The sequence below is a fragment of the Argiope bruennichi genome, chromosome 10 (assembly GCF_947563725.1).
Source record: "Argiope bruennichi chromosome 10, qqArgBrue1.1, whole genome shotgun sequence".
In the NCBI taxonomy this organism is placed as follows: Eukaryota; Metazoa; Arthropoda; class Arachnida; order Araneae; family Araneidae; genus Argiope; species Argiope bruennichi.
The window spans coordinates 40,536,335-40,597,282 of NC_079160.1; the positions used below are offsets into that span (position 1 = coordinate 40,536,335).

Here is a 60,948-nt window from a genome sequence, read left to right on the forward strand (position 1 = left end):
GATTTAATTAAATGTTTACTAGTCTAGCATCTTAATAAGTTAGTAATTGTATATATCTATTGAATATTATAGGTCAATAATAAAACATTTTCTATATCAATCATGGGTGTTAACTTTCTTTTGAATCTCACTATATATATATATATGCGTATAACGCTTTGCCCATGTTATCTCGTAAAAAAGATAAATAGAGTAATTTTATTTGAATTTTAATTGGCTTGGAATATGTTGCAAGCAATGTAAAAATCTCGGATGAGTTCGTAAATGGGCCATCTAGCTCAAAGTCTAGCATCTTAATAAGTTAGTAATTGTATAATATCTATTGAATATTATCGGTCAATAATAAAACATTTTCTATATCAATCATGGGTGTTAACTTTCTTTTGAATCTCACTATATATATATATATATGCGTATAACGCTTTGCCCATGTTATCTCGTAAAAAAGATAAATAGAGTAATTTTATTTGAATTTTAATTGGCTTGGAATATGTTGCAAGCAATGTAAAAATCTAGGATGAGTTCATAAATGGGCCATCTAGCTCAAAGGGGGTGGAAATGATCATTTCGCTATAACTATTTAATATTGAACATAGAAAAAATAAGCCCAATTGGCCAAATTACCGCCTCATAAGACGAGCAAATTTTGCATTTAATGTTTTTCGGTAACTGCAATATCTTAGAAGTTAGGGACTAAAAAGTAATTTCCAAGCCCTAATTTTGACTGCTTCTAACATCAACAATTTATGTTACAAAATTTGGAAAAAAAAAAAAATGAAATAAAACCTTTACTTTCATTGATTTCCAGAATTTGAAATTTTTTAAATGCATAAAAAGCTTCAATGAAACTAATTAAATAAAAATAAAGAGAAACATTTAATGACAACATTATTTAAAAACACTCAGCTTAAAATTTCTAGACGCGATGTGTTTTATTTAGTTCTTTATATATATTTAAAAAATTAATGTTACTATTCCGGATTTTTTGTTGGTTTTGATGTCTGCCGCATTACTCAGAATATACTGTATTTAAAAAATATTGTAATAATAGAGGACAATCATTATAGCCTTAATCAATTATATATGGATATTTTTATTAGCCGACTGTTAGCGATTAATCGCCCCCCCCCCCCAAAAAAAAAGATCGGTAAAGATGCCATTTAATCTATTGACTGTTCACCATTGATATGTGGTTAAGCCTAAAGTTTGCCAATAACATGCAGTTAATAATAAATTCTAAAGAACACTTTTTTTTAAAGAATATTTTTTTTAAAAAAATTATGATAAACTTCCTTTTACTATAATTAATATATGTAATTGAAATATTTAAATCTTCAACAATATATTCTTAATTCCAGTATAAATTGAGAAAGCAGACGATTCTTTTTCCTTTAATATAAATCAAAAATCAAACGATATATTCATAGTTTTATTTTAAAAATTTGTTGTTTGGATTTAATTGAAAAAGCAATATTTATGTGCTAACGATAATTAATTTCTTTAAATAAGTTTAACACTTACTGGGGAGGTGAAGTTTTAGGACTTAACTGAGGAGGTGCGGTCTTTTACACTCAAATTAAATTTTCTAATGAATGTATTAGTATGAAAAACTGCCAATATATTTTACGGATATTTTTCTTGATATGTAGATACGTTTTAGAAATTTTTCAAAATATATTATTATTGAAAAAAGTAAATGCGTGGAACATACATTTTCTTCTCAAATTACATGTTACAATAAATAATATTCTTGAAAAAACATATTTCTTTTTACATTTTAAATCATATTTATTTTTAGAGTATATGAAGGTATTTAGAAGATAATATAATGTAAAATTCAACAATTATATAAAAAAAAAATTGACAATGGGTAAAATTGGCCCTTTTTTTATCGGACTTTCATAGCACGGGACATTTTAAACATACAGGTTAAGAACTAGTATAAAAATCAGCCTATAAATTCTGTATCTTTTGGTATATTAATATATTTTATAAATCTTTCAAAATCCAGTGATTAATTATCACTAGAATAATTAATCACTTTCTACTTCATTTAAAAGTGTCTGGAGCACTGCTTCATAATAGGATCAGTAAATTAGATGATATTTCGGGGCCCAAGTTTTAGCGCCATTTGCTAAGCCTTGTTTATCACTGGGACACTTACAGGGAGGCACGGTCTTAGAGACCGCATTTAAAGTAATAACTGAATTAATTTAAAAAGCATTCGCTGAAATCGGGTAAAAAAGTGCACGTGTATTGAAGGTCACAAAACAGGAAGCTACAGGGTCAATCCATTCAATTGAGCTAAAAATGACGGAAAATCCATCGCTAGCGGTCTCACAGACCGCTCGTCCCCAGGTAAAGGTTAAAATGGAGATACAAAACTTTCAGTTCTTTAAGAGTAAAGAAAACTTTTGGCATTTACTAAAAACTTCAAAGCTTTTCAACAATATAAACATCCTAACAAGCTTATATTTGTATATTTTTATAATATTTGTTATTTGAAATTATTTATTTTTCAATAAATACTAGATTATTCGATAGCAATCTAAACATTACCTATGGCTGCTTCAATTTGTAATATTTCATATTTTCTTCATTGTAAGCAAAAAATACATAAAGTATGTAATTGTCAAAAACTCAAATTCGAAATTTTTATGGAAATTATTTGTTTTGGATTTCTTTGAGTTCGAAAAATATTTTTTTTATCATTATGACTGTCATTCAATCAGCTTGTCTGTGTTACCGAAAAACGTTTTGAGGCAGACAAATAAAAAATAGAGATAGATACATAGATAGATCTTTTCTATGAGTCTACGAAGATTTCTATCAAATGCTAAATAGATTAAAAGGAATCTACCTTTGCCTTCTAGCTTGTGGGCAGCATTTTGTTTTTGTTACTTTAATTTATGTTTGCGTCGAATTCATTAGTCCTTGATATTTAGTTTCCATTAATGTTTGAATAAAAATAATCTATATATTCCATGAAAAAAACAAAAACAAATTTTGCTTTTAAAATTAATAATAAAATTCAACTTGTTTTTGTTCTTGAGGTCTATCTACCTGGGTTTAATGGCACATTTAAAAAAAATCCTTTGATTATCAATTTTAGTAGATTTTCTTGATGATTATATCTCAAAACAATAAATAACATTAATTAGAAAATTTTAAAAATAATTTAATTAAATTGAGGCATTTTAGGTAAATTTTGATGAAATTAAAGTAAAACGCAAAACGCTCTACACTAAATTCAAATTCTCCAATTTAAATTATTTTTCCACACAACATACTTATTGAAAGCAATGAACTATAAAAGCTAAGAAAAATATACAAATGAAAAGAAGTTATGTATCTTCGAGCATTTTTATGGTAAAAATATTGCAAAATTCATAGGTACTACAGGCAATAAACTGCTAAAAATCAATAGCTGTTAACATTAGGCCTAAATCTTTAGTTCATTGCCTTCATAACACTTATGATAATATATATACAAAATTTCAAGAAAATATAGCCATAAGATTTTGAGAAACTGTTTTGCGTAATAAAATTTTGACAAAAAACACAATCTTTAATAAATGCATTTAAAGTTTTTATTAGTAAACATATATTAATTAAAAACATTAAGGACATTTTTTTTCAAATTAAATAATATTTCATTTTAAACACTTAAAATTCACCTTTTTTGTACAAAATGCCTTTTCTTTCTAATAGAATTTTTAATTAATTTTTTTTCTTTCTAATAGACCGTTTTATTTTTCTGGACAATTTTATAGCAGGCAAAGATTAATCTCTTTGCAACAACAATTCGCTCGTTGTCGAAGCTACTGTATTGTATTAGCATGTAATGACCTGGAATTATACACAAATCATTAAAAATTTCTATTTTGCCAGAAAAACCATCGTTGAATAACAGTACCGCTATATTAGTCCCTAAATTCAAAGTTTTCAACTCTACAAACGTATTCTGGGAATAATTGTCCATAATAGATTGTTGGAACTTTTATTAACATTTTGGGTTTTCCCATGAAGGCATTTTTTCATAATATTTTGGTCACATAATTTAATATAAGTAGGCTTAATAATATTCATAATATTTTTTGGGAGTCCAATACTTGAGTCTTTATATTTTTTGCCATCTGAAATTGCACATTTGCATCAAGAATCCTTTCCCTTTGGGCATTGTCCATGCATTGGCTTTTTATTACTGGAATTAAAATGAGCAAATGCAGCCAGTTTTGCACTTTGCATATGCAATAAATTACCAACATTGAATCTTATTGCAATGCCATAATAGTTTTGTGATTTATTTGTGACATTGTCCTGTAAGCTTTCCTTCACCCCCGAAATCTTTTATAGATTTTTTGAAAGCTCTCAAGTGAGTACTCACTTGCTTTTGAACATTCCCTATATATTCACATTTCATAACAAAACCTTTAGTGAATTTTAGTCAGTGAATATTAATGGTATTAAAACGCAAAAAACTGACTTCCGGTTATTTCCGTGCTACTTCCCGTTTCGTTTTCTTTAATGTTGATTTAAAGAGACATCTATCTCTTTCGATATAATAATCGTAGGAACAAAACAAACACATATTTGAAAACGTAAATAAATAGTCTTTCAAAGGAAATAATAATAAAAAAAAAATGTATTTTTAGTCAAAAACTGACTTGGCAACCCAGTCCTTGAGTAGAATCTCTCAGAAATACTGTAAAATATGAGTTAAGGATAGTTTTTTTTTCTTTTTTTTTTTTCCAAATTTGTAGCTGAATATTTCCTTTTTGTACGGTTCTATTGAATATTCAAATGTAAAGACTTAAGAAATAGTTGCTGATTTTTCTTTAAAAGTCCAATTCGTTTCATTCGAAACCTGATTTTTTTGAAATCCTGTAATTAATATCAGAAACTCATGATTAAGTGAAAATGTATTAAAATTTTTTGAATTGATAAGTCAGAAAAAGATTCTTTTAAAGGCCATGAATTTTAACTACTAAACTTTCAGTTGTTATTCCGGGCTCCACACTATAAAGATATACCCAGTAACATTAATATTTCATAAGAATTTTTAGAAAAAGGATTTAAAAAAAAAACTGCAGCTATGGAGTAAACGCCATAACCCAAATATTCTGTCCAAGAAATGTAGACTCTAAATATTTGATCTGAAACAAAAATTTGGGAAGAGGGTAAGAAAAGAGACCTAAGAAGAGTTCACAAAATGCCAAATATTGCATAACCATAAAAGACCACATATATTTCAGGAAAATCACATGAACCCAATGGGCAATTAGTTGTAAAAGATGGGCCAAATTATTTTCCCATTGTTCTGACAATATTGCCTTAACTGTTCACATCCGAACAACAACAGGAAAGACAATGAAAAGTAAAGCGCAATAGTTGGCCTTACTGTTCGTTCTCGGATTCGAAAACTCTTCAAGCTTTTGCGCATGCGTCAGGATGCGTTTATTTAGTCAAAATAGAGAAGAAAGGAAAGTTAAAAGGAGATGTGTTTATATTTAACAATAAGGTAAACCCATATACATGAACTTAGGAGGTTTAAAACCAGTAGGTAAGTCGTAATATTGTCCAGAAAGAATTGTAATTCACGATAAAATGCTTTTGAGCAATTTCTATTTACTACAAGATGCTTACACATTAAATTTATTTGATAAAAGTTTGAGAATAAAACGTGAAATATACTTCCTGCTACTCTTGTTTTTTTTAATTAATTAATTTATTTATTTATTTTATGCTATTTGAATTAGTCATATGATATATATGATTTGAATTAGTCATTTGATATTAGTCATATGATACATATGATTTGAATTAGTCATTTGATATTAGTCATATCAAAACGCGTTTCAGTTAAAAAATAAAATTGTACGGTCAAAAACGCTACGACACGCACATACACGGGGGATTAAAAACAGAAGTTATCTAATGAAGCGGAAATCAAAATCAAAGAATGACGAAGCTTTCTCTATTCGAAAACCCTCCACGCTTTTGCGCATGTGTCAGGACGGTTTATTTAGTCAAAATAAGGGTCGGAGGAAAGATAAAAGGAGATGTGTTTATATTTAACAATAAGGTAAACCCATATACATGAACTGAGGAGGTTTAAAACCAGAAGATAAGTCGTAGTGTTGTCCAGAAAGAATTGTAATTCACGATAAAAGGCTTTTGAGCAATTTCTATTTAATACAAGATGATAAAAGTTTGAGAATAAAACGTGAAATATACTTCCTGCTACTCTTGTTTTTTTTTTTGTTTATTTATTGCTATTTGAATTAGTCATATGACATATATGATTTGAATTAGTCATATCAAAACGCGTTTCAGTTAAAAATAAAATTGTACGATCAAAAACACTGATACGCACATACACGTGGGAATAAAAACAGAAGTAATCTAATGGGGCTGAAATCAAAATCAAAGAATAACGAATAATTTCGGAAATATGCTCGGCCTTCTGACTCTCATCCCTTAGCGAGATAGAATCGTCGAAAAGTAGTAACCTCGGGATACTGAAACGAACAGTATATAAACGCACCTCGTGTGAACGAACATTTTATACCTGAATTATATTTTGATAAAATTATTTTTTTTGGCACAAAAGCCACGGTATTGGGCTATTCTAAGCAATCAGAGCAAGTTATTTGAACATTTAAAGTCCAAATAACTCGCAGTAAAAATTTATAAAACTTTTTCTAAGTAATTTTTTCTCTGTTATATTCAGTAAATTATGTATGCTCACATTTTACTATATAAAGATATATTACATTATCGTTTTTTTTGGGGGGGGGGCAAATTTAAAAAAAATGAATAATCGATTTAAAAATGAATTTTATTTAATTACATAATTTCAACTCGTGAAAAAAACTCAAAAACCAGTACTATCCCCACTAACCAGGAACATGTTATGACTACAGGAACAGTATTTCCTGAAGCGTGATAGCTATAAAAAGAGCCTAGATCTGAGGAATTTGTAAAAATTAGGATAGAACTGAGGAAAATAATTTTTCTTATATAATGTTTCATTTCTTATTTATGATTTAAGATGTTAGTTTAAATCCTACGTAACAGTTTGAGCTTTTGTTACATTTGTCATTATTAATTTATCCTCTTTTAAAAACAAATCGCAGAAGAATTATTCAAAAATATAACTGAAATGGATACATATCATGTATTTTTTATGTATTTAAAATTTTCAATGAAATCTTCGATTTACAAATTATTGAAACAAAATTTTTAAGTTCTTAAATTGCATCATAATAGGATTTTCGTATTAGTTTATTTTACTTATTTTAATTTTTAATAATTATCTTGAGATCATTAAATTAACCTTCTTTATTTGAAGATAATTTATTCAGTCCATTCTTTGAGAATAAAACGTGAAATATACTTCTGCTACTCTTGTTTTACTTCTTCTTCTTCTTCTCTCTCTCTCTCTCTTTTTTATTTATTTATTTATTTTTTTTTTTTTTTACTTTTTTTGCTAATTGAATTAGTCATATGAGCAATCAAAACGCATTTCAGTTAAAAACAAAATTGTACGGTCAAAAACGCTGATACGCGCATACACGTGGGAATAAAAACAGAAGTAATCTAATGGGGCGGAAATCAAAATCAAAGAATGACGAAGAATTTTGTAAATATGCTCAGCCTTCTGACTCTCATCCCTTAGCGATATAGAATCGGCGAAAAATGGTAACCTCGGGATACTGAAACGAACAGTATGTAAACTCACCTCGTGTGAACGATCAACATTTAATACCTAAATGATATTTTGATAAAATTAATTATTTTTGGCACAAAAGCCACGGTATTGGGCTATTCTGAGCAACCAGAGCAAGTTATTTCGGCACTTATAGTCCAAATAACTCGCGGTAAATCTTTTAAAAACTTTTTCTAAGTAATTTTTCCTCTGTTTGTTATATTCAGTAAATTATGTATGCTCACATTTTCTATATAAGGTATATTGCATTTTCGGCAGGGGGGGGGATAAATTTAAAAAAATGAATAATCGATTTAAAAATGAATTTTGTTTAATTACATAGTTTCAACTCGTGAAAAAGACTCAAAAACCAGAACTATCCCCACTAACCATTAACATCTTGTAACTACAGGAACAGTATTTCCTCAAGCGTGATAGCTATAAAAAAAAGCCTAGATCTGAGGAATTTGTAAAAATTAGGATAGAACAGAAGAAAATAATTTTTCTTGCATAATGTCTCATTTCTTATTTATGATTTAAGATGTTAGTTTAAATCCTACGTAACAGTTCGAGCTTTTGTTACATTTTTCATTTTTAATTTATCCTCTTTTAAAGACAAATCGCAGAAGAATGATCCAAAAATATAACTGAAATGGAAACATATCATGTATTTTTTATGTATTTAAAATTTTCAATGAAATCTTCGATTTACAAATTATTTAAACAAAATTTTTAAGTTCTTAAATTGCATCATAATAGGATTTTCGTATTAGTTTATTTTACTTATTTTAATTTTTAATAATTATCATGAGATCATGATATTAACTTCCTTTAATTAAAGATAATTTATTCAGTCCATTCTTTGAAAAATTGCTATTAATAATACGAGATAAAATGCCCCAAATGATTCTATAAATTCTTATTGAAAATTATGGAATATGAGATAGGGTAAACAACGCTCCAAAAATGATATTTCAAATACAAAATTTTTTCGGCTGTTTTTAAAATTATTTCAGAAATTCTTATTGAAAAATATAGATAATGAGGTAAGGTAAATAATACTCCAAAAATGGTATGTCAAATATATATATATCGACTATTTTTAAAATCATTTCAGAAACAAGAAGAGTAAATTGAACGTTTTTAAGTTAAATTTACTTTTTAAAGAAGTATTATGCTGAATATTATCTCAAAAGAATTTTAAATACCAATATTCTAGAATTTTTATTTCTAAACGAAGGGCAATGGGATCTCATCGACTTTCCAGCATATATTTAGAAATGGACAGTCTTATAGTGGGAAAAAAAAAAAAGATTGAGTATGCATTTTGACTATTTCCTTTTGTCAGAATGACTGCAAATATTGGAAGAGACAAGTAATTTTGGTATCAGTACCGAAGTTTATGTAATTTGCTTGCAGAAGCACCCATTTCATGTAATTTGCACGTGGGCAGACAGATGAAGAATCCTGGATGACAATTTTAGTCCAAAATTAAGACATGCCTACTAAATTATAAAGATAAAAAAATCAGATACTCTTACTTCTAATTAAAAGTTTAGAAGTAAGTTTTTAGTTTTCTGATTTAAAAACGCGTGACAAAACGGAACTGAGATGTATACGAATCTGCATGTTTCAGAGCTATCTCATTCCAAAAAATGTGTTTTGGAAATTCTATTTCTCATCTATCCATTTGAATGCGAGATAGCTCAAAAAAATGTAACAATCAAAACGGAAGAAAATTGGTAAGCGCCTTTTATTAATCAAAATGTCATAAAATAATGAGTTGTTCCAGCAATAAAGATCGAGGAATCTGCTGATATGATATAAAATTTGTGACAGTTAAGAGAGATTTATATAGATATAGAAAATGTTATTAGATAGACTAAAATATTGAAAATTCGATTGCAAATTTTAAGCATACAAATTATTGCGATACTGTGAACAGACAGTCACAATATCTGCATGTCATATTATTGACATGCTACTGACAGATAGTCTGCCTATTGGCGAATTTTACTAAAAATTTATTAGAATTTTATTATTTTAATGATTATAAAGCATCATTTCATTGGTACTACTTACTGAGTTTTTTAGTTGTCACGTGTACCAACAGGCCACAATTATCCCTCTATCCATTTTTTTTTATTTTTTTTTGAACGCGGGGGCGTATAAAATATAAAAAAGGTTATCAAAATTTCGAGATCTAGTTAAATTAATTACTCTTAGTATAATTTCTTATTCGAGAAAATAGAACATAACAAGGAATAAAACAAACACGGAAGTAATCACAGGTTATGTAACAATAATACGCATATAACAAGAATATATTAATGATTGCAAAATAAGGAAAAGCTGCCTCACTGAAAAATAATATTTTAATCATGAGAGAGGCAAACCTAAAAATAATTTCTTCTAAAGAATATATAAAATAAACTTATGTACAATAATATAAAATAAAATTACTTTTTCATTAATAAATATATATGGGTAAATGAATTAGAAATAAAAAAGATCGATGATTTTTTTTTCTAAAAACAAAATTTTTGTTTATAAGAAAAAAAAATTATCTTCTTGTTTTTTATGCTTTATTTTTAGCAGCAAAGGACACCGATGCATGGTGCGCCTTTCAATTGTAAAAATAAAATAAAATATAAAGTTGAAAAAAAAATAAAGCTTGCTTGATAAAAAAATCCCTTTTAAGATAAATTTAAAATTTTTGAAACTTGAATTCATTGACCAACATTTAATTTTTTTTATTATTCCAAAAACTTAATCATTTTGTAGTAAAATTAGTGGTTACAATTATAAATAATTAAAAAAATTGAAATTAATTTATAAATTTTATAAAAAGATTGAGAGGAAAGAGATCCTTAGAAAGGCTCAAAACAGAATCATTTTCATGTGGGAGAAAAACAGATTAAAAAAAAACAACCCAAGCAGAAAGATAACTAAAAACTTTCTATTATAAAATAAAACGAAACGACTTTCTTTAATTACGTTCTATTTCTTTTAATTGTAATTATATGGAAAATAAATTAAAATTGACAGTCCAAATTTCCACTAAAGAAAGCCAACATTTTTATCAGATCATTAAATTTTCTATGTAAAATAATTCTAAATTAATATTTGATCGCACAATTATTAAAATCAGCTTTTCAAATTGTCTTTATAGAATAAATTATAGTTACTGTTATTAAAATAGATGAAGAATAGAAGACATAATTTGACTTATCTATTATATATGGGAAATAGGTGGATTTTAGAATAGATGACAATAATTTTTTTTTAGAAGTTGAAAAATATTTTGTGGAATTTAAATCATTTTTTAATTTAAATGTCGAAATTTTACACCAATAGTAAGCAAATAAAGTTATAATTTTATGGAATTATCGTGCATCAGAAATCTTATAAGTAATTGGGAAGCACATGGTATTCAGAAAAAAATTTCAATTAAAAAAAAAACTAAAAAATATTTTATATAACTTACCTTCTAACTTAAAAACAAGAAATTGCTTTACTTTTTAGAGGGAAACTACATCTCTTTTCAGTTCTATATATACTACAAGGATATATAGAGCTGAAAACACACACACACACAAACCAGTAGAAACGTGGTCACGTGTTCTCCTGCTCGTCCAATAACGTAACGGGGCGCAGTTTGTTGATTGACTGGAAACTCCAGCTAAAACTGATGCGCTGTTTTATAAATGATAACGTCTATTTAAAAGAAATAATTTTTGAAGTGTACTTGATAATTTTTAAAAAAAAATTCTATTAAGAAATTCCTGAATTGTCCTAATTATGGTAGTACCATCAATGTAAATTTTTGCCAAATTTTCTGTAAATATAAAGTATTGGTGAGAGAATTTTATATGCAAAATTTCATAAGTAATTGTCTTATAAGAATAAAATATTTGAGATATTATCTCTGATATATTATTATTCTAATGTATATTCTATTTTAAAATAAACTGAATTTCAAATTATTTTTTAAAAAACCCTGATATTGTTCAGAAATGCATGGCATTTTTATTTGTCAAAAAAAAATAATCTTTCGATGTATAACTTTATTAATATTAACAACAATAGACAATTAATATCATGAAACAGAAGATAACAGAGAGCAGACCGACAATCAGCATCACAGCTCTAAATTAGTTTATAAGTGTTCATTAATTGTGACTATAACAGTTACTAAGCATTTTATGTTACGTCTTGAGCAATTATTCGGAAAATATGTGGATTCGTTTACTTCTGATTCCGGTTTCCAAAGCACACTAAACACAGAGAGCAGACCGAGAGAAGATAACAGAGAGCAGCCCGACAATCAGCATCACGGCTCTAAATTAGTTTATAAGTGTTCATTAATTGTGACTATAACAGTTACTAAGCATTTTATGTTACGTCTTGAGCAATTATTCGGAAAATATGTGGATTCGTTTACTTCTGATTCCGGTTTCCAAAGCACACTAAACACAGAGAGCAAGCAGACCGAGAGAAGATAACAGAGAGCAGACCGACAATCAGCATCACAGCTCTAAATTAGTTTATAAGTGTTCATTAATTGTGACCTATAACAGTTACTAAGCATTTTATAGTACGTCTTGAGCATTCTAGAAATATGTGGTTTCGCTTATATTTGATTCCGGTTTCCAAAGCACACTAAACACGACTGTCTTTTAGTCTTCAAAAGCAAACTGAAATCGAAAGTGACTCGTGATAATTTTATTTCCAAATAATTTCTGCCCAAAATAATATTAATTGTTTTTTCCCTTGAGTTGGTAATCTATAGAAGTTAGCTATTTTTGTTTGGAATGTTGTATTTAACAATAACTTTCTTCATTTCAATAACTCTCTTCATTTTCTTGCATTTAACAATAACTCTCTAACATTTTTCGTGTTTAAAATTTTGATGTCATTTGTATTAGGTTATCACTTTTTTAATAAAGTGTAATCATACAGAAACTATGGTTAATGAGCATTCAATTATGTGAAAATGTTAATACATTTTATTAAAAAAAAACCCCGAGAAATAATGTTTTAAAAATTACAATCAAGACGTTCCTGGGTCATAAAATGCATACATTTCTGCAAGGAGAAGTAAATCCCTATGAAATTGTTTCAAAATAATAATATATCATTACAAAGAAGGATTTCGAAATTAACAAGATATGTATGATTTTTTTTTATTTCCTCCCGGAGGAAGCATCATGTATGATTTTTTAGAGTTAGAGTTTAGAGTTAGTTTTTAAAGAGTTTTTCTATAAAAAACACTATTTTTCTTTCTTTCATTAAAAACGCAATGAAAGGAGCCGGTGAAATTTGGCGTATGATATTTATACCAAAAGTATAGATATATATATATATGTATCGGATTTGTAAATCTATTACATGTCAGTAATTTATATTGGAACTCAAAATCGCAAGTTAAATAAAGATTAGGTTTAAGTTCCACAGCAGTAAATTCATATCAAAATTCGAAAAGACTGTTACATGGAAATGTTTCGAAATCTCTTAACTATATTATGATGCTCAATAAAAAATGTATTATGTTATCTCTCTATCTATTATGTTATCATCATGTATTTGAGAAAGCCAAATGTAGAGCACTCCACCTGGTCTCAAAACGCGTTTTTATTATAAATTTATAAAATTTGCTCAGATTAAATGGTACTTTGGAATTATCCCTTCGATCATTTTCGCCAAACCCTATATTATCGTCAAAAGGTAGCGAAAGGATTGGCGCATTTTCGCGAGCATTGACAGGTAGACGGAATAATCCCAAAATACCGATTAAATTTATTTGTAAATAGTTAACTGCTCCTGATAAAAAAAAATATTGATTATAAAACTAAAATAATGGCCTAAGTGTAAGTCATGTAGTCTTTGAATTCTGAGCAGGACAAATGTCCATCATCAGGCAAAAAAGAGTTCTCGCCAATTTGAAATAGCAAAGATTACATTGCACTGGAAATAAGAATTTTATATTTAATTCTAAATAGAAACATTAATCTCTTAGATTGAAAGAGTAATTCCAAGAACGTGAGGTTTCCCAGTTTGGTTGAGAGACCAAACTTCAGAAAAAAGTTATTTATTGACTTAGTAATCGAAAGATTTATGTGGGTGGTAAGTTAAATATAATTGGGAAGGAAGGATTCTTTTATTGATCTTTCATTCTAGCACTATATAAATTAAATGGCTTGTTTAATAACTGGAACAATAGTGTATAAAATTCTTAATTTAAAATAGAAATCAAATAATCTTATTCCATGATAAAGCTGCACAACAAGAAATGAATTGCATTTTTACTGTTTATTGTTAAATTTAGACCATTATTTTTCATTTTATGACATTAAAAATGTAAATAAATGGTAAATATATTTCGAACAACAATTAATGTCGAACAAAAAAAGATTCAAATTAGTTTTTTAGTTCATCATATCAATGAAAGTATGGAATACAGGTTAGAGAAAGATAAAATCTTAAAAGATACCTAAATAAGGTACCGATGATAAAAAATAATATTGAAATATATTAAAAACATTTAATTTATGAAGACAGATCTTTGTTAGGAAATCTCTAATTTTCTATGACAAAAAGTAATATATTGTTATTGATATCATCAGAGTTCAAAAAATAAACTTAACTAAACTATCATCAATATCAAAGAATATTAAAATTTTGTTTGATAAATTTATAAAGTTGCGTGTACATTACTTTTCTGTAAAATAATCCAGTCTACTCCGAAATATCCACTTTTGTTTTCACGAATGACTTGCAAATGGGAAACCACCAGAGGAGTATCTTCTATGCTATTCTTCTCGGGAAACCACCAGAGGCGTATCTTCTATGCTGTTCTTCTCGATGCTTGCCAACATACATTGTCTGATTAAGAATTTTTTTTAAAAAAATTTAATATTTCACAAATTTCCAAAGCGAGTAAGATTTTAAAGAGAAATTTGAGATGTGAAAACTCATTTTTAAATACTTGGATTAATTTGATTACAAATTGAGGCTTAAAATAAAAGATATTATTATATGAAATTTTAATTTAAGATAATGAATTCAAATTTTACATGCGAATAACTTGAATTCTTCCTGTTCTATTTGCTTCAGATCATGCGCCATTAATATTCCAAGAATTTTGGAAGGGTTCATAGGTCAAAAGAGAACGTGATTCCAGAATTCGTTATTTGAAGGATTGCCAGAAAACGAGCCCATTTTTTTTTTCTTTTCTCGATTCAGGTGGATTTTTTTACGTCTCTAGCAGAGAATTCTTGCTGCAGATTAGATCTGAGATTAAGAATTCAGTAATATAGTATTGGGATAAATTGTATGATTTTACTTCTTCGTTTTTAAGACTAAGCTATTGCATGATTGATTGATGAAAGATTTTATAGGTAGGCATTTTTAATTTGTGATAAGGAACTATCTAAGAGACAGACGTGCTTATTGACAAATATTGCTCATTTCATCATCAATATTTTTTTTTTTTTTGTAACGCTGTGGTTGGTTGTGTATATTACTTAATGAGAATTACAAGAAAAATGCTACTCTGCAAGTATTCTAGGAACATGATTTACTCGATTGTTTAGAATTAAGCGAATTCTTCTCAAATTATATAAATAAAAATTTGTTGCCAAACAATCAATGTAGAGAGAAGAAAGGGTTAATTGCTTTTTAGAATTATTAATTTATAAATAAAATGGTTAATTACAAATCTTTATAGGTATAGCAGTTGCTTAGTTTATCTATGGATGATTATGTGGAATATGTTTACAAAAATATTTACATCACTTTTTTTTCTTGTAGTTTTCGTAAAAAATAAATTGCTTTTAAGGCTAAAGGTTTTTTTTCTTCCAAAAATGATTATCTTCAGTTATTTTTGAAGAAGATTATTTTTAAATTATTGTGGCATATTTGAAAATTCCAGAAGGATGTAAGTGTATTCATTTTTATTCGATATTAGGTTATGCTGACTAGCCCTCAAGACGAAAAAAATTCTTGAGCCCATAAATTAAGTGGAAGGTAAGAAGTTCATAGCCGGATGATATAAAAAATGTTCGATAGAAAGAAGTTTGCTCTCATTTTACAATTTTACGCTCTCTTTTGAACTGAGTTAAAGAAATGAAGATTTTTGAAGCTGGATGATATAAGAAATGTTCGATAGAAAGAACTTTGTTCCCATTTTAAGATCTCTTTTGAATTGAGTTTAAAGAAATGAAGAGTTTTAACTCAAGTTTCCGTTTTGAATTGAGAACTGACACTAATAACGTTACGAGCATAAGTATATAAATGGATATATAAATTTTGAGTATTGCAATTAAATTTTGGGGAAATTAGACTTGCTATTATTATTAATCCATTTAAATCTTTTCTATTAATATCTGAATTACTGCGTACAAGATATATTTTTCAAAACAACTTTTTTCGAAAGCATTCAATTTTTTTAATGTTTGTTCAAATATCAAATTTTTCTTTTAATATATTCATGAGTTTAAACAAGGTCGGTCTTCAGAGATGTAGATTTCACTTGAAAAAATTTTGGGTTGCTCTGGCTTTTACATAACTTGTATTGAAGTCCAAAGTATCATAAGAATATGTATCTTAATACGTGAAAAGTAGAATAGATTGAAAACAATGAAAACAATCCTTTTAATAGACCTAATAGAAATTGCAGCGTTTTATTACAATAGATATAATAGATATAGCGTCTTATTACAATAGATGTTATAGCGCTTTATTACGGAATTGCATGCATGTTAGCTTACAAGTCGGCGGTAGTGGTGGTAGGGACTGTATACCACCTCTCAAATATGCATAGGCATTTATAACTTTTGCTTTTCGTGATTATGAAATGGTTTAAACAAAACTGCTATTTTAATGATGAAAGAAAAAAGAATTTTCGTGAACTGTTGGATGGTATTATTGAAATTCAATAAAATTAATGCAAAATTATGACTACAGAGGTAACGTCTTTGCCTGTTGTCAAACGTTAGTATAAATAAGTCAATCAAATATCACTATAGGAAGCAATGAAATCTATGCATTATAACTTTGTGTTTCATATTTCTTCACCAGCCTGTTGAGGTTATTCGATTTTCTTCTCTCTCCTTCCTTTTAGTATCGAACGATCAATTTAGAATCTTATAGATATTATAGAAATTTGAAAAATAATAAATTATCAAGTTTACCTTTCCACTGTCGAGCTTCTGGAATTCAGATTACATGATTTCTTAGAGGAATACCATCCCTTTTTGAGGAATACATCTGAATACGTTTTGCTTCGACAGTAATGTATTTCTGTAACATAACATTATTTACAATGGCAACTCGTCTCTTAGAGTTCTAGCACCCCTTGAAGTAATTTTGAGAACTGGATTTGCGTTTTTAATCTCCTTCCTTTTTTCTTTTCGTTTCACCCCCTCCTTTTAGCTAATAGTATAATAAACGACTAAAAAGAAGGAAAAAGGAATAATTCAACAAATAGAAGAGATAAAAAATGTGGGGTTTTCTTTGGATAGTTTTGATAGGATCAAAATTCGCTCACTGCCCATACTTAAATGGCGAATGCTGAGACTTTCACAGCAGCAGCTCAACCACTAGATTTTCTTCCTTCCTCAAAAAATAGGCCTTTTCTCTCATAATTTGTTTTTATTCGCTTTTTTATTACATATTTTTTGGTTTCGATCTCAGATTATCCCGGTGGAAACAAGTTTGACTAAATAGGCAGATATTTTTTGTTTTAAACTAATTAGAAGGGATTTATGTCATATCCAGCTTCTTTAATATATATGTAATGCAATAAACTTCATATTTGGCTTTGAAATTAAAAATTTTGGGTTACTTGAGAATTCGAAATAACTTTTTAAAAATTGTATTTTAGTTGCATTTTCTTGATAGATAATTTAACTGCGCCATTCTTTCCTGAAACCCCATTGATTATTTATTTATTAGTTCGATTCGATTTTTTTAAAATTTTCCCAAGGATGGGCTTTAAATAAAAAGATCACTTTAAATTCTCCAATTTTTCGGTAGAGTTTTTACTGTTTTGAATTGGAAGAGGAGGTTAACTTCCTTCAATTTTGAATTTTCTATTAATTCCATGTTGAAAGTCTGCTGGTATATCTTAATGTGCCGCTCGTAAATTTGTTTTATTCTTTAATTACTGAGTTGAATAGATTATCTTTTTCGACATCAAGTTGTCAAAATTCCTGCTGGAGTTTTGACAGCTGCCTGATTCAGTGGGTTAAAAAAGGGGAAGGGGAGGGGCATGTAGGTAGATTAACAAATTTTATTAGTTTGTTTGTCAAATATATAAATTTGTAAAAAATACGAATGTTATGAATTATAATATATTAGAACTATAATATTTGTTTATATTGAATTATCTAAGTCATTATTAAATAAATCAAAGTACAGTTAATTACTTTTTAATAATATACTGGAATATTAATTGTTCATTTTTAATTGATTATGTTAAAATGCTTTGAAATTTATTATTTCCTCATGATCCAATATATTAATTAAATGCTTTTATTTGTAAGAAAATCATGAACTAATAATTATGGCTCATTTTTCAAAAATGTTATTACTTTAAACCCTTTTTTATAATATTTCGCTACTAAAAAAACAATTCAAAGCATATTTTCATTAAGCTTAAAAACTTTCATTTAAAAACAATAAAAACTTTCATTAAAATAGATCTTTAACATATTAATTAAATTAGAAATGTATGGAAATGTGAAAATGTGTATTTGTTCTGAACCTTTAGACCAGGGATGGCGAATCTTTATAGATCAACGTGCCATTTTTTCTAAAGAAATATTTAATGAGGTATAGACGTGCCGTCAAATAATTTTGACTCGTGATTATTGTTATAATAATAAAACTAAATACTTACAACTTAAAACTCTTTATTTACTAGGAAGAAATACATTTTGCACTGTATAGATTTTAGTTACACGAGTAATTCAAATTAAAGTAATGTTAGTGTGACTTTTGTGCTTGCAGATTAGATGACAAATAACCTATATTAGGATTGTAAGATGTTACGTTTAGAAAAATGCATGTTGAATTGGTGTCATCTGCCAAACGGTTTCTAAGAGAATCTTTAATGCTACTTACTTCTGACAATAGTGACTCGCAGGCTAGGTGGATGAAAATATGGTTAAAATAGCATGAGCCAGCTTCTCAAAACAGTTAAATCTGTCTGGAACCGAATTCCATGTTTCCAAAATTTCGTTACTGCCATTTTTACTTATATTGCTTGTTAATCTTTTTGTTTCAATCAATTCCAACTTTTTCCTTGTTTCAATAAATTTTTGAATCTATACGGTCTGGAAATCAATTAGTTGCATTTCAAATTCTTTAATTTCCAACTAATAGAATTGGGACTAATTCAATTTATCAAATGAAGTCACATCAGGTTACATAATAAACTTGAGAGTTTCCGATAATTCTTTGAACTGGGAACATCTCGCTGAAAATTCCTTGATTGAAAAATCAATTACGGAAATAAATTCTCCAATAATTTTTTCTTCGTCTGGTTTCTTATGTGCATCTAAATCTTTGATATATATATATATATATATATATATATATATATATATATATATATATATATATATATATATATATATATATATATATATATATATATATATATATATATATATATATATATTTCAAATTTAGGAAGTACTTGTAGTTTCTTATAATAATATCGTTCCTGAAAACACGCAGTCTAGCGCCAAAAACGCGAATGGAATCCATTATGGCGATAATTGTTTTATTTGTGCCTTGAAGCTTTACTTTCAATCCATTGAAATGTTGGCATGTGTCTGTAAAAACATCAATTTTGAGAGCCACATAATATCCAACAACTGTGAGTATTGTTCAATTTCCCCCTCATTTTGTAGAAACAGTCTGATTTCTTCCAAGCAGTCAACAAATTTTTGAAGTACGTTCCCGCGGCTCAACCAGCGAACATTATTATGCATTAGTAAGCCATTATACACTGAGTTGACTTCATCCATAAAGCCTCAATTAAAGTCTTTTCGCTTACTTCAAACCTATTCCATTATTATTACTTTCGCTTATTTAAAGCCTGCGACGATATGAGGTTGACTATTTTTGTGACTAACGCCTTTATATTATCAAGAGATGTTAAACCACTCTTAGAACACAAGGCTTGTTGGTGAATAATGCAGTGGAATTCAAGAATCGAATGCCATATGTCTGTTTGAAATCAACTAATGAAAACATTTTTTTTTTCTCGCCATATTTGAAGCACTATCAGTTATTGAAACAATTCTTTTCAGATCAATTTCTTTCTCAGCAAGCGAATTTTTAGCAGTCCGCACAAAAATGTGTTTTTTAAAAAACTGGAATGGGAACACTCACGTTTGTTCGTAATACTTTATAGTGAACTTTGTTATTTTGAACTAAAATCAAGCAGTTTTGATCGGCGGCGTATATATATTGTGTCGCGTGCCAATGGTTCGCCATTCCTGCTTTAGACTGTCCCAAAGCTAATCTAATAGTAAAATCGGAAAAATAATTTGTTCGAGGTGGTGGTAGAATGGTAAATGCTAAAATTTTACATATTCTACTATCTAAATAAATATCCTATTTCAGTTTTGATTAAAATTATACATGAAAGAAATGGTTTTTCCATTCCTTTTTTTAGGGTATACGATTGATTCAAGACTTTATCATCCCGGCTTTAGACCAGGGAACATATGGAGATTTGCTAAAATGGGATTCCAGACCAGGAGTATTTATGATTAAATGGACGCACAAGGCAAGGTCCTCTTGGTCGGAAGAAGACTCTAGAGTATTTATTGTAAGTACATTTATTTCCATCAGTGCTGTTTCACATGACAAAGCAATGAAAGTTAATTTTAATTCCTACGGAAAACATTATATAAGAGAAGTAATCCGTAAAAATGAAAGGATATTTTATAAAATTGCATTCATCATCTTCAGTATTAATAAAAGTCGAATTTCTCAAAATGGAAGATATTTACAAAGAAAAACAAACTAAAATTATCCTTTCTGGAAGTTCAAAATCGATGTATGCGAGAGAGATTATTATAGTGATTGATTTGTACAGGCTAAATGATTTAAGGAAATCAGTTGGCATTTTATTTACATTTCCAATACTAAAAGGCCTTTATGCTCAGTTTTTTTAACATTTTTAGTAAAGAATTGAAATTCATTGGATAACAATTCAGATTATTGGTTGCGCAAGTGCCATGTTTGGCTATGCTGTACTACTGTGAAGACAAACAGGATCACTCTCGCATTTAAAAAATAATTAACATTCTAAAATAAATGTCAGTTCTTTTAGAAAAAAAAATAAGTGGGAATAAAAAATACTTGAAAGGGCCTGAAAACAAGCAGTATAGAAATGAAATATTATGAGAAATTCTTCAGAAAGGACAAAAGAATTCGAATCGAGTATAAAAGAATATAAAAATCAATACAATTAAAACAAGAAAGCAAATAAAACGCAATTTAAGATGTGATGATCCGATTTTTATTTGATTACAATTCAGACGAATGAGCTAAATTTTTCTTGTATCCTTATTTTACCACTAACATTCCATAAACAAAACAAAAATCAAACTTGGGGGGGGGGAATCAAATTTTTTTTTTCATTAAAAAACTTGTCTCTGTAGGTTATTAAATTATCCAGAAAAAAGGAGGTTATAATCATTTACGATAGGTTGGGATATTCAGTGGCTGACATTTTTCTAGGGTCACTAATATATGTTAAGCAACTCGATTAATCAACCTTATTTTCCAAGTTGCCCAATAAGTAAGTTTATAAAAAATACCGATTCTATGAATGATAAAATATTAGCATAATATTAAATCTTTATCAAATATAATTGGTTAGGTTCCTATATGTTTCATTATGCTTACTCAGTTATTAGAATATTATGAAACTGAAATGTTTATTTTAATATCGTTGTATACCCCTTTGAAGCGCAAAAACATAAATTTTCTAAATTTTTAAAAATTATGAAATTAATTTACATGCTTAGAGTCAAAGGGAAGAGAAATACCTTTAAAAAAATTTATAATGGACTGCACCAAGAGGGAGGAGGGGTTCACTGAAGTACCCCCGCGCACCTACGACATATTCTTCTTATGAGTAATTAATACTTTTTCATTCGTTTTGTAACATAATTATGAAAATACTAAAACATACAATAGTATTAATGAAAACTAATTATACAAATTTACAACATAAAAAAATTATAAAAGGAAAATAAACAATTTTAATAACAAGTAATCCTCAAAAAAAGCTAGCAATGGCAAGTTCTTTACGGACATTTTTTTTACAATCAATATCATATTCAAGTTATGAAGAAACAAATTATTTAAATTAACCATTTCAAAATTAAGAAAATTATACTGTATTAGAAAATATATTTAACATCTCCAGAATATGGCTGCTTGCTAATACAAGAAAAATGCAGCTGAAAAGAAATATTTCAACCATTCTTTTCGTATAAATCTTACTCAAATGTAAATAAATTCCTCATCCACAAAACACATGGCAACCCCACTTTCCCCCTTAAATTATCAGTCACTTGACCAAGAGAGTCAGGGGAAGGAAAACAGATCTGTTTCGCTAACGCGTTTCAAGTGGTACAGAATCTCATGCCGCAGGTGCGCGATGGTATGTCTCTGAAACCACTTAAAAAAATATCAAGTATGAAGAACTTTTCTTTTGCGATTTGATTTGAAAAAAATGTGTAAAAAATTTATGAGTCCATTTTGAATTTTTTTGTTTTTTGCTTGCTGGAAAAAAGATAAATTGAAAATATTGTGAAAAAGTAATTAAGAGTGACCAATTTTTTTTGTACTTAAGAGGAATATTAACTAGCGTGCTGACATCTACAGACAATTATTAAAGTTAGAATATTATTTTAGAGCCTTTGGTTTCGTAACCACCGCGCGTTTAGAAATAATTTATAGAAAGTGGTGATTTCACTGTCATACCGCCGCGCATCAAAGGGATGCAAACGCTAATGCTGTTCAGTTTGGAGTAATAATAAATAAATAAAACCAAATAAATTTTGGTAAAGTTAAAAATAAAATAAAAATTGTAACGTAAACAGAGGCGATCACTAATAGGGCAAGGTAAGCAATTACACCCCTGTCATTAACCACTTGTCACTTTTGGGGTCGAAAAGGAGTCTCTCAGAGAAAAAAAAGTACATAACGATAAGAACGCGTACTTTAAAATGAAGATAGGAGAGTTCAGACTTAAGATGTTATTGTTTTTAAATCTAAATAAATACATGCAAATAAGAAGATGGGGAATCTAATGTTAAGTATTATTTGCCAACGGATTTTAAGACCTTCCGTGCTTTTGCGCATGCATTAGGATGGGTTTAATTTGTCAAAATAGGGGCGAAAGGAAAGATGAAAGGAGGAGATGTTTACGTTTAACAATAAAATAATCACGGATTACTCGCGGACTTATGAAGCATAAGCATTGTAGATTATTCGCAATACTGCCTAAAAACGATACTAATTCACAATTAAATATTTCAGAGCAATTTTTATTTACTGTAAGAGGCATAAACTTGAAATTATACTGAATAAATGTAAGATTTCTGTTCTTAAAGTTTGGTAACTTACTTTTTTACAAAATGATTTTTTTTTTTGGTTAAAATCCTTCTTATTTTTATGTTATTGAATTTTTTGACAATATTTTGGGAAATCCACCGTTTATAACAACGTCGGATAATCGTGAGTTTGCTCAATTAATTATTTTTTATTTAAGGAGTTGCTATAAATATGGAACGTTTTAAAAATATTATAAATGTTATTTTAAAAATATATGGTATTTTTAAATACAAAATTTAATATTTCTAATAAATTTTATTAATAATCATATTTTTTCTTTAAAAAATTATTATTTTAAATATATTACATGAAATAATTAGCAAAATTTGAACTAGTGTTTGAATTAGCCATAAAAGCAATCAATACGCAATTTGAATTAAAATAAAATAATGCGCTCAGAAACGACATATGAAAAAAATTGAATCTAAAAGTATCTAATTGGGCGGAAATCAAGATCAAAGAATGACGTGGAATTTCGAAAATGTGCTATCTTTCTACATCTCACCGCTTAGTGAAATAGAATCGTTGAAAAGTAGTGGTCTCAAAATACTGAAACGAACAGTAAGTACATATAAAATCTAATGTTAAATAATTCTTTTTTCACACGTATTTTTCATATCTTAATAAGCAGAAGAATAAATTTGCACATATATTTACAAAATTTTTTTTCCAGCCATCCTTTCCCGAAGCAAAACATCAGCGTATCTTTTTTCACATTATATTGTTCGTTTACGAATAGTAATAAATTTTTGTTCGTGTATTTGAACTAATTCGTCTCAGATTCGAAACACAATTGAATTCCTGCTCATTGCAGCAATGCTTAATTAAAAATAATTTTATGTAGTTGATTACGGGAAAAAAAACACCGACTTTTGGTGAAAATATCGAATATTTTTTGTTAATTATTCCGGATTTCTGAACAGTTTATTTTAAAAAACGTGTGGATTTAATTTCTACATTATTTTAAATTACTCCATTATTTGGGCATGCATTCGTTCATTTACCATGACATGTTGTCTAGACTCAATCGATACAAACTTAATGCATTCTTTTGAAAGAATGATTGGATATTGTTTATGGGAAAAGACGCACGAAAGTGAATCCCGAATTAATACAAAATCAGGTACGTAGCTGCGATCTTAGAAATAGGTTTGAAGAAAAAGAAAGAACCCATGGGAAATTATTTCATCTAAAGTTAGTTCCTCACATGAACATGAATGTAAGCTCTAACATTCTTCAGGAACCGTTGTCTAAGGGTTTTCCTTCTTTTTTTTTTTTTCTTTTCTTTTTGAGTTGTAAAAGATTTATGAAAATAAACAAATGATTTCTTTTTTTTTTCTTCGTGTTTTCTCATCCGCTGACAATGCCGTATGCATTAATTCTTTTTCTTATATAACTACATATATATTGAGAAAAGTATTGTTCACGTTCAAAAACATTAATTAATCAAGAAAAGATTTTTAAAAAATTTAGATTCAATTATTTCATTTTATTAAATATTATCTTGCATATCTTATCATTATCCCATATTAGGTATTTATAAACCTTTCTTGTGTAGTTGGACAGTTCATTTCTGTTGTAATTGAAATATTTTGTATTTGAAAAAAACTCAGAAAATTAAAAATTTTTTGGTAAATTCGAATAAAATTCAAATAAAAAAAAAGGGGCTTGTTTAAGTCCGATTAAAATTCCCATGATTATGCTACAACAAATTTATTTGATTTACTGCTACGCCCTGTTTTTCGATCTATGTATCGAAATAGATCTCGAATCTTTTAACAGTCGGTGAAAGAAACGGAGAACATTTTTTTAATAATAATCTTACCAAATTTTTAATAATAAGAGATAAATTAGGTCAGAACTTGAATGAACAAGAAACTTAAGAAAATGAAGAATTTTACTGATCTAATTGAATATGGATATATTTTTACATGTAAAATAATTATTTTTAAGCTAAATTAAGCAAATTAAGTTTGCCCTAAATTAGAGAACTTGTGTGTCTGTAACTTAAATCAATAATGTTAGAAATGTGAAACTAAATTGACCAGCTATTAAAAGGAGGAGGGGCTTGTTATCGTTTGCTAAGTACTGCTTATGGTCATATAATACTGAAATATGCCCCTAGAAATGTTTTATCTCAATCGGTTTAGCGAATATCAGGCCTCTGTGCACTTCGGATCATTGTTGGATTCGGGTTTCGAGCCTTTATCTTGAACTTCACCACTAATCAACGTGCACGGTCCTTTAGTATCAATCAGGCAGAAGACATCTTTTTGGATAACCTTAAAGCGTTTTTCTCATTTCTTTTTGCTAATGGATTAAAGATATTGATAATCTAATTAACTTTCGAACAGTTTCCGAATGATCACTAAATTTTGGAGAGTAAAAAATTTAATACTTTCTTTCTTAATACGAATGTAATTTGTTAGATAATGATTTTTAAAGTTTTATGAACATTAGTAGAGTGGAATTTATAATATTGAGATTTCATCTATTAATAGAATCTACATTCTATCCCAAATTTCTCTTTCATATCAAAATAATAATAAAATAATATCAAGAAATAGTGATTTATTATTTTATGCAATGCCTGCTCTGGGTTACACAGACCTCAGTAGCATGAAGTTCAAGATTTACGTCACTTCCGGTAGATATCGGATACGTCAGAGATGATGAGTGGAATGAATTCTAATCGAGAAAATTAAAATCATTTTCCAGTTTTATTTTTACTTAATTTGTCAATCCATAAACTTAACCATTTAACTTTTATCAATAATTAACTTTTATATTCATAACAATAGAGACAAAGCCGTAGAAGTGTTGTGGTTTCGAATTTTCAGTTGGTGCGTAAATCGAACTATCGTATATTTTGCATTGAATTCAGAAGGCGATTACCTATCAAACGTTTATATATCTCGGATAAGGGGATAACAGCTTTTGTTGCTATGCATCCCACTCTGTTTAATTTCAAAATGTCACCAGAAAGGAAGGATGCCGGATACTTCAATGCTGTGATTTGTTTGAATGATAGACAGAAATTGAAATTTTTCCCTCCATGAAAGACATTCCATGATTATTATATATTTATTTCAGATATAACTGGAATTGTTTGTCATTTTTTTCCAAGACAAAACAGAAGAACTAGTAGTTTTGTGTTGTAAACGAAAATAGCCAACATATTTATCACTTATCAACTAGTTACGTTATTGAGAATTTATATTCATATTTAATTGAAGCGAATGTTTATGTGAACTACAGAGAGTGTTCTTAACAGAAACTCTTTTTTTTTTTTTTTTTTGAGCGCAGAAAATGAAGTCACAAGAATATTCTGAAATGAACGAAAATAATTTGAACGAAAAATTGTATAATACCCGAAAAGTGAATTGTTTTGTAAGTAATATCTAGTAATGGATATATATATCATATCTAAAAAGCAGCATAAATGCAAATGTAATTGTATTGATAAGAAAGTTTTCCTACTTCTAAAAAAAATAGTTTTGTTCGTGTTATATTCTGTTTTTTGTAAGATAAAACTTTTTTAATTTCATCTAAATAAATAGAATATCTGATTTAATTATGATTCTTTTAAGAAACATTAGATTTATTTTTAAGTGATGGATTAAACACAAATTGTGCATAAATGATAAAATACAACTACAATTCATAAATGAAGAGAAAAAAAACTTTATTATTATTCTTATCATTAAGATAATCTTCATTATCAAATCTTATTACTAAGATTTATTTTATTTACAAAAAATAGGTGGGAAAAAAAGAGAAATGCATAGTAAGTTAAAAAGAAACCAAGCACAGTGAAATGCAGCAAAAACAAAACACTATAATAAAAAGAGAGGGAACTGTATGAGATCACGCAGGAAAGAAAGAGAAAGCGATTTTATGATTGCAAAATGCAAGTGCGTAGTTTCTCATTTTTTCCTGCTGTTTCTTCATTATGTAAAGGGAAAAAACTTATTGGGTGAAGGAAAATAATGTCTGTCATATTTCATTTTAATCAAATAATGGACACAAAATTGTTATCTTAATGATATAAAAAATCAATTTAGAAAATTGAGTTTTATTCATTTAGTAGCTGTTCAAAAATTCTACTTTTTGAATTTGAAAGGAGTAGTTTTTACTGTGGATCTAAGTATATATCATCCATGATTTTTGGACTTATATTTTTGAGCCATATTTAAATTTTATTTTCATACTTAAATTGTGTGTGGATAAAGTTTTATTATGGTACTTATATTCATTTTCTTAAATAATGCAAATTGATGAATGTTACACTATTTTTGGTGTATTTTTTATTTTAATCGAAAAGATAAAATTATCTTTAACAAATTATATTCATTACAAGTTTAATATAATTTAATTATATATTTCTATAGGTTTAATAATAATTTAAGTTATAATATCAAAGTAGGAAGACAAAATATATTCTTGATAAAAGCTCAATCTGCATATGTGTGTGTATCTATCTGTTGACACACACACACACACATAGTTGCTCTCAAGAACTGACCAATAATCCAAATTTACCTCATAATTTGGAAGTTAGTTATGTGCACTTCGATATTGTAACTAACAAAATTTGAGCATAATTCATTGATAATTTTTTGAAATATTAAAATACAAGAATAATCCTCTCCTATGAAGCATCTTGAAATTCAAAATATTTTTATGCTTCATTTTAACAATATTTTTCATTGCTACAATGGAGTTTAAACCTTTTTCTTTTTTAATTATTTCATTGTTGAAAGCTGAACAAAACTTAGCTATTTCAAAATTCAGTTTATTTTTTCTTATTATTTGATAATAGAATGAATTTTGTAGTAGATGTGGTATTAGATGATAAACACATGTAGTACGTTTTCCATGCAACATTACATCATTTGAGGGGTTCATGTACACAATAAGCAGAATAGCTGTAGGGTTATTCAAATAATATTTTTTTAAAGTTTATCACAATTTGTGCAAAATAATTGTTGATAAAACCGAGTTGTATACAAGATAACTAATGTAAGAGAGAGTTAAATGGAATTTAAACTATTGATATTCTTATTGAAGTCAACTAATTATCAAAAGTGGCTAGCATATATATAAGGATGTTGATAGATACATTTCTATAACATTAAAATTTTTTTTACTAAGCTTTCTGTTATGTTTGAAATCAAAGTGTATTAAAAATGAATCATTAAATTTTTTATGATTCTACTTAAAGACCATTTCAAAATTATAACATGATTGTATAGTGAGATAGTAAGTATGACTTGTGAATGCCGTATATATAGTGTATGACTTTATAAAGCCTCTTTGGAAGGGGCAACAAAAATTGAGATGGTAAATAGTAATTTCATTAAAATAAAGATGAGTTCTTTAACAGTTTTTACTCTTCATAATTTCAAAGGAATTGCATTGTCTAATTTGTATCTTTTATCAATATATCTGTCCAAGTTATGCTAGCTTGTGTACTGTACTGAATAATGAAGGCAGGAAAGTAATAAAGAATTCTGAGTTTTTATGGCTTTTAAAAGAATTTGTTGAAAAAGTGTTTTGGTTTGTGGGAAAAATAATAGCTTATGCAACTTAAAGTTATAGTGAAGGTTGAGTGATTAGGTAATTATATTTAGAGTATAGATTAATTACAAATCTATCTGTCTGTCTATCTATCTCTCTCTCTCTATATATATATAAATATAAAATGCCATATTGGATTAAAAATTTTAATATCATTAAAGGGGAAAAAAAAAAAAAAAAAAGAAAGAAAGAAAAAGGACTCTAAAAAAAGTCTGTATGCTAAATGCAACTTCTTTATTATGCCATTAAAAGCTTACTCTTATTTGAATTTATATGGAGATATATTAGTATCTTTGGAGTTTGATTTTTATTACAAAGAATTAGTTAAACATTATGAGAATGGGCCTTCTATCTAATGAGGAATTACATTTTTTTGTTGCCATTGTATAAGAAATAACAGAAGAGGGAGTGGGAAAAAACTGTCTGCATTTCAGTACATTGCTATAGAGATTTTGGGAAAAAACATATTGAAAAAAAAAAAAAACAATTAAAATTAAACTTGTACTAACCATAAATGCCTATATAAGTAATTTATAATTCTTATGCGTTGAATGTGATGTGATTTTTTGTTAGATAAAAAAAAAAAAATTCTTAAATATATCGTTTTATGGGAAAAAAGAATTAAATTATTATTTTACTTGCATTATTTGAAACTAATTGAGCTGATTAAAAGATGTAGAATATGTACCACAAAAGGAAGAAAATAGCATAATCTATTGTTTAATCAAAACCTGAAAAGTTTATGCTGATAAATTGGTTCCATATTTGAATTAAAAATAAGCCAGTCTTTTAGCTGGAACATTAATTATTATTTAAAAATGTATTGATTTATAAACTCTGAACTGTTATTGTTTGCTTTGTAACTATTTTTATTTTTCAACGGCTATGTAATGACACATTTTTAATTCGTTAAAAAATCTGATCCTTTTTTTTAATAGGCCTGGGATACACTAAAAGGAAGACCAATTCCTCGTAAGCATCAAGAATTCGTGGATTCTAAACAAAGGTTACGAGCAGCATTAAGAAATCTCAAAAATATTGAAGATCTACCTAGCTCTGGTGAATATAGAAGATACCAAATAAACGGTTAGTATCTTATTTTATTCTATAGTGAGAAGTATTTCTTTAAGGAAATTATCAATTTGTTTTAGTGTTTGTGAAAGGAGCAATAATTTCATTATAAACAAATAGTAATAATAATTTATCTGAATTCATTATTTTTTCTGAGAAATTATGAATTGAATTTTACATTGGTTATTAGGATATTTTCGTTTTATAGGAATATAGTTATTGAAAAAAATTATTTTGTATATTAATGTGATGAAAAATAAAGTCTAAAGGGGAAAAAAAGTAAAATATTTTAAAATCCAATAGTTTAAAAAAAATGAAAGATTTAAAATTTTTATATTAATATTTGTTGTTTGTCACTTGTATGAAGGTATCCTTTCTTTGTGCGGATTTATTAAAAATATTAAATCAATTTAAATTGTCATCAAATCAATTTTTTGTCCTCTTAATTTATTTGTAGATTATCAAGAACAAAGAGAAACCGAAAAGAAAGTTGATCTTCCTTGTGTACCAATTAAAGTAAATGATCTTCCTGTTCTTCCCAAGAGAAAAAGTAGTAGAAAAATTAAAATAGAAAAATGTATGTATTACGAAGATTCATCGTCTGATTCATGGACTCCAGGTTTTAAACCTTCTAGGAAAAGCAAAAAGCAGGCTAATCACAGACGAAATACACATTTGAAAGAAACTAGGGTATACAGATTTTGTTATTTTTTGTTGTTGCTAATTATAGTAGATTGGATGACAAAAAAATGTGAAATATATTTTAATTTGTCTCTAGTAGTCCTTGTATGTTTACTTTGTACTGTAGATTTTTTTGCTTACTCTGGTATTCAAAGTTTCAATAATTTTTTCCAAAATTCATGTTGAAATTTTAAAATCTTTCATTTTGCTTAAACATAGCTTATTTCTTTATTTTAAATAATTCCTCTTTGGATACTTAAATTAATAGTCCTAAGGATTCATGAAACACAATTGTAAATTTAAAAAAAAGTGCATGAAAGTGGAGTAATCAAAATTTCAATTTTTTCATAATGTTATGAATTTTGACATTTTCTAACTAAATCTTAGATCATATTCAATAAGATTCATTATGAAATTGAAATGCATCTTTGAAAGCCATATTCATTATTTACTTGTTTTGAGCTTAGATACTGAACATTTTACATATATTATTTTTTAGTATCCATTAACTACTATTTTATTTGAAAATTGTTTTTCTCTATTTTTTAATTGAATTTGACTGAGAGTCTCTTAATTTTGTTCAGATAATAATGAATCCCCAATGTAAAGCAATCTGATCAATCCACAGTGAAGATGCAGATATTAAATATAAGTTTAAACATTTAAAGCATTTAAAAGTTTATAAGGAATTAAATAAAGATATATTTTCTACCTCAGTCATTCTATATAATTTCATGATTAGTAATATGGCAATATCTTCCAGTATTCTTTAAATTCTAAAGATTGACTTGTGTGAATAATAAAGGATTTTTTAAATTTTATTTTTTAACAATAATATTCTGTTGAATATTATCAGTTGCAAATGAAAAATTAGAAGGGTACTGACATAGCTTTAAAGGAAATAATGATTTTTTTTGTATCAATGAAATAAAATTAAAAGTAAAATCAAAAAATGCACAAACCACTTTGATAGAAAATTTATATTGATTCCACCTTTTCCTGCCTGTGTTCTCTTAATAATAAAAATCTCATTCAATTGAAATAAAGAGGTATGAAAAAAAATCACTTAGATAGCTATCATGTGATTAATTTAAAAGCCATAAATGTTTCAAATAGTTTTTATTTTGCAGGAGTGTAGTGAAACAGAGCAACCTGGCCCTTCAACCTCTAAGGTATATTTTTACAATAGTTTTTAATATTACAATATAAAATTTTTTATTATTAATACTACTAATATTCCTTTGTTCTTACCATCAAACTGGTTATTTCTTTAAAAAATTATTATTCTTTTTAGAATAATAATTTTTTAATGAATAATAATGAATGTAACAAAAGATTAAATGGTGTTTCTAGTTATTAGAAGAATCTGGAAAAGAATCCAGTTCCATTAATTACTTTATCTTTTGAATAATTTGATTTTTTTTTTCATTTTGTCATAATGACCATCATTTAAAGTCTGGAAATAGAAAATGTTGAAGTTCCTTCCCCAGGAAAGAAAGTCACTACCAAGGTTTACAACCTGATAAAATATGTTAATTAATGCAATGCAATTTAAGTAGATAAAAATGCATTAGTAGATTTTGTGACTAAAAAAAAATACTTTGAAGAATTACATAGAAACTGTAATTTATGTCATGATATCCTCACAGCTTTATCATTTTTTCACCTTAATAGTTTGTTATTGTGAATCTGATACTTTATAAAATATGTTGAATAATCACATTATATTCTAAGAAATGAATTTAATTTAAGAAAATAAATATAATGTGTACTTCCATAATTTGAAGATATAAAAATAGAAATGGAACACTAAGTACAATTGATCTAGAAAATTCATTAGTCATGAAGTTTATCTTGAAATTGAATTCTTGCTCTCACATAAAATTTGTAATTTGGCACTTTCTGTATTTTATATTTCCAGTCTCTAATTTTTCAGAATCAATTTTATTATAAAAGCCATGCATATTACAATTAATCTATAATAATGCTTTGTAAAAAGGCATTGGAAGAAACAACCACTGTATTTAATTCATAATATATATATATATATATATATATATATATATAATATGAAAAAAATATATAGATATTGATTTTTCTGTAGTGGGAATAATTTGAATCTGAATATAAAAGTTATTTAGTAGGAATATATATTGTGATGGAAGATTTTTTTAATGAAATCAACTGTATCAAGTACTGAATTCTTGAATGATAATATTAAGTTATTGTTGAAAATATTTCAATTATCATTGAATTTGATAATGTGGTATACTAGTATTTTCCTTTTAAAAATTTAAAGGTAAATAAAATTGAAACAAAATAGAATTTCACTTGTTCATACTATCAGAAGTGAATTAATTAAAAAAATATTATTTATTAAAACAATTATTTAAAATAATTTTATTAAAATAATCACCTTTTTTTTTTTTTTAGAAAAATAAGAATAATTCTGAGATTTAGAGAGTTATTATTTATTACATTTTCAGTATAATGTTTGCAAAAACCTTTTTGGAAGATTTTTAATTATTTTAATAAACTTAAATGCTCATTTTATTTAAGCATAATTTTATCTTAAAGTTTTTATCAAGTTATCATAGTTTTTGCATATAAATTTTTGGTAGTTAAGAAAAATGTATTTATAAATCCTGAAGGATATTTATGAATTTACAATACTAACAAAGTATTGTTTGATTATTTATGGTATATTGTGATTTTTTATAATATATTTTGACTTAAAAAGTATTATTAAACTGGTAATAACAATGCAACCTAATAATCATGATAATTATGAATTCAATATTATTTAAAATGATATGTTATAGAAATGTGATCAGATATGGATGACTTTGATTGGCTTTGTATTTTGAAGTTACAAGGTAGGCAGATTTAGGTAAAACGTCTTTAAAAAAATTTGGAAATGCATTTTTTGGAGAAACTATGTGAAGAATTATGTTGACTAGACATAAAAGATTTATCACAGAATTAATTTAATATCTAGAAATGTAATTAATCTTGGAGTTATATATGTTAACACTAGTTACATGGATTTGTCATTTTAGATTTAAATATCATATGCTGACATCTTTATGTATTGTTAGATATTTATACATACATATTATATACATACAGTTCATAAATACTAAGGAATAAGACAACAGTCTAATAAATAACTAATTGAAATCAATTTTGCTCTACATATCTGCTAGCATCTTCATTTTTATATCTCTTTGTCATGTTCTTTTTCTACATATCATAACTATTCTAATTTGTCATTATTGATTTATTTGCATGCTTATAAATAAAGTGTTACTTTCTTTTGCATTGCAAAAAATGTATTTAAATTTTTGTTATCACTTTTTTTGAAATTTCTTAGAAATAAAAACTAACATTCATTAATCGGTTCTTTTATATTTGAAATTGTTGTATATGACTTAAATCAGATGTTTTGAAATTCCTGGTTTAAGTCATATACAGAAGTACATATATAAATAATATATAAATAAATATTAATGATTGATTCATATAGCACATAAATACAATTTCTTTAGCAAACAAACAAAAGTACATATATAAATAAATCTTAATTAGTTTTTTTAAATTTACTTAATAATTTATTTGTGTGCAATATGTTTTTAAGCACTTTGTATGACCATAATCTTAATTATTGTTACATTTATTCATGCTTGGCATAAAATAAATTTTTTTGTAATTATATAGAAATTGTTGTATATGACTTAAATCAGGTGTTTTGAAATTCATAAGGAATTTTCAATGTCAACAGTTGTATTTATTTTTGGATTCATGTTAAACAAGTTTTTAAAAATTTTAATTACACCATTCAGTAAATTAATCTGAAAAAATTCTTTTCAAAGGATAAATTGCATCCATTATACAGAAATATTTCAAAAAATTGGATATTTAATTTTTTAACCTATTATTTATAAGGATATCTGAAAAAGACAAAAATAAATAAAATGATTTCAAGAATCTTTCTGTAGAAAACTGTAAAATATCCTTGTTTGGGAAAACAAAACAGAAAGTATTAAATATAATTAGAAGTAATGGCAGTAGAAAACAACAATATAGAAAAGTTTTCAGAAAAGAAAAGAAGAATTATATCATAAAAATTCCCTATGAATATATTTCTAAATTTCTTAGAAAAAATATTTTCTTGTATATCTATTAAATTATTTTTTGCAATAGCTTTAATTTTCAATATTTTTATCTATGAAATATTTGCATAATTTTTTCACTTTAATTCTGAATAAAAAGTAACCTGACTTTTTTGAAAGGGAATTCATACATTCTCTTATTCAAAAGAAGAAGAATGAAAAGTTTTTGTGCAATATTAAAGACTGAGAAAACACTTTATCATCATATGACTTTTTAAATGTAATTATTATAATATACATATTTAACCTATCCATATGGCATTTATTTTATACATATTGTGGACAATATTTGTTAGGTAATTTTATGATGGTGTGGTGATTGAAGTATTAAAAAAAACACTTGAAACCCAATTAGAAGAGTATGTATATGAAATGTAACATATTAATATTTATTAATTAACGATTGATTCATGTAGCACATAAATGCAATTTCTTTAGCAAACAGAAGTACATATATAAATAAATCTTAATTAGTTTTTTTAATTTACTTAATAATTTATTTGTGTGCAATATGTTTTAAAAGCACTTTGTATGATCATAATCTTAATTATTGTTACATTTATTCATGCTTGGCAAAAAATAAATTATTTTGTAATTATGTAGAAAGATTAATAACTTATAAAATGAAATACTACATACACAGTGTGAATGACATTTGCAAACTTGCATGCAAAGTATTCCAATTTTTGCATGAATTTGACAAAATGTGTGACTCGCGATGCACATTGACTTCACTAATGCATCACAAATGTAGCTTGTTATTCTGGGTTAATGGGTTAAAAGAATGGTTAAATTACTTATTTAATTACTATTTAAACTTATTAATTATTTACTTTTTTTAGAGTAATCAGTGCAAGATAGCAGAAAAAGATAAAGATAAAATTTACGAATTATATGCAAGTCACTTTCCAAAGAATGAAACCATTCCAAAAGCAGGTGAAACATATATCATCAAGCCTAAAAAAGAAAAAGATATAGTACCAAAAGAAGAAACAGGTGCCATTCCAAAAAGGGAGACGGGCGCAATTCCAAAAAGAGGAACCAGTGCTTTTCCAAAAAGTGACGCAAGTACAATTCCAACAAAAGAAACAGGTGCAATTCCAAAAAGGAACAAGAGTGCCACTTCACAAAGAGAAACAGGTGCCATTTTGCAGAGAGAAACAGGGGCAACTCCAAAAAGGAACAAGGGTGCCACTTCACAAAGAGAAACAGGTTCCATTCTCCAGAGGGAAACAGGGGCAACTTCAAAAAGAGAAACAGGTGCAATTCCACAGAAAGAAATGGGTGCAATTCCAGAAAAAGAAACTGGTGCAATTCAGAAAAAAGAAACTGGTGCAATTCAGAAAAAAGAAACTGGTGCAAGTCGGAAAGCAAGACTACCAAGATCATTAGCCTGTATACTCGAGGTAATATTTAAAATTTTATATTTGCATTTGTATTTTTAAAATTTTACATCATTATAAAGAACAATTATAAAATAAGCATAAGTGTTTAATGCACAGTATTTTTTTAAAAAATTATTATGTTTGTGAAAGTTAAAATTATTTCATAGAAAATAGAAACATTTCAGTTTTTTTCAACTAGTTATAAATATTCTGTTATATAATATTATCTAGTTATAAATATTCTATAAAATTCAGTACTCCAATTGTATCAAAATGCACCTCAAACTGTTGAAACTGTTTATTATCTATATTCATAAAGATGTTCTGGAGTTCATTTAATGTATCTGGCAGTGGTGATATATTCACAAGGCTGTAAATAATTAGCATCACAGCTTGCTAACATAAAGCAAACTGTGTTATCTGGAGACATTCAGAACTATCAAAGTGGGTTGTCAAAAATACTTATCCACCTTTTTTTTTATATATATATAAAAGCATCTGTTTCTTATTTACTACTTAAATCAAAAATTATTTATGATGCATATAAAATATTGAAATAAAGATTTAACATCTGCTCCATTCCTCCTTATTATTAGCATTAAGAATGCAGTATTATTTAATATTTTAAAAGTTGTTTCAAATCTAATTTTGTAGTTGCACTTTATTATTTACTATAATTAGAATACATGCATACAAAAAAATCAAAGTAGTTACAAAATAATACTGGATAATTTTGTATCTACTTGTATTTACTGTATTAATGTAATTTTTATAATTCTTTTGTAGTTGCTGAATTTTTATATACATGAATTCTTGTTCATAGTAATTTTTTTTTAATCATGGTAATTTAAACTTTTTTTAATGCAAAAATTGTATCTAGATATTTTTATAATATCATTCTTCTTCCCATATTAGTCACAGAACATAAATTATGACAAAAGCATTGAACCTAGAAGAAAAACCAAAGTTTCTCAAGTATGTATTGAAAAATTTTCTTTTCTTGAAAAAGCATTTGCATTTTAATATGTTAAAATTTCATTATGTATTCAGTGAAACTAGTATATTTTAATGTATTTCCTTTTGGTCCTTTCAAAATTCCTATTTATTGAATATATTTTGCACTCATTGCATACAGTAATAATCAGGACTGGCTTTTAGATGATTGACTACAGGGTGCTACAAAAATGTAAAACTTAACTTATCTAATTAACTAAATGAATGTGTTTGTATTGGTTCTGTAGATGCCACACAGTTTGGCACATATATACTTTGAAAGCTTATAATGTGTATCTTGGAGCAATTTTTTTTTTTAGAATTTTAATTAATTAAAAATTTAACACAATTTTAGCATTCTTATTGATAATTTCCAAAAAGATTATAGTGGAAAAATAGTTATTTTACAATATAAATAAATGATACCAAATTTTGTAATATAATTTTTTTGTCCTACAATATTTTATAATTATATTTTACAACAATATATTTCTTTGTTGAAGTGAACCTCTTAACCTTTTGCATTATTACTACTAATATTTCATATTGGCCTTTCCTTCCATTATTATGACCAAATTAAGAAGACTAGACTTATTTTTCCATGGTGAGTTTCAATATGCGGCATACTTTTAATAAATTTTTTGACATTTAGTTGTACGTAAAATTAAGGTTTAAATTCAGAATCAAGCAATGGTGAAAAAATTTTTTAAGTGCTCCATTTTAAAATACTGTGCTTTTTTCTGTGATATAGTTGGATGCATAAAGATATTGTTAAGGATCACTTGGTTCACTTGTAGTGGTTGTATGGTGTGAAAACACAATCAGTAGGCCTCAGTAGAAAACAACAACGACGTTTAGTAAACACAAAGACACAGACGACGAATACAAAGTCGACAACTATGTACAGCCGAGACGAACGCACAGCACACTACAGCAAACACTAGCCCACAAGTAGTAATCGACCACAGCACACAAACTAGTCAGACAGAATCCAGCAGGAGAGGGGATAATCGGAGCTTCGCTCTACGATCTCTCCAAACCTTGTCTTCTCACTATGTCTCCTGTTTAGCTGTATCCAACTGCCGACTCACTGCCACACGACTGGCTACTCCACACACGACACGACGCTGCTTCCACAGTAGACAATAAGACTCGGCACACAGCTAAGTTCAGCAATAGCTTGTGCCGCCTTTGCTTTGCTATCCTCTCGAAGGCTCGATCTTGATAACGACTCCAACTACTACTACTACTTGCAGCTTGAGACTGCCGTCCTTTTATAGTTCCCGGGAGGCAGGCCAAGAACCTTCTAGGCCAATCAGGCGTATCTCGGTTCCTAATGGACGGATCGTTAAATTTCTCGAAGTTTCCAGCATTGTCTATTTTGGCGCCAAATTCGTCGCCAAGTGTGTCGCGACGCTCTAGGATTACTGGCTCGGCACCCGAGCAGCATCCAATACAGATGATTGTAAATCAGTCTTTCGGGTGATAGAACCAACCGTGCTGGGAAGCAATTTTACAGGCTTGTAACAGTATACAACATGAAAGAAAAAAAATGTTTAGTTGTTTTGTTTATTTGGTTCAGAAAAGGTGCAACAAGTACTAGATATTCTCTTTTAAAAGTTTTCTTTTCTCTTTCACACATACATCTTGGAAACTTATATTTATATTGCCTAATGTGCAAGAAGCCCCATATTCCTTTAGGATAAATATTTTGAATTGCTACCAAAGTTATAACAGCAAACTTTGGAACAAGCTTTCCATTCAATACAGAAAGTAGCTTGAAAATGAAAATGAATATTGTGATTTATTATGTAGCAACTTCTACTTTTAACTTATTTTTGAAGAGGTGCAGTTTTATTAACAATACTGTGGAATTGGTTATTTTAAATATTTTTAATTTTTAATTTGTGAGCATTTAAAATTTTTCTTTGATGCCTTGAATTTCCGTTCAAAATAATATTGTTAAATCATCATTGGTATTGCAAATTTATTTTGCTTTGTTTAAGAGTACCAATTGCAATTTTTTTCAAAATTGTTCAGTTACTCTTATTAGTTAAATGTGGCCTGTTTCAATTTAAAATGTTTCATATTCAAATCAATCATGAATAAAAAAAAAATTTTTAAGCCTCCTAATTTCATTTAAGCACTACTGCTATCAATGTATCAAATCAAAAATAAAAGTATGAAAATTTTTCCAATTTATGTATTTTAAAAATTAATTCCTATGATAATTTAAAATTTATATTAATAATCAATTTTAATCATAAAATATTTTATTGATTAAAATTTTATACTACTTATTTATTCATTATGCATGCACTTAAAAAAATTGTTAAATATTATAAATGAATCTTATTTGCATTTTTTTAATGCTATTCTAGTTTTTTAAATGAAATGAAATTTTAATTTTTTAATTTTCTATGACCATGCAACAATTTAGTTAGGCTGACGTTATCCCTATATATAAATTGTCTTTGGATGTTTATTATTTAATAAATAAATAAATAATAAAGAAAGATTTTAAAAATTTTAGATGAAAAATAAGAGTATTTTTGAATGACATATGCATAATGATGAACGAGAATTCAATTTCAATATTTGATGAATTAATAGAAATTAGTTGGAAGAAATGTGCTACTTTTATTTTATTTATACATAAATCTAATTTAAAGGAAACAAAATTTCTTCATGTTAATTTGATAGTTTGAAATGGTATGATCTAATTCTTTTCGATAAAGTTAATAAAAATATGATAAAAATTTTGAATTGAATCTGATTTTTTTTTATAAAAGATTTATTTGATATGTGTTACTAATTTGTCTTTCTACTTACCAGTGAGTTGCTTAAAATGAATACTTTTGAGAGCTAAAAGATTTCTTTACAGGATAATTATTAGTATGCTAATAATAACCTCAATTAGATATTATACATGATGCCTTATTTTAATTATTAAAGTTTAAATAACTTATCTTACATTTAAAATTTGTCAGTGTTATGCATCATTCTATATTTATACATAGAAGGTATGTTGAGATAATTTGATTTAAAATAATTGGGGGGGGGGGAGTATATGTATTTTATTATACTATGCTTTACAGTTTAAAAAAGATATCTTATTCTGATTTTAAAGAGTATTTAGAATGGATTGTAATGAATAGCTTTTCAAATTGTTTTAAATTATAATTTAAAAAATTTTATATGCTAACTTGAATAATTCAAGAAGATCAAATATCTGGAAGCTTTGACAGAGGCATGTGAAGAAATTGACATTATAACTTTAATACTAGCCAATATTGATGCTTACATACTTTGTGAAGAAATTGGTATTCTGAAATCAGTTCTTCCTCTGGAAATTCAGAATCTTATAGAAATCCTTGAATTCCTTGCTTGCGACAACAGATGTACTTCATTTTCAGATTTATATATTTCAATATGGATTTTCTTGACAAATCAATTACTGTAGCATCTGCAGAAAAAAGTTTTTTCAAACTGGAATTAATTGAAACATATTTGTGATCATCAGTTAAGTACGAATGTTTCAATAAATTTGCAATCATGTCTATATAGAATTTGAAATCAGCTGACCTTCAGATTCAGATAAAATCCTAAAAGACTTCATAAGCAATAATTGCAATAAATAAATAAATAACTTTCTAATAATCAGAGATGATTAGATTCAAACATGTGTTTTCAATTTTGTAAGTCTTATATTATTTTTTCTAATTATATACTATTTATTATTATTATTATTTATTATTAATATATTGTCTTATATTATTTACTAGCCACCTTTGGCAACCAGCCGGTTCGCCAATCTTAATGTTCGTTTAAATTTCAATAATTAAATATTTTATGCAATTTTTACTTTAATATATTCTTCATCAAAATATTTTAAAACTTCAAATTTTGAGAGTCATATAATTTACTCATAATATTATAAAGCCTTCAGTCATAACTTAATATGTATCTCTCTCATTTTCTGTTAACTCCCGTAGAATTTGTGCTTTAAATTAAAGTGGAAAGTATTAATCTGCAATTAATATAATAATATTTTTTACTGAAACAAAGCATTTTTTTATATGATTACTGATAACAGAGTCACTGAGCGTTTAAACTTTATGGGCACTAAAGAATATCTTTCTTAATTTATGTAATATCTCAAGAATTTGTCAACAAAATTTTCTCAGATTCATCATGAACAGATCGATTCATTAACAATGTTTAATTTTAAATGCTTCAAGCACTAAGAAAATAAAATGAATCGTTTAAAATAATCAGTCGAAAGTAGGTTTAAAAAAACTGCTTAAAAAACGATGTACTTAAAACTATAAGCATATACAAATATATATATATATATATATATATTACTAACATAAATACAATTTAATTACAAAAGCATGCAAGTAACCTAAAAATAATTTAAATCAAGAATCATCCGTTAATAATAGTTTTCAACAATGAGAACACAATGTGCATGCGCGAATTTTCACTAAAAAACTAAAATTTCGCTCAATTTTTGTAATTATAATTAAAAAAAAAAAAAAAAAACTCATAGGCGCACATTTTCACCCTCCAAAGTACATATATACCAGTTGAGTTGCAAATACTCATCTTTATTAGCAGTAGGGATATCAACATTTAGTTTTGCTATTTTACATTTGATTTATGCTGTTTTTCTATACATTGAATATATTGTTAAAGCGCATTAACAAAAGAATACATTTATGATTTTAGAGGCGATATGTAATTTAATTACAGTAATTTTCAGTTTAATTTATGGTTCTTTTTATGATGTGTGTGTGTTAGACTCACTTTAAACTAGCCATTTTTGGTGACCAGTTGGTAAGTAGTTAATAGTCGCTATTAAAAATCTGTATGCAACTTATTCTTTATGATTTATTCATCAAGGTATTTTAAAGGATTCAAATTTTGGTAGATTTATAATTCATACTTACGCCGATTTTTCTCCCCCCCCTTTTTCATTGTTATTTTACAATGCATTTTCTTTATTTTTCTCCCCTAAATTGTAAAATTCTTTAAAAATAGGTATACTTTAATAGTATAATTTAATTTCTTAGTTAAAACAATGTAAAATTTGGCAATTTTTCTTCATTTTAATAATATTTTATTTAATGCTAATCTGAGGATTTAATTAAATATATCCTCAGATTAGTTTAGAACTGGATAGTAGTTTGATTGTAAATTAAAGAAAAAAAAAATATTTGCATCTTTAATAATGACGTTTATCAACGGGCTTTGATCTCCCAAAATTGTTCTTAAAAGCGTTTTTTTTTTTTTTTTTTTTTGTCATCCCCGTTTTTTGGTACTTTAATGTTCGTTCAGAATTCTTTATGATTCTTGTTGGAAAGTGTATTGTTAAAGTATTTTTAAATAAATTAAAAATAGAAATCTTCTTTATATGTAAAAGAACAGTTAGAATTGGAAAAAACTTTTTGAATTTTCTGATGACAAAGTTATATTTTTCCCAATATAATTAAAAAATCAGACGATAAATATTTTTTTATCATAAATCATTTACCGTATTTAATTGAAAGATGAATAATTGCAAACGATAATTTCTTTACGTTTAAAGTGTTTATTGCTGAGACCAATTTTTTGGCATTTGTTTAAAAAACTTAAAAGCAAATCGGTTATTTCAAACTTTCGAATTAATCGAAAATAAAAAGCTCTTAACCATCTAACTAAAGGAAGATCTCATAGTCTATTTAAAAAGGATACGATACTCCTATAAGCACTCTACAATTCTGCTATTTAAGGTAATTATTTTTTTTATCTTCTTGAAATAACCTTTTTATATAAATAGTATTATTTGAAACAAAATAATTTTTCATTTCTATTTTTTAATTCTTATCGCTTTTTTATTAAATTAGTAAAGGTTGGCATGACTTTTTTCTGTTTTCTAGCAGTTATAATTTGTAATTAAATGAAATAGAATTCTAAGAGAATACGCACCATTCTTTGCCATCCGGAAAATATAACTTCCGCTAAGATAAGAAATTAACATCTATTGCTTATGTTTTCAGAGAAAGGCATTTTTAGATTGTCTTTGTAACGATACTTTCTAAAATATAAAATGTATTTATTAATACCGTTATTATTTAGTAATACCGTTTACAAACCAGTCCCGAAACTTCCTCGCATATTTCTTAATAAACATATTACTCCCTTTTTTTTTCCCAGTACAACAGCCGTGGATCTTTGGTAAAGCCGTTATCAATATCAATGCTCAATTTCAGAATTCTGCATGTGGGCGTATGATACTTCGTAATATTGTGAAGAAAATTCAGTGTGCATTTTTAACGTCCCCCTCCTTTTTTTTTTTTTTTTTTTTTTTTTGATCCGTTGAATTCAAAATCTGACATGATACTTTCATTTTAGTTACATAATTACATACCGCATTTCATTTATTTACGTCGCTCCGTTTTAGAATTATCACATTTAAAGCATAGGAAAGCAGACAGACACACGATCTCTCCGTTGACAGATTTTTTTTTTTTTTTTTCAAAATCTGATATAGATTTACACTGCAATGTTAAAAATGTACCAAATGTAAAATGTTAAAACCAAATTTTTTCCAAGTAGTTTTATACATTTTGAAGTTATCACGTTCATCAGTTTTGGGGCTGGCAAATTTCCTGTTTACGGATTTCGTTCAAATTCGGGCCTAAGTCCATATACCTAATTTCATGCTTCTACTTCAAAACGTTTTTGTGTTATCTTTTTCACAAATAGACAAACATAATTCCAAAATAAATGTTTTTGTATTTAGGGAGGTATGAATTAATGAAGATTCTTCAAAATCTTGAGTTTGAATTCTCTAAGCCTTACAAACTTTTTTTTTTTTTTTTTTTTTTTTTTTTTTTTGTATACGAGAAAGTAAAAAATAGTTTATAACGTGATAATCTTTTAGGCTTGATTGCACTAATTGTTGCATTCTTTCTGTTATATCATGCAATTTATCATGACTGTTTATCAATTTGTCTGTGAATCTTGGAACAACTCTTTATAATGGTAAATCTGTGCCCCCCCCTTCTGTCCCCTTTCAATGATCAATTCATCAAAATTAGTTTTTCCATTCAACATTGAAGATTTTTTTAAAAAACAATAATGCGCAAATAATCATTTGCGGAAGCGATGAAAATAATTTTGCAGAATTATTCCAGGTGATCAAAGTGATGAGAAAAAAGCAGCTGATTTTTTTTTTTTTTTTCAAAAAATCTTCTTTATTTTATCCTAAGGATGCGAAATGCTTCAAGATTTTGTTGCAATATTATCAAACATTTCTTATATGCATATCAGATTTAAGATGGGCAAATGTCAGTTGCAACAAAAATAATGCAAAGTTCTTTTCTTTTTTTTTAAAATTAAACATCTATCACTCTTTAATATCTACTTTTATATCGTTTACGAATGTTAATAAAATTATAATTTTGAAGTTTTTATAAAAAAAATTTTATGATTTAAAGATTTAAAAAATAATTTTTTATGTCTGAACTGTCTATAATGATAAGTTGTATATAACAAATTTTTATTTCGATTTCTATTGTATCGTTATAACGTTTCTTTGAATATCTACATATATTAGCTATTTATGGAATATTTATAGGATTCCTTAAAAGATATGAACTTTTATAAGTCCTAATGCATGTAATTTTTGTAGTAGCTAGTTTGCTTATTTAATTTGAAACTGTGTTCAAAAATTTCTCTTAGCAAATCTTATGTTTGATAGGAAAAATAATCCTTACATTATCTTTATTGCCTCATAATTTCTTTTCCTATTTTTTTTTTTTAAATTCTGGAAGTTTTATCCTCTTTATTAAATATTTCTATTATTATTGTAAATGGAGATTTTTTGTTATTTCTTTGGGTTTTTTGAAGTGATTTATTTTATTATTTTCCGAAAAAAAAGAAAGAAAAAAAGAAAAGAAACTCTTTGATTGTGATATCTTATAACTTTAAACGTGCAATTCTTGTAAATATATAAATTAATTACGTGTATCTCGGAAGCGGCTATAACGACTTGTATCAAGTTTTATATTTAGATAAGGCTTTGCTTTTTAAGTTTATCTATATTTCCTGGAAAGAAAAACGATTTTACACACACAAAAAAGGATTTTTTTTATAACTAAATATTGACATGTAGATGACATGCGTAATCGTTTCAGATATAGTGGTTAGAACTTAGGACTCCCATGAATTTTTCTCATGTTCGATCCCGCATTTGCAATTCAATTAGATTTCGCTTTTAACTTTAAATGAGCCATAGGATTACGATTTTAGAAGAAGGGGGGAAAAAAGGGGGAAAGGCTCGGTTTTCCAGATACTATAATGTTCAGTTTCAGCAATTTTATTTTTATCCTTGTTGAAAAAATGCTTCATTTGTAAATCGTGCAATTTTTGGAAACAAATCCAGTGCTCTCTTCTTATCAATACATACAGAGAAAATTTTAGGACAATCTGTTTAATAGTAACTGTGGAAAAACTGACTTTTTTTGGTAAAAAGGCGAAATTAAACATTTTATAAAATAATTTATAAACTCATCTCTAATTCTAATTTTGTATCGATGTTTTAATGCATTATGTAGTTTATGTTATTGATCTTGAGATTTCATAATAATGATAATTTATTCTTATATACTTTTTAATCAAAATTATTTTCTTTCACAGGAAGTGTGGGCTTCAACTTTAGATATGAATCCTGAGCCAAAATATTATCCTGAAGAAAATCAGCCGGTAAATTTGCTTTATTTATTTATTTTTTAATTTTTCAATAATTTTTGTATTTATTACTTAATTTACATATAACAATATAAACTCATCTCTATAAATTCATCTCTAATTCTAATTTTGTAGCGATGTTGCGTACACATAAAGTAATTTATGTTATTGATCTTGAGATTCCGTAGTAATAATAATAATAATGATTTATTCTTATATATTTTTTTAAGCAAAATCATTTTTTTCACAGGCAGGATGGGCTTCAAGTGCAGATATGAATCCGGAGCCAAAATATCATCCTAAAGAAAATCAGATAGTAAATTTCCTTTATTTATTTATTTTTTAATTTGCATATAACAATATAAACTCATCTCTAATTCTAATTTTATAGCGATTTTGCCTATATATAATGTAATTTATATTATCGATCATGAGACTTTGTAATAATGATTTATTCTTATATATTTTTTTAAGCAAAATCATTTTCTTTCACAGACAGGATGGGCTTTAAGTGTAGATATGAATAAGGAGCCAAAATATCATCCTAAAGAAAATCAAATGGTAATTTCCTTTATTTCTTTATTTTTTAATTTGCTTAATTATTTTTATAGGAATATATTTTTTACTTTATGAATAATATATTTACATATAACAATATATTTTGAGCTTAACTGATTAAGTATGCATATAGTCACTCTGTTAATTAGAATTCTGAAAAAGGAATTCTTTTTTTTTTAAAAATAGGAATTTTTATTCATGGAAAAGTGTTAGTTATGTATGCTTAATACACTTACACATTTGTTATTTAAATGTGGGTTTGTACATTGCAATTTTGTGGTTGCTGTAGCTTGAAATAGCACTGAAATAATCTGATGACAAATGTTTGATTTTTATTGTATGTAAGTCTTCTATTCTAGGTATATGCATAGTAACTATATGAGTCACTATGCAAGCCGGGAACAGCTGTTATGTAGCTGCATAGCTCAGTCATTTTTCGGATTTGGAACAAAGTGGAAAGTTTAGAAAGCTTTTATCCACACTCATAGTATTATTTGTTTCATTCATGTTCATAGATTTGAATATTGCATACAAAATTAAATAAATCAATAATTAAATAAATGTACAAAAAAAAAAAGAAAGAAAGAAAGGGCCCTCGCAATTTTGCACTGTTATTTTTGATAGCATTTCTTGATAGATTATATATACATATATGTATGTAAAATATATATACATATTGGTATATATACATAAAATATATATTATATTTATATATACATATTGAAAAATTTGAATATTGAGTGTTCTTTCTTAGGGACCAAGTACTTCCCAGGAACCAAGCACTAGCTCAAAAAGTGATGAAAATTCAAGAGGTAATCGCAAAAACAGGGTAAGTTTTTTTCATATTTTAACAACTTTCATACAGTGAAATTTAGCATTTTTGTTATGGCGACGACTTTGGCGATAAAATAGATATTACTGGAAACTGAGAATTTTAGCATTTGAGCCAATAGGAATAGAGATACGCCTGATTGGTTCAGAACCTTCTCTGTCCGCCTCTCAGAAACTATAAAAGGTTGGCAGTCTCAAGCTGAAATCATTAATAATAGCTAATAACAACATTATTTTACTCTGCACTACATTATTAAGTTATATTAGGTGTGCTAAGCTACTTTTCAACAGCAATACTAAGGAATGGAGATTGCAAGCAGAACGCCCATTCTCTCCATCCAAATGTTCGTATTCTGTTAGTCGTGAATCGTAGTCAAGTTTCGAGTCGTCGGGAGGATAGCGAACCAACGGCAGAGTGCCAGCGTTGTGTGAAGCCCAAGCTATTGCTGAACTGAGCTGTGTGCCGAGTCCTGTTATTTATTTTAGAAGCAGCGTCGAATTGTGTGTGGAGTAGCCAGCCGTGTAATAGTGACCCGGCAGTTGGATACAGCTAAAGTGATGGGACACTGGAGAATTGCAGCCGTTTGGGGAGACCGTAGAGTGAAGCTACGATGAATCCCTCTCCTGCGGAATTCTGTGTGGCCGCTTTGTATGCTGTAGTTGTCATTACTACCGATTACTACTTGTGGTCTACTGTTTGTTGTAGTGTGCTGCTGTGTGTTGTCTGTGTTCATCTCGGCTGTATATTTGTCGTCTTTATATTAGTGTCTTCGTGGTAAATAAAAGTCGTCGTCGTTTGTTATTGAGGCCTGCTGATTGTTTTTATATTATACATCCACTATAAGCGAACCCGGTGACTTTACAGACTTAGTAGTGGAATTTGAAGTTCCATAACAATATTCTCTAATAGAATATTAATATATTCAAAATAGAGGAATATATGAATATTCTATTTTGCAGTCAGTGATTCATTTCTTTAAATATACAATAACAAGTTATTCCTTGCATTTTCATAACATCTTGAAATTTTTTAAATTGTGAATATTCCTTATAGAGTTTAAATCTGGAAAAAAAAATTTATACTATTTTTAATATTTTTATATACTATGCTTGTGTATATCTTTTATTTTTTCTGTTTTAAAATTGTTCTAGAAATAAAAACAGATTCTACCGATGGTAAATATTATATAAATAGAGTGGTTCTTAAAAATAGTATGAGAATAGAAATCCATCTCTTATTCATTTGTTTTTCATTGTTTTTTTGTTTTAAATATTTTAATGCATGATAGTCAGGCTTTGACAGCTGTGCCAGACATAGATAATATTAATGCCTTTATTAAGGTATAATTTCAGTTAATTATTCCTTAATAAAGTTTTAATTATTTATTAAAGAATAAATGTAGTCTTTAAAGAATGTTACAGAATGAATATGAATTGCATACCATTTCATGTAATTTTTTGTTTAAATATGGATCAAGGCTAATATTTTACACTGATAATGCATTTCTTTACTATTATAATAAATAAGTTCTTCTTTCACACACACAAAACAGATATTAAGCACTTTATCATGATTTTAGTAAACAAAAGCTTATTAAGTGGTTTAGCAAGCTTTTAGTGAAGTTTAATACAGTTATGTGATGTATATTTTATCACATTATATTGCTATGATATGTTTGCTATATACATAGCATAATTGCATTTAACAACATTTAGGTGTTACTTAATTGTAGAAGTGTTTGTAAGAAAAGTTAGACCAGCGATTAATAAATTTAAAGTGAACAGTTGTTGACTTTGGGCATATTTACAGATTGAAATTTAGCATCAAAAGAGTTTTATCTTCATAGTATTAATTGTCACATTCATAATAATGGAACTGCATGCAAAATTGAATAAATTATCAGTTAAATTAATGTGTTAAAAAAGAATGGAGACTTAATCTCACAGTGCCATTCTAATAAGTATTCATATATCCTGTATTTTCAAAATAAGTATTCATATATCCTGTTGAAAAAATTTAAATGCTGATTTTTCTTTTATAGGAACTGAATATTCCTCAGGAACCAACTATTACTTCAAAATGCAATGAAAAATCCAAAAATCGTCCCAAAAAGAAGGTAAGTTTTTTTCATATTTCTGCAAATTTCATATAGCTACATATAATGTTTTTGTTATTGGTAAAAAAATCTGTTTACATGCTAAAGGTTGCTTCTCAGTAGGGCTTTTCTTGATTTGCTTTAGAAAATAGAAACAACTTTCTTAAAATTTTAACTAAATATTTTATCTTGGAAGTTAAGGATGAATTCCTTTTAGTTCTGCAATAATTTGTTTTTCTTTCCATTTTCTAAAATCTAGAAATTTTGGTATGTTGTTAATATTTCTATTTGAGTATAAAACAAAACAAACTTAATTTACTTTTCACATTTTATACTATTTATACATTATTATGACTTTAATTTTTTTTTTTTCAGATTTTAAATTGTTCTAGTAATATGAATAGAATTAATCTGTGGTTATTATTCTATCAGTAGAATGGTTCTTGAAAACAATATGAGAATGAAAATTCAGTGACTGTTCATTCTCTTTCATTGTTGGTGTATTATTCAATGATGAACAAATTTTGCCAGATTGTGGCAGACATGCTAATGTTCTCTTTTATTAGGAAATTTTAATGAACAAACATAAATTACATACTCTTTTATTTAATTTTTTATTGAATATGGTTCAAAGCTTAATATGTTTTGCATTGATAATATATATTTGTTTAAATATAATAAATAATCCTTCCCTTCTCTAAAAAATAAAATAAATGGTTTATCATGTTTTTATTTATATTTTTATCATTTTGTTTGTTATCATGCTTTTATTGATATATGCATTTTGGTTCATGGATAATGTACATAACATAATTGCACTTAACAAAGTTCATATTTATAATTAATGTGTAATTACTTGTAATAAAATCCAGAGCAGTGATTTAAAAACTCAAAACAAACATGATTTTGAGCATATTTTAAATCATTATTCCGTGCATAATTTCTATTATGTTTGATTTTTCTCCTCAAGTCATATAAACTTTTTTTTTTTTACTGACTTGCTTATTCAAAAGAATTTATTTCAAAATTTAATTTCTAATACAGGATGTAAGCAAATTTTTAAAAGTAATGTATTGTAAATAAATTACTTTATGTGTTGTAACAGGGTCTCAATAAATATAGCATGATTATCTTGGAATAGAATCATCAAATAAATCAAGCCATTGTGAAATTAAAATTTCATCAAGATATTACTATATTAGATAATGCCAGATAGTAAAAAATTTTAAAAAATTAAATGTCATGAAACATCTCAACATCTTTAAAATGCACGAAAAAAATTTTAATGGGAATTTTCTATGTAAGAATAGCTGGTGGAATGTGTTTTCAAAAAGTGTTCAGAAGTGCAGATGAGGAATATCCGTAATTTTATAAAACATAATGGATTGTAAACTACTGTTTGGAAGGAGAGTCTGGAGATAGAAATCTATTCCCCATGCTAATTATCTGCAGGATTTCTTATGTATAATCTATTACACGTGATACATTAATGCATGTCCGACTGACTGAGAACCATGTTAAGTTGATATTGCTTTTTTTTTGTTGTTGTTTTTTTCTTATAAAGTAGCTCACAATGATAGTATAAGTTTCATAATATGATGTTTATTGTTAATTTTTGTTCCCTAACATATTTACATTTGATGATACTCCAAATGAAATTTTCAGTGTGTCTTAATTTTTTTTATGGAAGAGAACGAATTAATATTTATATAATTGTATAGGTATTCATGTAATGTCTCTGATACAAATTGGCAAATTAGACTGCTAATTAGTCATTTCTAGTATTTTATATTTTATTATTTTTACATAATATACTTGAATTGGTAGTATCACAAATAGACTGCACCATAAAAAAAATTCATCTAAATTGTTAAAATAATTGATACAAAATGTTAATCTGCTCTGTCCAAATTTTTAATGTGTTTTTTTTTCCAGGCTTCCAAAAATAAAAATAAAAAGAAATCTGAAGAATCTGTTCCATCTACTGAGGTAATCAAAAGCATATGTTTTTAATATTTATTTAGAAAAAAATTAATGAATAAACAATAGTATGGATATAAAAGGTCGTTTATTAACACTTTATAATTTTGTTAATCATATTACTCAAAGAAAAATGTCATGAAAAGATTACATTATAACATTCAAACATGCTGAAATTTTTGAATGCTTTTTTCAGGCTGCATCTAAGTCTAAAGAGAAATCAAGAGGCTCGGTTGCAACTGCTGAGGTAATCAGAAGCATCATATCTTAAATATTTTTTTAAAAAGAACTAGCAAGCAAAGTTAATAATATATGATAAAGAAAATAATAATTTTAAACTAACATAAATATTCTTTATAATATTTTGATTTCTCTAAATCTCATTCACATTGCTGATGATAATGATAAATATATATATACAATAGTTATAGTACAAATTACAACTACATATGTATTCTACAATTTTGCTTGTAAAAAACTGTGCTTGCTTTTCAGTATTGCATGCCGTGTTTAGTTTATGTAGAGTTTATTTTTAGTGTTTCTTTTGCCTTTCTTCTTTCTATTAATCATTCAAAATGCATGGCAATTTTTGGCTAAAGCATTTCCCATTGAGTTTTATCTTAACTAATAAATATATTTGAAGTAACTTGACGACATATTTTTTATGATCATCTTATCTTGAAGGTTATCTTCTATTTCTAACTGTATTTCTATTCTCATTATCTTCTTAGCTGTTCAAATGTACTTATTTTTGTGTAAAATGTAGCAGCAAGCAGTCTTATATCTTTATTTTCTATTTTCATTGGTAATTTATTTGATATTTTTTGGTCTGAATTTATCAAATATTGCATTGGATATTTCATTAATTTGATTCTTTACAAAGTCATACATATTATATGGTTTTCAATTTCTTTAAAAACCAGTGGAAACTTTCTATGTATGAGGAATAATTTGTCACCTATTATTTACTAGTTGCAGCAGGCTCGACAGGAATATTTGTTATATATAGTTTCATTTAAATTATTTTAGATCTGTGATTCTGCCAAACTGTCTAACATTGAAGACCTGCATTTTAATTCTTTTAGTTAATCTTTGTTTATTGTGTTCATGAAGCTTTCTTATGAAGTCCAGTGCCATAACATCATAGTGTTAGAAACGTGAATATCCATTTCATCTAACCTTAAATAGTTTTCAATGATGGAAGAAAATAAAGCGATTAAATATTTAATAAAACAATGAAAAAAGTTTGTATTTCATGGTAATAATATAATCTATTTTTGTAAATCAAGCTATAAAATATTTTTTAAAAAATTCAGAAAATTTCTCATGACTATTAAATTGGTATAATTAAAAAGACGATTTTCAGATTTTGAAACTGTATAAAATTGAATTTTGTGCAATAATATTTTCGGTAGTTATTGTTTTTAAAAAAACCTCGCTAAAATTCAGTTTAACTTAATTAAAATTAAAATTTAAAAAAAATTGCTTTGAAGTACACATTTAAGAAATTTTTTGTATATGGTAGCTGTAGGTCAAATAGTCCGACCTCTCCAGTACCAGCACACCCACTTTCATCCTTATTATTAATAAATATTTATAATGAGTCAGATATAAAGAATACAAGATACCAGATTAAAGTTTTTCTCCATTTTCCGTGAGTATTGTCTTTTTTTTTTTTTTTTTTTTAGTGAATGGTATAATTTCTTTTATTTTAATCATAAACTGAAAAGACTGTTTGAATTTTGAATAAAAAGATTCTTGTACTTAGTATTATCCTCTCAGCCAGTCTGCTACTTCATCAGGAAAATTTGGACTAAAATTATCATTTATCTATATATTTTTGTAATCTTGCCCAAATTATTTTTGTAGAATTTGAAATTTGTGTGCTGGAATCTTCAAATTATTATTTTTGGTTATTTATTTTAAAGGATGAAACAGAAAGTGCTTTTTTCTCCCCTGGAAAAAATTGTAAATCTTAATTGCTATTGTATTATTCTTTTATTTTTAGCCTTCTCTGGAATTTAGGCTGCCAATTAAACAAGAAGTAGTTGATGATCCCAATGATGAATTGCAGTCTTTTACAACAAATGCACCATCTTATAATAATGCCAGGTAACATGATTAATTCAATTATCATTTTAATTGCTATATTTTATTACTAGTTAAAAATAAGTAAAATAAAATTAAATACTCAGTATGTTTAATAAACTCATTAAACATGGCATAAATATAATGATTGAGGATGAATTGTAAAATGTGTTTCTTTAAAAAATAGGCTTGAAGAACCAGGTGCTAAACATGAACCAATTAAAGACGAAATTCTAGAAGAGCCACTTTTCTCAACACATGCAGAAGCATGGGGGTAATATAGAATATTATTTATTTATATGAGTGATTTGTTGTTACTTTAATCCAGAAATTAAATTAAGTAAACAAATGAAGACAAAAACAGTATTTAATATTAATGTATTATTACCTTAAATGAATAAAAGCAAAAATATCAAGAGATAAAAGCTTTGATTTCAAAATTTGGTAAATGGGAGGTTGTATACCTGCTGAAAATTGTTTAGAAAACTTTCTTAAACAAACAAGAAAAAGAATAATGAAATATATATGATATTTTATAAATAGATTAAGCAGGATGCATTATAACTATTGATATATGTTGAACTATAAATTATTCAATTATTGAATTCAGTCTCTTCAATGAAGTATTCCATATTTTAAGTTAAATTAATGACAAAATTTTGGTTTGGAATTGAATAATAATCATTGAAAAGAGAAGTAAGAAATGAATATCATGGTCTTATCAATAAACAATTATTCATATCTAATATTAAAATTATTATAAATTAAGAAGAGGATTAATTTTGGCAAGTTTAGAATTTAAAGATGAAATAATTGAGCAAAAAGAGACTATAAATTAAAATTTGTCAAATATAAGGACTTTCAGGAATTCCTAATTTATGCGACAATTTTGACTGACCAGTTATGTAGCAAATAAAAAAAAAATTGATTTTTAGTAGTATTTGCCATAGCAATAACTTTTTTATTATTATAATTTTCAGTTTTAAATTTTTTAATGTTTTTCTGGTTTTTTTTAAATTTTTTTATTTTAATATTTAAAATCTTGTTACAATGCATTCTTGTACTGTGTTATTTTCCCCCTTCATGGAATGTTTTAGAATAAAACAAATAAATAAATGTATTTAGTAATAATTGAATTTTTAAAAATCTTTAATTGACCTTATTTTTGCCACAAGCGTTTTCTTCCTTTTATTTTTTAATCTTTTTATGTAGTTAATATTTTATTTTAACAATAATTATATTTTCTGAGGTGTTCTGTCTGTAAAAAATAATAGTTCAGATAACAAGGCTCCTGAAAATAACTACTGATTTTATGTGAGGAATAGATATGACTCTCCCCCCCCCCAAAAAAAAACCCCTACTAATTTTATATTTGAATGTGAGCAGAAGACTTCTAAATTTTTCTAGGGAACAACTCAGACATTTACTCTGTGTGAGAATTTGTGGGGCTGATTAAAGAAACTTCTTGTTCATAAAAAAAGCAAGGAATAATCAGCTGCAGAACCAAAATGAAATAGGCAGATATGTTGTAAAATCTTGATTAGCATAAGGTTTCCTGAACTATTATTTAATATATTGGGAAATTATATTAATTTTTATGTATGCTTCAGTTCTCATCTTTTTTTAATTGTTGGGGAACATATTATTGTAATAATAAAGTTGTTGAATAAACTCTTAATTAAATTATAATTTATTAATATATAATTATATGATTTAATTTCAAAAAAATATTGTATTGTGGAACATGTAGAATCAAAAGTACAATTATCCATAAAGGCTTTCTCTATTCTTTACCAGTAGTGAGTATCTTTTGTGTTTAGGAAAATTTAGTATTGCAGCTATAAAGATCACCAAAAATTACTATCATTATTTTAATTATTATAAGCTGACATTTTTTAAAGGAAATTTCTGTGTTTGAAATATGTTTTTTTTAGTTTAAGGTCGGTCTGAGAAGTTGCCTTATTAATTTGGTTCCTAAATTTACATTTAAGGAAAATATTGTTGAAATGATTGCTTGCAAGAATATTTAATCTGTTTCATATTGGGAATATAAACTAAGCATGTAGTTGACATATATATATCTGACCTAATATGTCTTGCACTTCTAAATGGTATTTTCTACTCGCATCTGCTAAAATACAATGTGAAGAATAAACTTTGATTCGAGAATTCTTGTGAAATATATATAATAAATTAAACCTTTTAACTTACCTTTATGTGAGTAAAATCCTTTGAAGATTTTATAAATGAAACTACGGTGTTTTTTCAGAGTTATAGCATATAGCCATTTCTTCTCTGACTTTTAAAATAATGATTGAAAGAGATCAATAATAATTATTTCTTCATTGAAGTATCTTTCATTAAGTGTTATAAATTGTAAAAATATATCTTTACAGAAATTATTTTTTCCTATTTTACTTTTACACCAGAAATGAAACTTTGTGCTTTTGCTTGAAAAATCAATGTACATGAGTTTGGCAGTGTTGCATTTTACTTTAACAGGAAAGGTTGAAATTGAAAAGATATAGAAATAGATATTTCATAGTTTAGAGATCAGTTAAGAGAAATTTCAGAACTTTCTAATTAATGTGCTTCATGTGGAATTAATTTTAACCATTTTTCTGTACACTGTTCAAATAAAAACTTGGGAAAAAAGTAATTTAAATGAAACGTAAAATGGTTGCTTTTAGAAAAACATTTTTTTCCATGTGCATTCTAATAATATAATAGAAATAAACTTTTAAATATATTTTCTGAATAAAATGCTTGAAACATTCTTTTGAATTCAGTTTTTTAAATTACCATAAATAATTTAAAATTTCTCTTTCAGCTCCAGATATAATGAAGAATTTTTCAGTGCTAGATATGATGAAGATTATTTGACCAGGTCTTATATTGAAAATGAAAGAGATCGTGTTTGGTTAGTAAAGATTGGCTTTAAATGGTGACATTATGTAAATATGGTGGTTTAAAGAATTTATGCTTTTGATTAATTTTCTATCTTGAGTACAATAATTTTTATTTCATTAGTTGATTTATAACAAAAGAAATTTAAGAAGCGTTTAAATTGTACATGGTACTTAGCAGTTGATGAATATTACATTCAAATAATCAAAAGATTTTTTAAAATACTATTTTTGGAAGGTGCAAGAAAAACAGTACATTTCTTGGTGGCTGGAGATAGGCTGCTGTGTTTCACAGTGCTAATAACATTGCTACCCTTTCCCTGTTTCTCTGTATCTTCAATATTCACAATAACAATAATAAATGTAATTCGGTATTCACAATAACAGGTGTGCGCGCACACTCACTGACTCTCTAATATTAATTTTGCCTGAGTTTACTCTTTCTTTTCATTCTAATTTTGTGTCACTGACAAATTCCAAATTTTACATTCTAAGGTGTGTTAGATAATAAAAATTTTTCATAAATATTTGCAGGATTTCTAATTTATCAACTTCTCTTATAAAAAAATTCCACAAAATATACCTTGTAATATACTGTAATTTCATTCTGCGTCAATTTATCAATTCATCTGTTTTTATATTGGATTTAAAACATAAATGGAAAAGAATATAAAAGTAAGTATTTAATCAACGTTATAAAGCTATTTTTTTCTAGAATACCACACCAAAAGTTGAAAAGAAATTTGTCTTATGTTACATAGGTTTCTGTGTTTCATAATAAAAAGAATGGAATGCAAATTAAAAAAAAAATATTATTTGAATATTTGCTATAATTATTAAATTTAAAGATGTAAATTGAGTTTTCTATCAAACAAGATACCAGAATTAATTTGATGTGTAGTCTCTTCATAATTTTCATTTAATTAACCAAATAAATAGAACTTCACATATATAATCTATTTTGGACAACAAAGTCAAATCTGTATTTAAGAAGAGAATTTACCACCTTTTTGTCATCTTCTAATAATTTAAATTTTGCAAACATAAAATATATATAGATTATATTATAGTTAATCATTATATTATAAACGAATAATATATAATTACACATTTTTGGCAAAATTTTTTTTTAAGGAATATGTTATAGTCTCAAAATTGGTAATATGTAAAATTTGTTTGCCTTTTCAAGGTTTAATGGTAAGGGTGCATCTGATCATGTATTTGAAATAGAACCCCTTTTTCCAGAAAATGAGCCGCCTATGACGTAAGTAATTTATTAATCTAATATATAAAAATGAATGCTCGTTTGTTCGTATTTTATGCGCTTCCGTATCGTTCATCCAATTGAAATAAAACTTTGCCAATTTATTGCTTGCATTTGCGCGAAGGTTATAGGCATAGTACAATTATTAGCATGTATTTTCAACACAATAAAATTTACGAACAAATCGTTTTTATGATTCAACATTATTTTAAAATTGACAAACGACACATGTCATTCGGATTTAATCGCACATTTATAAAACAAAATAAAATTATTATCATCGATGCCAATCAATGCGAGTGAAATGAAAGCGGAAAATATTTATTGCAAGCGCTAATTTTTTTTCTTCTTTTTCTTTTTCTTTCTTTTCGTTAATGAATAGTTATTTACACAAAATACTGTCATTCATCGTGCAAACTATTTTGGCTGCAATGAACTGCACGTATTGTTGGAAATTTTCTGGTGCAAACAGTAATTTTCTATTTATTCAGTGAATCGACAAACGATATTTCGGATTCACGATATATACAAGCATATATCATGTTAATAGCTTGGTCAAAAAACATGCCTCCCAAACGTTCGTCTCTTAGTAGATCTACTAGCGCAGCACGTAGAACTAGGCGAATTCGAGCTTCTCAAACAAACAAGGAATGACAACCGAAGCAGATTGTTTACAAATTGCAAATTCACGTGCTTCAGAATCTCAAGATCAACATGCGGCAGGAATTGAAAGACAACATTTATGTACTACCCAATCACGTGTATCAGAATCAGAAGACCAACATGCGGCAAAAATCTTGGGAGCTATTCTTAACGGAAAGTCGAATGGAGATGTGCTCATTCCATGCATTCCCATTATTCTCACCTGCATGCCTTTTGATTTCAAACGATTGCAATTCCCCATTCGGCTTGCATTTTTGATGACCGCCAACAAGGCGCAAGGTCAGTCGCTTCAAGTATGCGGATTGCACCTAGAAAATCCATGTTTATCACATGGGCAATAATTATATCTTGGATACTCACGAGTCGAACAGCCAAGAAATTTGTTTTTGCAGAAGACGGGTAAAAAATGCACTACACTCCCGAGAATCTGGCCTAATGTGGTGGGTGGACTGGCCGAATAAATAAAAAGCCGGATAGGTCGGAGTTCTGTAAGTTCATTTCTTTTCCCAACAATATCAGAAGGCAAAGTTTTTATCCAAAACTTACTGTCATAATACGTATTTTCTCATTTCTTATTGAGTACCATTTATCTCAATGTGAACGCAGCCGTGGCCCGGTGAATTAAGAAGCAGTTGTCGGTAACGTGTCGAGTTAAAATAGAAAATTCTGTGCTGGTAGTTTATATATTTATTTACTGCACTGCACTGCACTTTTCAAGAATTTAGTAGAGTAAAAATAAATTAAAGTATATAAACTGTTTACATTTTAACATAAATTGTATAATGCCCAGTAAATGCAGGAAACATAAACAAGACATTAAATTAAGTTGTAGGCTTTATTCTTAAGAAAACTGGCTTAAACTGATTTTATATTTCGCTGATAAATGGTTACATAGATATGAAAAGATAACTCTAAGATAAGAGTCAAAACTTAGTTTTTAGGTTTTGAAAAAGTCTTGAATCGATGACTTAATAGACGCCTTGCCTTTTTCATTTAATTACGATGAAAGGAAACTAGGCCGGATACTCGGAAATGTACTGTATTGTCTATCCTTAAGCACTTGAATAATAAAATTAAAAAAATAGAATAAATATTATTTATATTTCAAAATAAAATAGGACATTAGTGTGACTAAATTAAACTGAAATTAATTTACTGTCAATTATTTTCTTTCTTTCAAATCGTAATTTTTTTTTTCTATTTTTTTACAGAGTTTTAGGAGTGGAACTTAATGCCCTGGAAAACTTTCTTCGAAATAATGAGACCATATAAAAGTGGTATTTCAGTAAAAACCAAAAATGTTCCTATATTTGGATACTTTTCTTAAGTAATACATTATAAATATTTGCTCAATGATTAGGACTTTTTTTTTTTTTTTTTTTGTTATTTCTTCAGTCATTTGAAATATGTTTTTGGTGATTACCATGATATTTTTATCTGTATATAACGAAAAGTGTTTTGTGATAAAGAAATATTTTAATGAATGTTGAAACTTCTACAATAAGCATTTAAATTTAATAGAAAAAAATATGTGTATACTTTGATAGCAGTACACATCTTTTAGAACTTCTGTTTTTTTTAAAAGATATTTTGCATTTAGCCTGTTTCTAATTTAATGTGTTCACTGTTGTTTTCCTTTTACTTTAGATAGTATGCATATGTATTGAAATGATGTTATTCAATAGTTGTAATGAAAAGTTTTATCAAAGATATTTTGCATTTAGTCTGTTTCTAATTTAATGTGTTCACTGTTGTTTTCCTTTTACTTTAGATAGTATGCATATGTATTGAAATGATGTTGTAATGAAAAGTTTTATCAACGTTTTTGAAAGAACAGATATTTTGAATTATATATATGTGTGTAGAAATTTAGTTTTTTCATTTTTCCATAATTTTTTTAAAGTTTTACTGATGTCTTTATATTAGAAATAAGCTTTTTTTTTTTCATTTATTACTTATGTTAAATGTTATATTGTAAACAATATGCTTTTTCAACTTGGAAAAGAAAATTTTCATTATTATGACTGATTTTTATTGGTATTTTTATGTGTGAAAATGTTTCGAAGAAAAAATACTTGTATCATTAGTTACAAATTGAAATTATAAGAGAAATTGGAGTGAATATTATAACAGCTGTGAATATAACAATTGTTCACCTAGACACTTCATGATTTGTCAAACTCCCATTTCATACATTTCTGAGAAAAGTTACTACTGAAAAATCAGCCATCTTTTATTTTCAGAAAAATGTGATGAAACTGTGATACTGCCAAAGTATTTTTTTTTCCAGCAAATAAATGTATGTTATTTTGATAACACTTATTTGTAAGAAATCCTGTGATTTTTTTATGCATATTGTGATATTTTCTTTTAGTGCATATTAAAGAAAATTCAAATAAAATGTATTGTTTTTTTCTTTCTATTTTTAAATAAGTATTACAAAGTATGTGTGAAAATCATCAGTTATGTTTTGAAAACTCAGTACAATTGAGCCTCGATTATTTAAACTAATTGGAACTGCACTTATCTTGGATAATCTGAATCTCTTTTATACAGACTAAATTTAAAAAAAGTGACTT

At 26.9% G+C, this 60,948-nt stretch overlaps 1 protein-coding gene across 3 annotated transcripts; it reads left to right on the top strand.

Annotated features, from left to right (window-relative positions):
- Positions 1-26,023: 26,023 nt before the first annotated feature.
- LOC129988347 (peptidyl-prolyl cis-trans isomerase 1-like) lies at positions 26,024-59,803 on the top strand. 3 transcript variants are annotated; one of them, XM_056096546.1, is made up of 18 exons: positions 26,024-26,752; positions 29,881-30,028; positions 30,471-30,703; positions 31,825-31,866; positions 35,709-36,272; positions 37,167-37,226; positions 45,933-45,998; positions 46,234-46,299; positions 46,479-46,544; positions 47,296-47,370; positions 49,415-49,489; positions 51,404-51,457; positions 51,645-51,695; positions 53,457-53,560; positions 53,724-53,810; positions 56,367-56,456; positions 57,632-57,706; positions 59,581-59,801. In XM_056096546.1, exons 1-18 carry the CDS (start codon positions 26,672-26,674, stop codon positions 59,639-59,641), a joined length of 1,998 nt encoding a protein of 665 aa, XP_055952521.1. In that variant the 5' UTR covers positions 26,024-26,671; the 3' UTR covers positions 59,642-59,801. The 3 variants fall into 3 exon arrangements, with proteins under 3 accessions (XP_055952521.1, XP_055952522.1, XP_055952523.1); XM_056096547.1 differs by lacking the exon at positions 46,234-46,299 and having other exon boundaries at positions 59,581-59,803; XM_056096548.1 differs by lacking the exon at positions 57,632-57,706 and having other exon boundaries at positions 59,581-59,662.
- Positions 59,804-60,948: the final 1,145 nt, after the last annotated feature.

Excerpts from the sequence above, each read along its gene's own strand:
- LOC129988347 (XM_056096546.1), top strand. The coding sequence starts at position 26,672 with ATGAAGTCACAAGAATATTCTGAAATGAACGAAAATAATTTGAACGAA. Across the intron at positions 46,545-47,295 it reads ATCCTAAAGAAAATCAAATG|GGACCAAGTACTTCCCAGGA; the intron begins GTAATTTCCTTT and ends GTTCTTTCTTAG. Across the intron at positions 47,371-49,414 it reads GAGGTAATCGCAAAAACAGG|GAACTGAATATTCCTCAGGA; the intron begins GTAAGTTTTTTT and ends TTTCTTTTATAG.